The 72,089-nt window shown below is 31.3% G+C and overlaps 2 protein-coding genes and 1 long non-coding RNA gene across 4 annotated transcripts; 1 reads left to right on the top strand and 2 right to left on the bottom strand.

The window, feature by feature from the left end:
* The first annotated feature begins 17,775 nt into the window (after window positions 1-17,775).
* On the top strand, window positions 17,776-48,552 carry LOC139514356 (uncharacterized). Its single transcript, XR_011662603.1, has 2 exons — window positions 17,776-17,890; window positions 46,330-48,552. It is a non-coding gene; the product is annotated as an uncharacterized lncRNA (long non-coding RNA).
* Window positions 20,307-34,634, bottom strand: LOC139514354 (uncharacterized). 2 transcript variants are annotated; one of them, XM_071303465.1, is made up of 8 exons: window positions 34,473-34,634; window positions 26,750-26,893; window positions 25,836-25,988; window positions 25,154-25,525; window positions 24,210-24,371; window positions 23,413-23,815; window positions 22,321-22,472; window positions 20,307-21,937 (listed from the first exon to the last, which is right to left on the bottom strand). In XM_071303465.1, the coding sequence occupies exons 1-8, from the start codon at window positions 34,519-34,521 to the stop codon at window positions 21,570-21,572; spliced, it is 1,803 nt and encodes a 600-aa protein (XP_071159566.1). In that variant the 5' UTR covers window positions 34,522-34,634; the 3' UTR covers window positions 20,307-21,569. The 2 variants fall into 2 exon arrangements, with proteins under 2 accessions (XP_071159566.1, XP_071159567.1); XM_071303466.1 differs by lacking the exon at window positions 34,473-34,634 and adding an exon at window positions 28,213-28,298.
* On the bottom strand, window positions 42,783-53,676 carry LOC139514355 (uncharacterized). Its single transcript, XM_071303468.1, has 9 exons — window positions 53,593-53,676; window positions 53,302-53,454; window positions 52,318-52,470; window positions 51,717-52,079; window positions 50,344-50,460; window positions 48,596-48,968; window positions 47,849-48,019; window positions 46,292-46,389; window positions 42,783-45,574 (listed from the first exon to the last, which is right to left on the bottom strand). Exons 1-9 carry the CDS (start codon window positions 53,645-53,647, stop codon window positions 45,255-45,257), a joined length of 1,803 nt encoding a protein of 600 aa, XP_071159569.1. The 5' UTR covers window positions 53,648-53,676; the 3' UTR covers window positions 42,783-45,254.
* Window positions 53,677-72,089: the final 18,413 nt, after the last annotated feature.

The raw sequence follows: 72,089 nt of genomic DNA on the forward strand, positions 1-72,089 counted from the left end.
ACTAGATTCAAACTCATACATTGAAAATAAACTGACAACGCCACGGCTAAAACATAAAACGACAAACCGACAAATAATAGTAAAGAAGGCACAACATAGAAAACTAAAGACTAATTAAGCAATATGAACCCCATCAACAACTGGGGGTGATCTCTGGGGCTCCGGAAGGGTTGATGATCATGTTCCACATGTGACACTCGTCGTGTTGCTCATGTGAGTACAAACCCAGAAATATGTCTAATTCGGTAGGTAACATTCGTGAAAAGGGTAGGGTATTGTAGTTACGACATAAGGAACATATCCGATATCATCTGTGAAACGGTGATTCTATAACGGTCAACCAACTCGTGATGGCGTCCTTAAAATTTACGAAGGGATGATTTCAACTTTACCATTTGGAACTCTTGGTTTAATAGCTTCCTTGTGAGCAGCAATTCTCTATCAAGGAAATCATGACAAGAAATACAAGCCCGGTAATATCGTATCAATTGGGAGATATATACTTCGTATGCAGGCGCTGCTGGAATGTTGCTACACACAAATGGAAAGTTCACAATTTGGAAGCTGAAGTCATCTCTTTTGTCGTAAAGTTTTGTTTTCAACTGACTTGCATTGTCAATTTCTAGATGTAAGTCAAGATAAGAGGCAGACTTAACTGTATCTGTAGTATCCTTTATCTCTAGTTCGATGGTATAGATTAGTTCAACATAGTCACCAAATTTTGTATTATTGAAAGTTGCGTTAAGCACCAATCAATCAGTAAATATCCAGTGAATGGTCCATAGTTATAAACAATGTGTCATTGCACCTACTTTTTTTATCATTATTATCATATTACCATTTCTTTTTTATTTACTTTAAAATCATCCAAATAACTTATCAAATTATATTTGGATGAACAACATATTTTTTTTGTTTTTAAAAAATAACACTTATAATTATTGTGAATTTTGTGCTCATCCTAAAAATTTTGACTGTAAAATAAAATATTTGTGTTTTTGTACACAAGACAATTTACTTTTAATTTCAACACGAATACTTCAAAATATCACTAAAACACTAAAAGTAAATGATGATTAAAAATCAACATTTTCCGTATAAATATAAAATACCTATCAAATACTAATACTAATAAGCGAATTCCTTTAGTTCACATTGAATGATACAAGATTAAGATGTAGATTTTGATTACGTTGATTAAGATGATGATGATTATGAGGAGGAAGATGACGACAATAAAGACGATGAGGGAGGAGGGGGGGGCGAGGAGGAAGAGGATACAACTTTCCACCAAAGTTCAAATGAAGTTGATAGGGTGTAAACAGTTATAGGCAACCGTACGACATTCAACAATGAGAAAATCCTGTACCGCTTAGTCAGCTATTAAAGACATCGACAAGAAAAATGCCTTTTTTGGTTAGAGATGTCCTTCGCTGCAAAAAGTTGTGACAGAATTTGTGTAATATTTGCAATTTTACTTTAAAATTCTTTCTTTAACAGCATCATTTAGCACTAACATTTCAATTTTGTTTAAATATGTAAAATTGTGTAAAATAAACGAAATATATATATATATATAATGCGCTTTAAAATTCAAATACCAGCGAGATTTAACTTTTTGAAAGATTTGTAACAACCTTTGTAATCAAATACCTCAGAAACTGGCCGTACCTCGTTTGTTAAAACATTTTTCATCACAGCAAAAGGGTATATGGTACGGTTCAAAGATCGGTCAGATGAAACAAAATTAACTTAAGATTTCCAGAATTTGAAAATAAGGATATAAGATGATAGACAATTTTAATTGACAACCAAGGTTGCAAAACACTAATGTTTAACACTTAGAATAAACAAAACATATCATTTTACATTTTCACAAAAACTGTGCAAACAAGAGAAATTTGCACTTTGAAGAATGAAAGTTCAGACAAGTAATTATTCTTTCTGTCCGCAGTACACCATTTCCTGTTGTCTAAACTTCTCTAAGTATGATATCAAAGATTTTTCTTCTTTGTAGCGCCACTTTTTATCTTCTATACCTGATGCCTTGTTAACATTTGTTTTTGTATTTCATGTTTTGTATTTATAAATCTGCGGACAGAAAAAAGTTAAAACTAATAAATCTCAAAGATTACAAATCCTCATTTTATTAAGAACAACAATGTTTTGAGTTTCTGTCATGCATATATCTTTTTTAAAAATTCAGACAAATATGAGAGTAACATGCAAACGTGTTATGTATCTATGCATTGTCGTATTCATAGCCAAAAACTAAAGAAAAAACAAGACTTGCAAACAGAATAATATACATTGATTTAAAGAAAATACTATGACCAGTAAATGGGTAAATGTTTTAGTTCTACAAAAATACGATTGATGATTTATGCTTTTTTGTTTACAAGCAGTGTTAAAAGACTCGTACCGTTATTTAATTGGCATTAACAATCCCGGTTTTATGTTCTGCTATGTTCTGGGCATTGCATATTAAGCAACAAGATCCTGTAATTGTACATGTTCTCGATATAGTTAACGAACAACAACATTATATATCACCGATTCAAATCATTATGAAAAAGTTAATGATTTAAAAAAAATGTGATCCAGGATAGTGGTCACTAAATCATTTGAAGAGTGGGCGATACGGTATTAATTTTCTACCCTCATCTTGATTGCTGGGCTTGTTTCTCGTATTGCGTGGACGCAGTACAATGTGTCTCCGTGCTTGTTGTGTATGCCCTTCTATATTTTGAAAGTTGTAGGTTGTTTGCTTATTAGAAGCATTGCGAGCTTTTTACATCCCGCTGTGAACGTCATAGTTTGTCTTTATTCATAAGCTTTCTCCTCAGAGGCTTTCTCTCCTCTGAAACTACTGAATTAATTCCAAGAAACATAGGTTGAATTTGCATGATGATATATCTAGTATCAAGTTTTTATTTAAATCCTGCCAGTCGGTAAACATATCTTTTATATATCACGTAAGCAATAATCGAAAGAAAAAATCTGGCATGGTAAATATGACCAGAATGTCATCATCTAACTACTTTTTCTTTCCCCAAAAATTAGCAGACGATTCCTTAACGGATGAGTGCCTAAGTGACTATCGTATTGCCTTTGATTGACGGATATTGGCTTACTTCAAGGTTTTTGCTTATTATGAATATACTTGAATGATACAAGATTAAGATGTAGATTTTGATTACGTTGATTAAGATGATGATGATTATGAGGAGGAAGACGACGACAATGATGAAGATGAGGGAGGAGGAGGATCAGGTGGAAGAGGATACAACTTTCCACCAAAGTTCAAATGAAGTGGATAGGGTGTAAGCAGTTATAGGCAACCGTACGGCAATCTTTGATAAATTTACATCGTAACAATGTATGCTTTGTCAGGAAAATGATATATAAACACTTTAACAGACAATACTGCAGATACTGACCTAATTTTTTATGCGACATCTTGGAATGACCGTGAATGTAGTTACGATCATCAGCTTTGAACCAGTGAGGTAGAATGACGTTTGCTAAGGATCAACAATAAACTTGATGGCATTAAGTGGTCCTAAAATTACAAGTTAAAATGATTTTAAACACATTCTTTTAATATCAAATATTATTTATAATGTTTTTGAATGTATCAGAAAATGACTATTTATAAAAGCTGATTTATTTGTTGATTAACGATAGAGTGATAAAGAAAACAATTAACATTAAATATACAAATAATTTATTATCATTTTAGCAGCAGTTGTTACCTAGGTCTGAAAGTGTTTAGTTATTACAAGATTGGTATCTTAATCTAAATATTAAAACAGATTTGTGTGAAAAAGATACTACAGTGACTAACAAACTCGTAAGTCGAAAACAAATTGACCATGTCATTGCTAAAAACTAAAAACGCCAAAAAGACAACTATATACAAACCTCATTAAATAAAACGAAAAACTGAGCGTAACGAACACCATCATAACCCGAGGCTAATCTCGGGTGCTTTGGCAGATTAAGCAGATCCTAATCCAACATTTGAAACCCGTCGTCATGTTATTCCTTTACAATTGGTTCATACGTTGTATGCATTTATTAATCATGACGCAGTAGCGAATTTGTAAATGGTTCTTACAACCCAGTGATAAGTATAATTTTGTAGGCAATATTCGAGGAAAAGAAGACGGGATTGTAGTTGCATCAATTGGAGTGTTTCAGTCGTCGTCTGTGAAACAGATATTTTAACCAACTCGTGATGGCGTCTTTAAAATTTTCAAAAGATTATTTCAGCCTAACCAATTCAAACCCTTGGTTTGACAGCTTTTTTGTTAGCAGACACCATCTAAAAAGAAATCTTGCTAGAAATGCAAGCTATGGAATATTTTATAACCTGGCAAATATAGTCTTTATGTTCAGGCGCTGCATGAATGTTGCAACACAGAAATAGAAAGTTCCCAATTCGAAGGCTGAAATCTTTGATTTTTTTTTCAAACGACCATTGTTGTAAAATTCTATATGTAAAGTCAAAATAGTAGGAAGAATAAACTGTATCAGTTGTTTTCGTCATTTGAAATTCGATGGGAAAGATGCATTCAACCAAACTTTATTTATTTGGTGAGAGAACATCATCTATATGGCGGAAACGAAGTTTAATGATACATTCAGCCTTACCAATTCAAACTCTTGGTTTGACAACTTCTTTTTTTAAGCAGAAACCCTCTAAAAAGATAATGTCTGTTTAAGAAATGTTTTGTTTGAATAACAACTATATTCAACAAAATACGGTTCATGCCTTTCTGATACAATTTGAAGTTTCTTGTACACTAATGATCTAGGTTGGCCATTCTTTATTTCATCAGGACCACTTTTTGTTTGTTTGATTGGAATTGGTAATACTTGTGAAAAGGGTGGAAAGTCAATGTTTTAATTAAATTGCAAGATGGAAGATATTTAAAGTGTATGTAATCCCCATAAAACTTGGATTTATGTTCACGCAGCATCTAGGATGGGTAGTTTTCAGTAGAACTATGAAACCAACACGAATATGTAGATTACAATTATTTGAAATTTTACTTCTAAGTGATAATAAATCGGTTTACTTTCTTTTGATGATTGTTAGTTTTATGCTTACAACAACACATGATATATATATTTAGAACATTGTCAGTGGAAACATATGCTTGAAATCTAGAAATCCATGGGTAAAAGATGATTGTAATAGTTATATGAATTCATCGCTCAGCAAGTAATTAAAAGACGCCCTTGTCTTGCTGATTTTATCAGACTGAATATGACAGATTGCATATTAATTTGTTCTTTATTCACACGTCCACAGTATATATTTGTTTAATTTCTAAGTGCATGTAGGCGTTAGAACGGAAGTCTTACATTAGAATGTGCGATTTGATATATTGTTTTATTCACCAGTACTTACTATAATCAATTGAAATATACACAAAAAACAGAACTAATTGTTTTTTTATTATATAAGTATTTGATAATGATGGTGTTATGTAATTATCAGTAGACAAAAGGTATATCAGACGAATAACTTTCAGTCAATTTCATATGTTTATGAATTAATGTATATTTTTTGTGTCACCTTAAATCTTTTACCGATATCATCCCGATGATGTCATATCGACAGATTGCAAATGATTTGATTGATTTAATTGGTGATTAATTGTGATTGATTTAATACCTCATCACCTCCAAAAGGTTACATACATCGCGATAACAGTTTTATTGTTATGATATTCCTTTTCATGAATTCTTTAAAAATAAATAAATAATAAAACCAAAAAAGGGCTACAAAATTGTTTATACTCATTGGAACGTTATTGTCAAAAATGGCAATTATCATTGGATTTAGAAAAAACTCAAATAATAGTATTTAACAAATCAGGTAAATTATTGAAAGACTGTAATTTTTATTTTCAGCAAAATCTTATCAAAAGTGTTCAAAAGTATAAATACCTAGGTATTGTTATGAGAGCATCTGGTTCTTTCAGTACTGTAGTTGAAGATCTTAGTAAGAAAACACTTAAAGTAATTTTCATGATTAAACGTAAATTTCATTGTACACATAATAATGCACCTTTGCTCTTAAAACTTTTTGACTCCTGTGTTAAACCAGTCCTTCTCTATGGAAGTGAATTGTGGGGTCCGTACATTCTTAACCTTGACAAAAGATTAACACAAGGTTCAAATGATGATTTAGAAAAAACCTTTTAAAATTTTGCACCTGAAAAGGTTCACATTCGATATTGTAAATATGTACTTGGTGCCACTAAATATGCTTCTAATATTGCCAGTATTGCAGAACTTGGTCGTTATCCAATCTCTATATTTGTTAGTTTGCAGTCTCTTAAATACTGGCTATATTTGTATAAAGACCCTTTTTGATTTTTTCAAAATTAGCATATAAGTCAATCGAAGATGTTGATTGTACCTTTCCATGTACCTTCAATATACACATTTTTCAGTTTCTAAGATTCATTCGTTTTGACCATGTTTGGAATAATAAAGGAACTATGTCAGCAGGAAAACTTATATCTGCAGAGAAAAAGATATTACAAGAAAGATATGGAAGTTATTTTTTCTCATGCTTGTCAGGTGAAAAGCAAAACAAACTACGCACATATTATAAGTTAAAAAAGGAATATAAACCTGAGACTTATATATCAGACAATTATGTAAATTAAGAATTTCTAACCACAATTTACACATTGATTAATAATACTCCTTTGGATAAAAGAATATGTAAACATTGTATTGATAACAAAATTGAAGATGAGTTTCATTTTATATGTGAATGCAACCTCTATCAAGACTAGAGGGAAAAGTTTTATGATGACATTGTAAATATTGTACCATGTTTTTGTAATTTAGATAATTTAGATAAATTTAAATATTCAATGAACTGTTCGGAGACTGATGTTCTCACCAGATTTCTTAAATATATAGACAAATGTATTTTGATTAGACATTCATCAGTGGGAATAATTGCATAATATTGAAGTGTGAAGTTTGAGGTTTGTCTATTACTTGTTATAAGTGTCTAAATTGTTGGCTGTTATGTTTTATTGCTGTTTTGTTTTGTATATGTTTTTATATGTGTTTTTGTGTTTCAGCGATGATCCTTTTGTACTGGATTTTATATTGAATAAAAATAGTTAGTTAGTTAGTTAGTTAGTGTATTCCACAAAAGCACAAAATTTAATGGAAATTCAAATCATATAACCAATTTTAAGTTCTTTGACTACAGTCATTTTGTGTCAGAATCTTATTATGTGTCAAGTTTTGTAAGGGGCACTAGCTGCCAAATTCATGTTCACCGATTTGATTCAAATTCTTATATTTTATTTATAACGATGTAAAACATTTATCCAAACTATTAAAAGTTTAGAATAAATAATTAACAGGACACGAACGTGAAAATACGTAGGTTTGTTTCGTGTTTATTTTAGTCAAGACACCACCTTATTTATTATCAAGTTGACCTCTAACGTCATGCGATAACCAAATATGCGATGTAAACATAAGCATAGATATAAATAGATTAGGCAAACTCATGCTGTTGGAATATTCCATGTCTATGTAATATCATTTTATAGATGAAAAATAAATCATCGTTCTTACCTGTAAAAGAATGGTTTCTTGTGGATCGAATCAGTCAATCAAATGATTTACCTTTGTTTCACTTTCAATGTTCACATTATTTTCCTATAAATAACTTTACACATACAATTCACGTGTTATCCATCCCATGCTTAAGAGTAAAACATGATTACGGATTCAATGAAGTCGAATTATTCACTTGCAAGTGAATGATTAAAAATCAATGGGTTTTTTTTGTAGCTTATTTTGACAAAATAGAACCATACTTGCGGCTAAAAGCTAATTATTATTTCACTATTGCATTTCATTATTGATTGAGCCAAAAAAAAAATATTAGATTTTTTTTATACATCTCGTAACTAGTGCCCCTTTAAAATACCTGTATCAAGCGCGAATGATGTGTCCATTTTGGCTGCAACTTTTCAGGGTTGGACATCTGCGGTCGTATCCAGCTGCACTTAGCGAAGGAATTCATTTGATTTGCAGTAAACCTTTTTTTATATCCCACTTGGGAGCGTGGTTTTTGGTTTGCGTATCAGATTGTTCGTTCGTCCTTCTGTTCATCTGCTATCTCACCTCTCTGTCCCACTTAAGGTAAATGTTTTTGGTCAAGGTAGGTTTTATGAAGTTGAAGTCCAATCAACTTGAAATTTAGTTCACATTTAACCTATGATATTATCTATGTAATTTTAATGCCAACTTGAGTTTTGACCCCCAATTTAATGGTCCACTGAATATAGAAAATGATAGTGCAAGTGGGGCATCTGTTCTATTGACACATTTGTGTAATTTATTTAATTTAATTTACCAGATACATTTAAACAGACCATTTAGGGATATAAACATTTAATGTGAAGTTCATAAAAAAGTATAATTTTTTAATTGATCTTTTAAAAAATAATTTTCTTCACTGCTAATTTTTTAACATAACCAAACATTACTTTGAAATATTTATTTTCACACAAATATATTTATAAGTTCCTGTGAATTTGATTAGCTAGAAGACTCAGTTGTGCAAAAAGGTAGATTTTGAAAAAAAAAATACCATGAAGAGACCTATGGAACACTGGTAATTGCTGCAAGGAAAAAGCTTTAGTTCTGTTGTGTTCATCATGTTCATGCCTTTTAAACTGTCAATTATCATGCAGCAAAGATTACATTTGTTAGAATGTTAAAATAGGAAGGTTACATTGCAATTATCCAAACAATCAATGAAAACAATAATCAGTCATTTGTTTATTTCATATTTTATTTGAGTTTAATTTTTGCAGGGAATGAAGACTTGGCCTAGATATGAAGTCATTATACATTCCATGTTATCTGATTCTGACACTAAGGATGAAAAATCTCCTCATGAGCATGATTTTACAGCAGAACAATCAGAGGAGCATGGTCTCATGGAACATCATGAGGAGCATGCCCTGTATGTCTGATTAGATTATTATGTTCTCCATGGTATTCCATACGGCCATGGCATGGCCGTATGGAATACCATGGAGAACATAATAATCTAATCGAACATACAGAGCAACATAGTGAGATAATAGAACATGAGGAAAATTAACGCGATTTGAATAAGCATGGTAAAGAGAACAATGCTTTAATATGATGTGATAAAGAGAATGATGACCTTTCAGACTTATCGAGGAATATAATCCATTGAAAGAAAACAATTCAAACCATAATAGATCTACAGAAAACTACAGTAAGCATATAAATGATGATGAATGTAATTAGTCCTAATGGCAATATTTGTAATACTAGACAGAACAACTAGTATAAATGTATAAGTAAGTTATTTCAAATTCCTAATGAATGTTTCTATATTTTAAACCTGTGTTTAAATTAAATGATTTCCATCCTGAAAACAAATGATGGAAAATGTTAAATGATATTGCAATACATATTGAAAATAGATTTCCAACTCATGTGCATCCAAGTTTGACCTAAACTTTTTTTTCTAACTAGGTCATAGGTCAAGGTCATCTGATAGCTCTCTTAAACGTTATACATTGTGTTGACTAAAATGTAATGCTCCTTTTTGGATCACCTAAGCTCGATTTTCACAAACGCAGTCATTCTCAAAGTCATTTTGAATGATTCACATAATAAGCAGGTTAAGTTACTAAATTTAAAAAAAAAAAGAACAATAGTATTGCATGGTTTCTTGAGAAATAAAGGCAACAGTAGTATACCGCTGTTCAAACTCATAAATCCATGGACAAAAAACAAAATCGGGGTAACAAACTAAAACTGACGGAAACGCATAAATATAATAGAAGAACAACGACACAACACTACAATGTAACTAACATACACAGAAACGGACCTAGCATCAGACAAAATCCCACGAAAATAACAAATATAACATCAAAATAAAATACATGAATTTGGGATAGACAAGTACCGTGACACGTCTTATCGTAATGTTAATTTACACGCAAAAATAAGAGAAAACAAACGACGCAACGTTTAACTGTAACACATACAGAAACGAACTATAATATAACAATGGCCATATTCCTGACTTGGTACATGACATTTTTAAAGGAAAAAATGGTGGGTTGAACCCGGTTTTGTGGCATGCAAAACCTCGCACTTTAATGGCAATGTTAAATATAACATAGAAATGACAACATAATATTACAGGACTACAATACAAATAAATAGGAAAACGTATTAGACAAAGAAACACATGATTAATGAATAACAAAAAGCATCAGGTTTAAAATTTAATACGCCAAAAACGCGCCTCGTCCACACAAGACTCACCAGTGACGCCCAGATATAAAAGATCGAAAGCGAAAAAAGTACAAAGTTGTACAGCACTGAAGATCAAAAGTTGAAAAAGGTTGTGTCAAATACGGCTAAGTTTGTATGCTTGGAATAAGAACATCCTAATTATTTAGAAAAAATTAATGCTATTGCAAACAGTAAATTTTATCAAATGAATATAACAGATATACATAATGGAACTGAAGTATTAACTCATTAAATAAAACAAACACAAATACATAATGAATGACCAACACAGAATAGACACACCCGACTCAGTCCAGGCCTCAACGCAGTAAATTCTGAAAATGACGTCACATACGACGGTGAAAAGGCATTAAAAATTACGTCACATACGATGGTTGAGAAACATTGAATACAACAATATTTTCGTATATTTTTTTTTTTGGTGAACAAAATGAAAATAATGTAAAACAAAAATTGAGAAAAATACAAGAGTGATCGTTCTTTGATTGGTTACCATTTCATTGCATTGTAAAGGTCATTGAACTATATCTTCTTGAATTTTTGTAACAATAAATAGATTTATACTGTGAGTGTCAATTTTACTTAAAATGTTCAAACAAAAGGTTTAAACTTTCCAGACGAATTATAGTGATGATAGTGAATGATAGATGTAACCAAATAATTAAATCTCTAAGATTGCACCATATCAAAATGCAGTTGAAAGCAAAATAGTTCAATCTTTTGAAATAAAACAGGTCATTTTTACATTGAATTTATGAATTGCATCTTATCAAATGTATAAGATAAACTCATCATAGATACCAGATGAAATTTAGTATATACGCCAGACGCGCGTTTCGTCTACAAAAGACTCATCAGTGACGCTCGAATCCAAAAAAGTTAAAAAGGCCAAATAAAGTACGAAGTTGAAGAGCATTGAGGACCAAAATTCCTAAAGTTTTGTCAAATACAGCTAAGGTAATCTATACCTGAAGTAGAAAAGCCTTAGTATTTCAAAAAATTCAAAAATTGTAAAGAGTAAATTTATAAATATAACCATATCAATGACTATTCATGTCAGTACAAAAAGTGCTCACTACCAAAGAGACCAAAGTCCAGTGAGAATGGTCAAAAATTGGTAAATGTGTTTTAAGTGAATCAAAATTTATAGTATTAATCATGGTTTGTTTTAATGATTATTTCTAAATTTCCCAACATATCCTAATCCCCCCTCACCCACTCAATGACTGAACATGAGCCTTCCCCCATTCCCCCAAAAAATAGAATTAAAAGTGTGTAATGGTTGTAAATGAATAATGAGATAATTTGTATTAAAATATTTGTCAATATTTGAATCCCCCAAATTGAACATGTTTTATGCAGTATCAATACTTTTTGGAAGTAGGGAGATGTGTCATTTGGTCAAGGATTGGTATTGATTTGTGGCTAGAATTGTTTCCATTCTTCCTCAGTTATGTGAAATTTTAAGTCTTAAATGAACAAAAATGCTCATATTTATGCTGATGAAAGAAGTTTTAAGATTTTTGAAAGCTATGATTCAAACAGTTTTTTTTATCAGATTTACAAAGGAAGTCAGTTATTAGTTTGGTTATGAATACAGCGGTGGGTGGGAGGCTGTAAAATAGTGTCTGTTCAATAGCTTGAAAACTTTTTTTCAATCTTGACATGTTGGATATGTTTTTTCCTGTGACTATATGAAGGTCTAGATTGATTTATCACGATTTTTGCTAAAACTATCTTTGTTGAGTTGTAGATGTTTAAGTAGCAAAAAGTGGTACTAAGAGTGTGTCCGTGCAATAACACTTTGACAAAGTCTTTTAAAGATATGTTATTTTCTTCAACATAAAGAAGGTACTCGTTGATATGAAATTTAATAACAGTGATCCTTCCACTAAATAAAAGAATGTGGACTACATTGTATCTTGTTTCAGAGCAAAAGGCCAACAGGATGCTTCCCCAGTATGTCACTTTTTTTTTAAGCATAACGTACTTAAACTAGATGTGGCTGCATTTCATCATTTATTACTTCCCCTGAGAAGAAAGTAAAAGGATTGAAATAATTATTCAATTTCTGAAGACAATTTACTATTTAAGTACTCCTGAAGAATGTATTAATTTGTTTTTGAAATAACTATATATGATAAATGTCTTTTAAATGGTAAAAAGATGTTTGCACCTAATGATACATCTACTGATAAAAGTGCATGCTTTGATTTTTTTTGAATTTTGCATAAGCAAGTTTGTTTGCAATACAATTTATTTTGCAAAAATGCAATATAATGAGTGTCCCTTTGGTCAGTCTGGTCAACTGTCTATCAGTTTTGTTGGAAATGAATAAGTCAGTTGATCTTGTGTTGAGAAGTTCGCATAAACAAGTCTGTTTTCTATACATTTTGTATCTTAAAAAAGATATGTAAAGAATATAATGAGTGTCATAATGGGGTATTGTTACCGTTAGAAAAATATTAAAGTTTTTGTGTTGTCGTCACTATATTAAGATTTTATATGTGAAAAAATCAGGGAGTGATTTTTCTATTCAAATTTAATTGTAAAATCTTAAATGTCTGCAGATAAAATAAAGGTTTCCATAAATTTGTTTTGAAAGTGATCAAGTGGAACATTGTTTAGCTTGCATTTTATTATATATTTTCTGATAATAGATATTTATAGGTTAAATCTCACTTTGAACTAGTTCTAGAGGTCATTGGTGCTCAAAAGTACTTTTATAGAGAGAAATTTAGAATATTCTTTAGCGGTTGGTTGAAAAACTATCTTAAATACTGAATAATGTATGACACAAATTGTTTTTTTTTGCAATAGATATCTTAAAAGCAAATTAATTCAGCTTCTGGGCCAAGTGAGCTTTTCTCATCACTTGGCGTCTTGCGTCTAGCAAAGTAAGATCATCAAATAAGTTACATGACCAAAATGGTCAGCTGATCCCTTAAGGAGTTATTGCCCTTTATAGTCAATTTTTAACAATTTTCATAAATTTGGTAAATTTTTGTAAATTTTTACAAATTATTTTCCTCTGTAACGAAAGGGCCAAGTTTATTATAAATAGAGAAAATTGTAAATAGCAAGAATGTTCAGTAAAGTAAGATCTACAAACACATCACCATCACAAAAACACAATTTTGTCATGAATCCATCTGTGTACTTGTTTAATATGCACATAGACCAAGGTGAGCTACACAGGCTCTTGAGAGTCTCTAGTTTGAAGTCAATTAAGTAAAAAATTTATCTGCAAAACCAACAGATGAGCAATGGAACAGCAATTTTATCGCTGCTCTTCATCTTGACAGTTGCTGGAAGCATTTAAAATAATGAAGTTTGGGGCTTACATATCACATTACCTTAGATTGAAATTGGTCCTACTTCTAATTCCTTATTTCATGTTCGTATATATATAAGAATGAATGAATATATATACTTTATGTGAAGTCTTGATAAATAGTATGCTAAGCCTTATCAGTGCAGATGTCAATGTGATATCAGGAACAAACATGACCATTTTACCCAAAACTACAATTTGTATGCACTGTGGATACATGTATAATAAAATATGCTAGCATCATTTAAATAAATCTTAAAAAAAACTATACATGTTCAAAAGTTCTTATTAAATATTAAGCTTTTAAAGAATAATTATGTCCCTGAGATAGCGAAATGGACATTAAGGTTGACCCTTGTTTGTCTTTACGTCCCTACATCCAGAAATTGGTTTCCATACTCTAACTTTAGTCTGCCTCAACAAAATTTTATGAAACTAACACAAAAAGCTGATTACTACAAACCCAGATCAAGCTTGAATTTGTGTGGCATATCTTTTACCCTTCTGGAGTTAAAAGTTAAAAAAAGCTGAATTTTTCGTTTCCATTCTCTAGTTTTAGTCTGCCTCGAAAATATGTTATGACCGTAAACATAAGATCATGTACCAATAAGGGTAGCATTACTTTTACCTTTATTAAGTTATGTCCTTTAATTATGTATTTGCAATTGGGACATTCCCTATTTATTTTTACTGCGATTTGTCTTTAATTAGTTCATAAACTATAAAAATTTCGAAATGTTTGCTTTCTAAACTTTTTTCCTCCTCAGTTCATTCCTGATAACATTGACATCCGATAGTAATGTGTACATTGACTTTCCTAAGACATATTTACAATTGACCCCAACAGGAAGCTGTATAATAAGAATTTGGTTTTTTTCAGGTTGAACTAAATAGCAAAAAGTTCTCTGTTTTCTCATGTTTTTAGAGTCTCGTTCCATAACACGCTGAATCTCATTTTAGTTAATGCTTTTAAGAATAGCGATGAGTAAAATATTTTAAAATTAGCTCTAGACATTTTGCCAAAATTTTCAAAGGTACATAAACAGGAAATTCAAGGACAATTGATCCAATCCTTTATTTATTGTTTTCATCAAGGTTATATACAAGTGAAAAACATATTAGTTCATATATTCTTAAATTCAAATCTAGTGACATAATAGTTATCAATATCATCTGTCCTTCTTTTAGGATATAAATGGTTTATTTTAATTTTTTTTATCAGTCCGTTGAAACTGAACATCCGGGTGATGATTGCTGTCTATGATGTAAGAGATATACATTCAAAGCCCATCTGATTGTTCAGTTTCAGTTTCTACTCTTAAGATCACTTGAGATCACTTGATCTTTTTGTCATATAATGTGATATTTTTTAATTAGCACTTTACTTCTCACTTACCGGTACCACTGAACGAATAAGACATAATTACTTAAGGACCTCTGTAGGGTTCATGACTATTGCGAAGTGCTCTAACGATAAGTATATGGTTAAATAGTTTGTTCTGATATTTTACAGTATATTGAAAATGTGTTATTCTGCATTTTATACATACATTTTTTTATGATACATTTTTCATTAAAATATTCAATATAAAAATGATTTTATTTTTTTCTGAATTTTATAAATATAAGTCCTGTGGATGCTGAATTGAAACCCATTTGCTTGATCTGTTATATAGACTGTTATTCCATTATGAATACCAGTTCCTATTGATGCAGGATGCAATTTTTATACGACTGCAAAAATAAAAAAAATTGGTCGTATATTGGTATCACGATGTTTGCTTCATCATCAGCGACGTCCGAAAACGGAAGATTTTCAGATAATAACTTTAGTATAAGTATATAGAAATCAATAAAAATTAAATACAAGGTTTATCACCACTAAAGGAAGGTTGAGCTTGATTTTGGGGGTTTTGGTCCCAACAGTTTAGGAAAAAGGGATCGAAAAGGGGCACACCTAAGTATTTTTCTTGGTATTCGCACAATTACTTTAGTATAAGTTAAAAGAAATCTATGAAATTCAAACCCAAGTTTTATGACCACAAAAGGAAGGTCGGGATCGAATTTGGGTGTATTGGTCCCAGCAGTTTAGGAATTAGAGGCCAAAAGGGTCCAAAATTAAACTTTGTTTGATTTAATCAAAAATTGATTTATTGGGGTTCTTTGATATGCCGAATCTTACTATGTATTTAGATTTTTAATGTTTGGTCCCGTTTTCAAATTGGTCTACATTATGGTTCAAAGGGTCCAAAATTAAACTTAGTTTGATATTAACAAAAATTGAATTCTTGGGGTTCTTTGATAATGTGAATCTAATAATGTACTTAGATTTTTTATTATGGACCCAGTTTGCTAGTTGGTCCAAATCGGAGTCTTAAAGAAATTTTGTTTGATTTCAACAAAAATTGAATATATGGGGTTCTTTGATATGCTGAATCTAACCATGTATTTAGATTTTGGATATTGGACCATAATAGGTAAATGTCCATTTTTTTTTAAAGTTCTTAGACAACATTCATTCTGTGTCAGAAACCTATTCTGTGTCAACTATTTAATCACAATCCAAATTCAGAGCTGTATCAAGCTTGAATGTTGTGTCCATACTTGCCCCAAATGTTCAGGGTTTGACCTCTGCAGTCGTATCAAGCTGCACCCTGGAGAGCATCTGGTTTTTTATGTTTTTCAAACTTGAGTTTTTGAAGTTTGCTGATACCAACTGAATATTCACCTTTCTCTTTTTACACTCCTTTTCAATTATTTTCCAGCAGCTGATTTTAGAATAAAATAAAGGTTTCTCAAAGTATTGTATTGATCTCTCCAACATATTTTGACAGGAGCTAAGAGGCTATTATTTTTGACAGGAGCTGAGAGGTCATTATCTGACAGGAAGTAGAAGTCGTATTAGTGGGAGGTTTAAAATATTGGAACAACACAGAATTTCCTATGGAAAATACCTTTAACAAATCTGGAGTATGATATAATTGTTAAGGGTATTACGTCTGTAATCTTATTATTACATTGTATATACTTTCCTCCTCATATGCCTTTAAAGGTCTGTAATTGCATGGTTACAGGTTATTTCAATTAAAGTCAAATGATAAGATTGACCTCACTCTAAACTTTGAAATATACAAATGAACTTATCAAAAAAAAAAAAAACATACAAGACCAACATAGGCTGGAGGCTTCTGACTTGGGACAGACATAAAAATGCATTTTTGCCTTCTTTATTCATGTTATTTAAGCCCTCGCTATCACTAGGGCAAAAATAGTCACGAATATAATGCTTACCTATGTTAAAACTACGATAAAGTATAGCTTGCATCAATTATTTCTTAAGTCTTTGGTTTGAGCCTCACAGGAATTGAACCAAAAACTCAAGGCGAGTTATTATATGACTGGGATCTCCAGTTAGGTGTTAACACATCTGTGACGATTTATGTTTATGAAAATAAGTTGATAAACAAATTTTTTGGAGGGTGTTGAAGTGTGGATATCATTTATTAAACTTTAATTGAAGCAATAAAAATAAAAATAAAAATAAGTTATGATATGACTGGGATCTCCAGTTAGGTGTTAACAAATCTGTGACGATTTATGCTTATGAAAAATAAGTTGATAAACAAATTTTTTGGAGGGTGTTGAAGTGTGGATATCATTTATTAAACTTTAATTGAAGCAATAAAAATAAAATAATTGTGGGAGTAAAAAATTATGTTTTTAATGTAAATAAGAAGTTACAACTATCAAAATACATTTATTATTAAGATATTAAGAATGGTTTAAGTCATGGCCTGACTGATAATACAATACTTAATTTTCCTTTAAATTTTTCTGAAATTCCACAGTATAAAACTTTTTTGTACAAATCTTAGCTGGGTTGCACAGATCACCAAACTGTCATTTAGATTTTTTAAACAAATAAGATTTGTTGTATTTTGATAGACTTTATGACTAAGCATTATATAGACATTTCTAATATTATTAAGGTATACCTGGTGTAGTATGTAATATTAAATGGTTCATTTACAGTTTATTTAATAAAATGTTTTTGATATGCAAATTAGTTCGCCGACAGTAAAAAAACTTCGATAAAACGAAGCTAGGAATGTGAAAACATGTTTGTGGATTCAGAATATGATTCATAATTCTGGAGAGAGGAAATACACCAGGATTTTACTGTGTGAGGTAATGCATTAATAAAAGAAAATTGTTGTTCGTGAATTGCTTTAAATTGTAGACTTTTGATTTGTTGAAAAATAAACATCACTGTTTTCTTATTTGGTTATTACAGTGAAACCTGTTTAAATTGAGCTCTGTTTACATTAAGAAACCTGCCAAAATTGACCATTTGTACCAAAGCATACACATATATTTTTCAGCGTTTTTGCAGTATAGCAGAAAAATACTTCCCTAAAGCTTCAGTCATATTATTTTGTTTGAAACAATGATGCATGAATTGTGAGGTCAGATGTCGGCATGGTATATTTGAGTTGAGTCTAATTTAGTTGGCTTAAATCATAGTGTAGTTAAGAATGAAAATCCTTTTTAAAGTTAACTTGTGTATTTATTACATGTCTTTTTCCTCTTTCCGTTGACCTAACTTTAAAAAAAATATTTTGTTGATTTATCTCAAAGGGCAGGATAAAGGATACAATATTGATACATTATTGTCATCAGTAATGAAATCGAGTATTTGTTTAACCTTCGACCTCACAGGTGCAAACAAAGTCAGCGGGTTCAAACATTGGAATTGGCACCAACCTTCATCCTTATCTAAAGTGTAACATCAAAATATAGAAAGACATTATTGCTATTTGAAAGCAGTTCTTTCATGTCTATGAACTTTTGGAAGAAAATAACATTTAATATTTATGTTACCGTTTCAGTTTGTATCAAGCTTATATTTCGTTTGTACATTTGGTAACTTTTAATCAGTCCTGAAGTCGGTTTCACAAAAAAAACTTACGATTAAGATTGATCGTTAGCTATAAACAATTCAGTATTTACGATAAATCTTAGTCGTAAGTTTTTATGTGAAACTGACTCCTGATACTTAGATTATTAATAATTTGCAAGAGTTTGATTAGAAATTGTTTTTATTAATAGGTTCATGGTATATAAACTCTATTTGTGTGTGGCAGATCTTTATCACATCAATTTAAAAATTCTTTGTAGTTTGATATGCCCTGATAAATGCGTGTGCCCTGTGGTTAACCAAATATAACAGTGTTAAAAAATTAAATATTGATACCAATTTACACAAAGATAACAACAAACTATAATAAAAACCACAAAACCACAAGCCATCATCTTTTGTAGTTATATACTATTTATGCAGTATATAGTATAGTTAATAAATGAATGAAAGAAGAATGGATTTAGGAGGTGAACACAAAATGATAACAGATTAGTCAAAGAGTATATTTATACGTATTTGGTATAAGCAAGCAAAAGATTTTATTTCCTTTAGGTGAGAAAAATGTCTTTCAATCCAATAGCTTTATGGGAGATTTATAATATTTTCACTCAATGCACAAAAGCTTATACTGTAGATTCATAATTATTTATTGACTTCAAATTTTTTTGGGTCAAGGGTATATTTGACATTTAAATAGGAATTGAAAACAAGTACCTTTAATACGACCTTGAACCTAGTACTTAAACAAACAGTGGGAAATTATTGTATTTTTTTCTTTTTGCATGTGCACTACTGTTATTGATGACTTGACTAAGTATGGCTCTCATAGACTGGTAAAATTTCTGGCCAAATGAACAGTTTGGTTTGATGAATAAAATTTTGAAAGCAATTATTTGATAAGAGAATCATTTACAATCAAGTAACAGTTAAGCTTTGAAATAACAGGAATAAATAAAGAACCTAGTGTAAGATGGACCAAGGTATTGTGGTATTTTGCCAAGTGTGAAAAAAATTGAAATAAAAGTCATATCATTACACCAAGTTTGAAGACAACCTGGTTGATTTAGAGTTGACCATTTGTCTATCATTATCTCTTGAGTTGTAGACCATAATTAGTTTCATTGTTTTATCTGTTAGATTAACAATTTACAAAGACATGATAAAAAAAACCTAAGAAATTTAAAATCAAGTAATAATTTAACTAGTTCGTGCAATCCCATGTTATTCTATTAGTATACACAGACTTTAAATGTACTATTATGTACCTGTTGACTTTGGAATAGAACATAAAGTAGGACAGGAACAGCTCGAAAAATACAAATGGGAAGGGAATATGTGATTCATCAATTTGGAATTCGGGAAAATACCATATTTTTTCTGTATGAGGTAATGCATTTATAAATAAAAATTTCTATTTTTGAGCTGAACCTTTGACTCATGGAAATAACTAGAAACTGTTTTCAAATAGCGAAGATCATGGTGTTACTATACATGTTATATCGTATCCCAAATTGACAAGCTTTCACTGACTCACACAGTTTTTGTGTCAGTTCGCAAAAAATGTAAATCTGAATTTTGCTAAGTCATAATGTATGCCTTTGGGTAATTGAGTATATGTTCAGTTCTTTTAACTCCTTCTATACTTAATATTGCACCAAGAAACTTTTCATTATGAATAAAACATAAGGCATATATTTTAATTATAGTATCTGTTCTTAACAGTTAGAACATAACATTCTTTTCATCATTTTATTCATCATTATTAATACCAGATTCTACAGATCTGTCATAGTTGATAAAAAAGAATTACAAAATTTTACATAGTATAAAAACCAATTTTGTAGATAAAAAACTCCATTATTTCTCATTGAGTTGAGCATAACTATTATAAAAGTTCAAAAGAAGTAATGGCTTAATTCAACCTAATTCAAATATATGTTGAATATAAAAAAAAAGATGTGGTATGATTGCCAATGAGACAACTCTCCACACGACCACAGGAGACCAAAATAACAGAAATTAACATATAAAGGTCCCAGTACCACCTTCAACAATGAGCAAAACCCATACCGCATAGTCAGCTATGAATAGCATAGGAGTCATAATCGTTTGAATTGTGGCTATGACAAATGAAACATTTTCTTGTTCTCTATATCACATTAGCACCCAAATTCTGATTGCCGCTGTAAAACTTTCAAAGGGATGACTTCAGCTTTACAATTTGAAACCCTTGGTTATTTAGCATCTTTGTTAGCAATATGAACCTCTGATAAGCAAATCAGAATGGGGGAAATGAAATCTATGGAATTTCAAATTTCAACTGAAGCATCTTGTTTTTCTGTTTATTCATGTAAATTTACAGAAATGCTTGGCAAAATGAGCAGTTAATAAATAGGCCATTTTACAGTCAAATAAGATGAACACACATAGGCGATGGTCATGTCGTGAACTGTATGACAAATGATAATGAATAGGCCATTTTACAGTCAAATGAGATGAACACACATATGAGATGGTGATGTCATAAACTTAATGATATTGGTGATGGCAGTACATTAACATAATACAAAACAATACATATCAACATTTGTCATAACAATCAAAAAGATGTAAGACTAGGAACTAATTGTTGTTCGTCTTTGAGATTTCACAGAGACGCTTTTTGATGCAGTCTATCAACTATCTTCAAAATCCTGCAACCTGAGAATAACTTAGGGATTGGTAAAGCATTCATTGAAGTATTAACATTTTGCTTGAGTGCTACATTTGTATGAAAAGTATATTGGCATTGTTATCATCAGGAAGTCGCAATTATTTTCATGATAAGCGCAAGAAAACTTGTTTGCTAACTTATACTTGGAGATATTTGAAACCAAGTGTAAACAAACATATACTTTCATAGGAAACAAGAAGAATTTTAGTTCCTTGACCTAATTTGAGATGTTGTTATAGCCTGTCTATTCCTTTCGGTTCAGGTTTTGTATATTCAATAGATATTTTGAACCCAGCCACTGTTTCCAAGGCAAATTTATTTGTGTCCTTTGCACACTTAGCCCTTTTGCGAAGGTAATTGCTTGCTGTTTTGCTCCATGGAATAATTAGGTTACTGTCACCTAATCTCAAAAGCTTGCTATAATCATTCAGGTCTGTTAGAAGGATAATTGATCTTGTGTTCAGTTGACATGTGCAAGGTACTTGGAATTGAATCTCTCGTTTTTTAAAGGTTTTCTGAGAGAGCAAATCTTTACGTATGAAACCATTCATTGTCGTTGTGTTACCAGCCATTGCTGTGGTTAATTTAGCAATCTTGAGGACTGAAAATATAAAAATTTAATTAAAATATTTTCTACAATCATAATAATTTTAGTTGATATGTTTTGATTCTAAAGCAACTATGTCTTTCTTATATTTTTTTTTAATATATACTATGTTTGTTAGCCAAGCTTTGAAAATGATGAGAATACTGTGATTTCTTTAATAAGTCATTTTTGTAAAACATTTAGAAAAAGACAATCTTCTTCAGACATCTTGTTTTGTGGTCCCTTTACACTATGTCAAATGTTTTCAAGTGGTTTGTGTACTTTTACAGAAACTTGATTATGATAATTTTTTGCATTCAAAGGCAGTATTCAAAATCACAATGATATTTTCAAAAATAATCCTAGCATATTTTTTTCATCAAATCTAGACGCCTTACCAAATTGTTTACATAGATTAGTAGCCGACTCCAGAAACTCTTTGACATTCTGGATGGTATGTAATTTACAGTAGGAACATATTCCGTAGTCTCTATGCCTAGGCAGTGTTCGATGGATCACATCTATAAACTCTGTGCTATTTTGATGACAGCTGTTAATATAATGAACAACATTTAAAAGTCAGTGTCTAATTTTACATTTTGTTTGACGATAAAAACCATGCCAAAATCCACATTAGAAGTCAAAATGATTAAATTTATCAAAATATTTGCTGTGCATCTACTCAATGATAGTTGTCTCATTGACACTCATACCAAATCATCTTATTTCTAACAAATCTAGGTTTAAAGAAATTTTATTTGTAAGCATCTAATCCTACTTTTTAAAATTGTTTTGACTTGAAAGTAAGCTTACCCAATATGTAAATCATTTCTGGGATATAAATAAATGTTAGTTGACTTACAGTGAAAACTTTAAATTTCATATTACATCAGATGCAGTTATTTCCAAGTATATGAATGTTCAACTTAGTTATGTGCTGTTGTGAAACAATAGCTTTAGGATTTATTCTTTATATACTTTGGATTCATTTATTTTAGTGGGTACCAATTTTCGTGGTTTGAAGAAAACTTGCATATTTGTGGAACTTTATTTCTTGATTTTGGCACATTTTGCATACATTCCTTATAAAATTTATAAATCATTGAGCATTTAAGTTTACGTTCTTTTGTACCCACAAAATTCACGAAAATTAGAATTCAATGAATTATTAATGTATTCACAGTAAATTATTTTCTATTTCTCTGTATATATTGGTGATTTGCCGATCCACATTAATTCAACACTACACAACAAAACATAGATTGTTGCATTCTGTGATGGAACATTGTGAGTGAAACTGCAGGGGCAGATCCAGCCATTATCAAAAGGGGGTGGGGGTTCCAATGCAGGATAAAGGGGGGATTCCAACCATATGTCCCCATTCAAATGCCTTTATCATAAAAAAAAAATGGGCTTCCATAACCCCTGGAACCCTACCTCTGGTTCTGCCACTGAACTAGAAGTCCAATTAAGAAGCATTATTTACTTACCTCTCTTTGTTTGTTTTAAGGTAAATTGTGTTGTCACAACAGATTTTTGTAGTCATGTTATAACTTTTGATTCCACAGCAATCTCTTCCTTCATCTAATCCCATCTTATCCAAAACTCCTCCACAGCATAGGTCTGAGGTCTTATTATAAGGATGGTTACCACACATATCAGTTTTATTAATAATACCACCTAGCTGGCATCTATGTGTAATACTTGAATAGGACTGACTTTTCTCAATGTCAGAAGGGACACAGCAAGTGTCATGATATTCAACAGATTTTGTAATTATTTTAAATGTTTCTCCACTGAATTTGTTTTTTGTGCAACAAACATCTTGATGGCTGTCGTAACTGATTTTTCCACAGCATTTGTATTCAGTCGATTTAACAATAATGTCACCTCCTATTAAAAAAAATCATTATAAAAAAGCTTTTCTGCATGCCTAATATTAAGATTATGCATTCCTTATGGCAAACTGTACAGAAAACTGAGAGACATTGTTTACTATCCACACTGCATAAGGATAAGGGAAGATCTCTACACAGTTATCTGCCCGTATGCAATACATAATCTGTTTAAAATAAATTATTTTTTGTGAGCTTCAATTTCTTAATACATTAATCACGAAAAGTTTGTCATGTATAAGTTTTGATTTGAGTGAAACTAATTTGTAATAGAAGGTGTAGGGACACAAACTTCTGGTCTTAATCAGTAGGGATGATATACTCTTTTCATTACCATATAAGTAATACATTCTGTATCAGCATGATGTTTCCCATGCTTAATTAGAACTTACCAGGTTGACAACACTCGTGAGATGATGTGTTGTATATAACATTCCCACAACATGATTGGTGTTGTCTGTCATACAATCCATTCCCACAACACTCCTCTGTTGATGATGTAATGTCAACAGGGAGTCCATTACAACACTTCTGACTACTTGGATAGAAATGGCCTACAATTAAATAGATTTGTATATAGAATATAAATTGAATGTAGTTGTGGACATTAACAAATCACACCCATAATTTTCAAAAGTTAAGTATAAAATTCCAGAGGTCACCCTACACGTGGTCTGTTAGATCATTAAAACTATATTTGCTTTCCAACCTACATATTCATGCTTCAAAAAATGTTACATTTGAGAAAAGAAAGTATTCTATTTCCATATGTTTTAATCAAGTCTACAGTATCAGTAGCCTTTCAACCCTCAGAGGTTGTAAGTTTGAACCCTGTACATGGCAGGTGAGTTCAACTCTAATCTTTAAATTAACTATTGGATTGCTAGTTTCCTGCCAAAGTAAGATGGGTATCTCTGGTCATTTTTACTTCCTCCAATTAAAGTTGATCTCACTGATATACTGAGGATTCATTTATTTTCGTGAGTATTACTTGGATTGAGGAAATCTTGCATATTCGTTGATATCAAAATTCTTGGTTATGGCATAATCTGCATATATTCTTTAAGAAAATTGTAATTCGTTGAAAATTTTAACTTGTGGTTCCCCTATACCCACAAAATCCACTAAAATTAGTAACCAAAGCATATTAACGAATCTAAAGTAGCAATGAGCGCTGAAAGTGGAATTAAACACCAATAATCTATCATAGGTGTTGGCACATTTTTCCCTTGGTTATCAACGTACATGAATTAGTATATTTTAAAAGCTAATTCGTAAAACAGATCTTAAATGCAATATATATATATATATATATATAGAAAATTATAAAAGCTACCTTTTTCACAGCACTCAGCCTCATGTGGTATGGTCAAACTTCCATCACAACATTTTTCATCAACTGTATTATACAACTTTGTGCCACAACATTTATACTGCTTATCACTATCACTGACATTATGTAACGTACCACTGCAACATTTCTGTTTCAATTTGTCATACTCAGTGTTCTTACAAAAGGATGTTGAATAGGGCAAGGCAATGCTTTTCTTTTTGTTTCCACAATAATGTGTTGTTTTGTTGTAATATTCAACCCCACAACATTTCATATGAGTTCCTATGCTGTGTGGCTTCTTATTACTATTTCTATCCCTGCAGCAAGTTGTTGTTTTTGGGTCAATAGGTGTTGAACCACAGCAACTATTGATTCCTGGATATAGAAATAAAATAAAAAAACTTTTAACACTAATTTGAATTAGTTGTGCAATGAAAAAATAATCCTCTAATAGGGTGAAAAAAATAAATAGCTTTAATTTTGATAGAAATGAATAGATTGATCTTTTAACAAGGACATCAATATCTGTGAGAGAGAAAATGAAGACCTCCTGAAAAAACATCTCGTGTGAATTTTTTGTAATACTACTTAATTTTTTTAATTTGATTATCTAAAATGATTAACCAATAGTATAATTTTTTTTTTTATAAAGTCATATTAAATTAACACTAAGTTATCCTATTACCGTTTATTTTGTCATACAAGGTGTTGTTACAGCAGACTTTTTCTGACTTTAGGTAATGCATAGCTCCACAACAGATTTGTTCTTTGCCATCTTCTGTGAACTTTTTGGACACATTTTCACAACATATCTCAGTTTCAACAATAAATGTTTTTTCTAAAGGTAAAAAATAGAGTATAGATTCTATATTACTTATTTTTTTAATCTTGTCTCAGCCTGTAGGTTCAATAGTTGTGTTTTATTGTTGTTAATCATCAATTAGTGCTGTTATACTGATTGTCATATATTAAGTGCCTTTACCAAGTCTGGCAATCTTTAACATGTGTTATTGTGAAGTATAGTAGTCTTTTTTCTTGGAGATATCTTGAGTTGGTGGGGTCTGTTGAACGTTCCCAATTTGTTTGGTATTTCATGTTATCTTTTTAAATGTATATATGTGACAATAAGAAAAGAAAAACCGAAACAAAACTGAACAATATTCTCCACAGAAGTTTTTTTTAAGTTGTTTAAATTAGATATTATCTCTTAAAAAGCTGACATAGCTTCTGAAAATGAGATTCAAGAGTATGAATTTTCAGAACATTTAAGTGTCTAGTCCAAAAAGACAAGCATATTATTGGTACCAGTACCAAAACATATTATTCTGACGGAGTAGGCATTTTTCCTATGTTCCCTTTATTGTATGAAAGTTTTGGTCAATTGGATTTTTACATAATACACAATGTGTATAATTTTTTCTAGACATTCTGAATCATAACGATTTTGTTTACATTCAAATTGTCACAATAATAATATAGGAGACCTTGAACTTTTCCAAAAATTGTGCTGTCATCTTCCTGTTTACGTAATAGGAAACTTATACATGTATAAAGACAATATCCAATCAGTTTCATTAGTAAAATCCTCACAAAACTTACCACTGCAGCAGTCTAACTTCTGTCCATTTTCATTGACTATGGGTACTACTCCAAAATCACAGCATAGTTTTGATTCTGGATCATATTCTTTCATTGAAGACATGCATATTTCCGCTGCAACTTCCCCAATCACTAACGTTAACACTGAAAATCATGATATAATAAAATAACAACGTTTGAGCACAGGAAGTTTTTATTTATTTTTATCTATTTGATAAAGCTAACATGCTTTATAAAGTAAGCCTTTCAGTCTGTCTAATATTCTATTATTCTTTCCTAGTTAACATGCATGTCTGCTTTCTTCAGATTAAAATCGATTTTAAGAAGTGGTGAAGGTTTTATCGTAATTTGACTTGTTCTTTTTTACAACAACAAGACAACCAGATATATTCCACTTTATTAGAAGTGTTTGATTCTTATTTTTGCTCTTGGCATCTCCCTTGTTTAAAGTTTAGTTTGTTCAGCTATAGTTTACTTGTTTATATAATTTTTGAAAGTCGTTTTACTGTATACTGTGACTTTCAGACTAACAGAGATGTTTTGGACATATTAGTTTGAGAGCAACCTATCTGTCCCCACTCCCAAATTATAGAAAAAGAAAAAAAAAATTGAAGTGATAAGAAAACCACAGAAATAAAAAAATGAAAAATAATTCCAAGGAAAATCCAAGTTCTTATTTTTTAAGAGATAACACACAAAGGAATCCAATAATTATGAACATTAGTTGATCAATCTTAATGAGACAGCAAAACAACAACAACAACATTCTAAATCACCCCAATTATAACAAGTTATGATTGTATAACTTTTGTTTGGCAACCTCAAAATAAACTTGAATCAGCATCAGTTGTGTGGATCTTTAAAAGTTTACCTGACAATTTGACGCCCTGTAGTCCATTGTTTTAACAATTTAGAAGAAATTTGTCCTTTATTTTTCATTTTTTGTGTTGTTAACTTGCTGTCATATATATATATATATATATAAGTATATCAACATTTCAATTTTTTCATATTTATCAAATTTTAAATACTGAAGACATTAAATGGGGAATTTAACACTCAGTCACCAATAAAAAAAAAATTGACAAGTTAATATTTGGGAGAGGCCCTTTATTTGTTTATGTATAAAGGAAATGTTAATTTCAATTGAACTTAAAGTTAATCTTATACACTCGTAGATGTAGTAGATAATATATTGCCGGAAACATATTGTCCTTCACTCAAATAACAAGTTTCTGATCATTTGAAAGATAGGAATTAACAATTTACTTCAAAAGGGTAACTTTTGAATACGTTTAACACATACCCTTTGAAAAGTTCAAATTGTAAACAAATTGTTAATGATACGAAAAATGAAAAAATAAGGTATTCAACAAATATTGAGGACATCTTTTATACTTGGAGTACATGTTATTAAATTGACCAGAACTAAAAGTTTATGTCAGATTTATATAGCTCCTTACCCAGCAAAAGATGATAGATATTCATTTTGGTGTTGATCGTGTTGATCTAATAGATTATAAACTGTTCTTCTGAGATCGAAGGTGATAATGTTCATTTCATTCCGGGTATCTATTTAAATGTTGAATTAAAAATCCATAATTCTAGAAAACAAGAAATTTTCACAGATTACAGATTTATCAAAAATTTATGGTTATATATTGAATTTAAAAATTGGACAACCAGAAGTTGAGAACTAATTATAGGATCATTTTTTTACATCTTGAAAAAGATGTCCCTTTGTTTTGATTTGACTACAATAATTATACAATAAATCTGAATATTAATTATAGCTATAAAAAATACTGATATAAAAATATATTGGTGATACCCAGTATATTTTAACATACTGTATATTTCAAATAGCCTGTTTATGTTTATGATGAAAATTTTAAAAAACTGGTGTATTTTGAATAAAATTAACAAACGTAATTTCAATATAAAACATTAAAATCTGATATTGATCATTATATTGAATTGTATCATATAAGGCAATTACTAATGTATATTAAGTCAAACTTTTTTGGGGTAATTTTCAAAAAGAGTTATCTTAGGTGACAAGATAAGATTAAAGAGTATGAATGTCCCATTATATCATGTAAAACTTATACTATGTATAACAATGGTATTAATTATAAATTTTATAATGGCAACTTTTGAATAAAGAATAACCCATTCCCACTAATCAATTGTGTCTGATGTGAACTTGAGTTGGCAAGGTATAGTATAAAAATGTCATTTTCCTATTTTCAAACTTTTGTTAAGTACCTCATTACGTAAGCAGAAATAAATATTGGTACTTATTTGATCAATTTCCAGTTTTCAACCCAGTCTTTGAAATGTTCTGGACACATGGTACAAATATGAAGTTGTGAACGTGCTTCAAAAGCATTTATTAAGCAACTTTTCCCATTTGTTTCAGTAATATGTTCTTAAGGAGTGCCAATTTTGAGTTTTCCTGCTACGGTTTTCAACCTAAATGGTTTTTTTTATTGGTCTTTGCTGTGTCATACTAAATTGATATCTCTACAGATAAAGGAAAAGTGTCCTTCAAATTAATACATATTTAAAGTTTCGAATGTGTAATTTGGGCATTATATTTCATTAAAAATAAAATAAAAACAAAATAATTTATTAGGAACATGTTTGATTCGTTGTAAATATAACGGAATTTGATGCGACTGTCATACAAGTGAGAGGTACAGCGCTATAAAACCAGTTTCAATCCACCATTTTCTAAATTTGAAAATGTCTATACCAAGTCAGGAATATTACAGTTTTTTTTTACTTTTTTGTAGTAACTAAAATTAAATCAATTTAAACTAATGTTTTTTTTATAGGATTTACTATTTCCTTACCCAGCAGTGATGGAGTGATCTTCATTTGTGTTAATTTGGGTTTAATACTATTTTTCACAAACTGCAGACAATAATATTCATTTAATTTTAGGATATTCCTATATTTTAAGACAGAAATTTTGTTGGATAATGTCCAGAAAAAATCACCCGTCTTACTACTGTGTTAATTATTAAAGTTGATTGTTGAACCATTAATTGGAGCAGAGAACTAATTGTATATTTTTAAATAACAATGTTCTTCATAATTATCACTGATAATAAATCAGCAATAATTAGATTATAATTTAACAAGATGGGTTATTTATATGGTAATTTTTTTTGGCCAAAAAAAAAAAATTGTTTCCCTATCTTGTTTAAATGGGAATGTTAGTTTTAAAAGTGGATCCACCATAAACCACCAGTTAAGCTTAGTATATAGACTAAGGAGCAGACAATATTTGAGTGTAAGAACCAATTAAAGACCTGAAATTTACACCCAAATCTTTAAAAAAAAAGTAAACAACTTTTGACACAGTACCTTACTTGGGAGAGGAACATACAAATTTGGCTGGGTTAAGAATAAAGTTTCTTGTGATCGCAACCCTCCCCTGTTGCAACAACATCTGACATAGTTCCTAACAGACACACACATTTGGCTAGGTTAAAACTAACAAAACTATATGTTTGTGTGCTTTATAAAGATTTTATTCTAGTTCATACAATATTTTAATAATAATCAATAAAGGCAACAGTAGTATACCGCTGTTCAAAACTCATAAATCCATGGACAAAAATCAAAATCGGGGTAACAAACTAAAACCGAGGGAAATGGTCCTGATAATAGATTTAAGTTTCAAGTTTCTAGTTTGTCACATAGCAATTGATGATCCTTTTCAACAAAAGATAAAGAGATTGACTTAGATATTTTTCATATTCATGTTAAATACATAAAATCAGAAATAAAATATAAACACAAAAACAACATATGGGACATGTCTGCTAAGATTGTATATAGTATGATTTGATTAGCTGTTAATTTTAATAATTTTGGTGAATTTCTGTATTTGTTTCGTACCCAGCAATGCTAGACTGATCATCATATTGGGTTGATATATTGCAAATACTACTTACCACTAACTAAAGACGGTTGTATTTAAGGCTGGGATTCCATTTCTTTAGTCCCACATGACTAAAAATTTTCAGTTGTTTAACTCGGTGAAGATTTGAACTAATAATAAAACGAGGAATGGAAAAATCAAGATTGTATAAAGAAAAGGATTTTTCTTCCTTATTCGGATGATCAGGTATTGAAAATAAGCAATTATTGAAATTCCAAACCAAACAAGAGTATCTTTAGATATTATCACAATTTTCATCTTGTATAAATTCGGATAAAAATTCAGCCCCAACTGACAGTCCAATGTCTGAAACATCAACATTGAATGTCTTGATTATATCTTTATGTTCTTTGTACATGTAGGAATTATAAAAATTAATTGTTCTTTCATCTATTGAAGTGGGTCTACTTCTAAATGTCTTTTGTGTTAATTTTCAATTATTCAGTTGAAATATTTCCCACATCTCCATTCATTTATAATAAAGGAATAAACAAAGATGGTAGGTATGCATTAATTAGGCAATTTTATGAAAAATTTTATTTATTTTTTCAACGCTATCAATAAAATTATTCTGTTCAAAACTTTAAGCTATAAGGTATTGGGAAATCTGGATTCAGAATATCTCATTTTTGTTTTCTGCTTGAATGGAATATTCTTTTCCCCCATCAATTTGGGAATCAGAATACCAAGGATCAAAGTATAGAGGTATATATTTGAGATATTATCACCAATTCATTAATTTTACTCATTTAATGTACTACATCTCAAAATTTAATGATTCATCGAATAGTAATAATATTTTAGATATGAATATTTCACTTGTCGATAGTGTATACTCTTCCTGTTTCGTATGATGACTTCCTAATTTCCCATTGCACAATGATTTCTAATTTTGCAATTAAACTGTATTTTGAATACTAATGATATATACTCTCAAGTTTTAATGAAACATTTACCGAAAGTGTAAATCAGGTTTTTTTTTTCAAATTTGCTGATTGCTGTTAGCTAAAGCACATGCACTCACTGATTTGTGTTCCCTTTTTTTTAGCTCACCTGGCCTAAAAGGCCAAGTGAGCTTTTCTCATCACATGGCGTCCGGCGTCCATCGTCGTCCGTCGTTGTTAACTTTTACAAAAATCTTCTCCTCTGAAACTACTGGGCCAAATTAAACCAAACTTGGCCACTATCATCATTGGGGTATCTAGTTTTAAAAATGTGTGGCGTGATTCAGCCAACCAACCAAGATGGCCGCCATGGCTAAAAATAGAACATAATAATAAAATGTAGATTTTGGATTATAACTCTGAAACCGAAGCATTTAGAGCAAATCTGACAGGCGTGAAATTGTTAATCAAGTTGAGATCTATCTGACCTGAAATTTTCAGACGGATCGGACAACTGGTTGTTGGGTTGATGCCCCTGAATTGGTAATTTGAAAGGAAATTTTGCCGTTTTTGGTATTTATCTTGAATATTTTTGTAGATAGAGATAAACTTGCAACAGCAATAATGTTCAGCAAAGTAAGATCAACAAATAAGTCAACCTGACAAAAATTGTCTGTTGACCCCTGAAAGAGTTACAACCCTTTACAGTCAATTTTTAACAATTTTTATAAATTTCATAAATTTTTGTAAATTTTTAACAAAATGTTTTCCTCTGTAACTAATTGGCCAAGTTCATTAAAGATGAAGATAATTGCAAGTAGCAAGAATGTTCAGTAAAGTAAGATCTACAAACACATCACCATCACCAAAACACAATTTAGTCATTAATCCATCTGTGTCTTTTGTTGAATATGCACATAGACCAAGATGAGCGACACAGGCTCTTAAGAGCCTTTAGTTTTGTTCTAACTTTACTTATATGACAAATTGATAAATGCTCCTACAGTGAATGTCAGTCACACAAAATTACCGTACAAATCTACCATTTTTTTTTTTTCATTTTATATCTAGTAATTAGAGGTTTTATTTTTATATATATATATAAGGGTGCATTGCTGCTTCCATTGACCAAGTAAATGTAATCATTCTCCTTTAGCTGTGCTTGTAGAATAATCCTTTAGTTGACAGTTGGTAGAAAGGGGGCTTTCTGCTTCATGGGTTCCTGATTGAGGCAGTTTTGAATTTAGAAAAACAAAATCAAGTTTTACTGTTACATTTGGTGCCTTACTAAGAACCAATGGAGAATCAATTAGATTAAATGAGTTTAGCATAGGTAATGAGCTGCATCTTCTGAAAGAAAAGGTAATGTGAAATCATTATATAGTATAATTAAAGTTTATTTTTTTGTTAAATTGTTATTCTGACTTACACTTAAACTTTTAACAAGATTGTTAGCTATGTGGTCAGTCTTTATATATGTGGTCATAGAATAATATTAAATTGGGATGTTCCACTTATATTTAGATCATTTTTTGCATTAATATATCCAGAATACTTTGTACATATGTTTACTAAATACGTCAATCAGCACCTATCCTTTATTTGAAACTTTTCATTGTTGTTTGTTATGATCATGATCAAGTATGAGGTATATAAATCGAGTTCATAGTTGTTATTGAACTTCTAATCTTAATTCTCGATTTTGTATAGATTTTGTAACGCTAGCATAACAAAAATAGTCATTCACTTTCTATTTTAAGTAAGGAGATAATCTGGAAATATTTTATCTATTTAAAATATACTAAACTAATAACAAAATTTTCAAATATGGGTAAGTGTTCCAATGCATACATGGAAAAATACTATTACAATAATAAGATAAATATAAAGGAGGATAAAATGAAGGTATCCAGCATGTCTTGTTTTAACAATTTGCAATGAACATCTTTTATAAAATTTAGTTCTGCTTTTTTTTAAATCACTATGCTTTTAATAGTACAAATATTTAATAAAATCTTTTTTACCTTTATCCATCCATATAAAAAGGTTTCAGACAGGCATATATTCTGTCCCAAATCCAAAGCCTGTAATTCAGTGGTTAATCAGTGGTGGATCTAGAATTTTTAATAAGTGGGGGCCCACTGACTGCCTAAAAGGGGCCACTCCTGTCACGCTCCAGTGATTTCATATATTATCAACCAATTTTTTTCTCAAAAGGGGGAGGCAGGCTACTTGCCCCCTAAATCCGCCTCTGTTAATGTTGTTGCTGTAAATTATATATGGATTTTTTTCTTCATGATTTGGTACATAATTCAGGCCTTTGTATTTTTAATCGTTTTACATTTGTTATTTCTGGGCCTTTTATAGCTGATTATGTCATATGGGTTTTGCTCATTGTTGAAGGCTGTACTGTGACCTATATTTGTTGATTTCTATGTCATTTGGTCAGTTGTGGATAATTATTCATTGACAATAATACCACATCTTCCGTTTTTTATTATTTATCTATTAGTGTTAAATAACTAATAATAAGGGTATAAAAAAATAATTTTCAGTTTTAGGACATATGCATGAAAGTAATTGCAAATGGTTGAACCTTCCACCAGAGTTCCAACTGAAGTGGATGTAACCAATTATAGGCAATCCGGCTGCCTTCAGCAATGAGAAAAATCGGAACCCTATATAAATATGTTGGTGCTTAAAACAATCTTTGGTATACTCTCAAGTTTGCAAAGAGTATATCTTGAACAGAAGAATCTTTTCATTTTTCCCAGGGTCAATTAAGATTAAAAAAATTGATAAGATATGTTTTGTAAAGATAATGTGGAATCATTATATAACATGATTAAAGTTTTTGTCTTGTTAGATTTGTGTATATTCTTACCCAGCAGTTTAAATACAGTCTTCATTAACAGTTTGACTATGGTCGTCATTTGTCTTATGTGTGGTCAGTCTGTAGAAATGTGGTTTTTATCATATTAAATTTGGATGTCCCATGTATATATTAGATACTATTTATATATCCTGTATTCATATACAAACTTATATAAATAACATTTTACATATACATGTATAAACTAGATTTATTTCCCCAATCCTTTATTTGAGAATTTTCGCATTTGTTTACTATCATAATCAAGTAAGTACGCTTTAAAAAATCAAAGGTCATTGAACTGTGTGATACCTTATATGGTTTGTAAATTTGGCACCAAAAAAATCTTTGATAGGATAACTGAAGATATTTAAAAAAAATATGTTTATGCTTTGATTCATTGTGAAATAAAGGTAATCATATAATAAACAAATAACAAAGTCTTTTTTTTATATCGGTTCTTGTGTACCTGAAAAGCTATGAATGAAAAAAAACTAGTATTTTAAATTTTTAGCATATAAAATTGAAAAAATGATATAAATGAAGGTATCCTGAGTTCATCTTGTTTTATCAACAAATAGCAATATACACTTTCTATAAGATTTATCCCATGATATACATTATATCATAACATAATGCTTTTATGGGTAAAGTGAACTGACAACCTGCATGATGTAGTCAAGTTGGGGTGGCTACCTAAGTGTATTTGATTTTTGTCTTTCCATATTTAAATACAATTATACAAATCAAAGACAGCAAAACCCATGTTAATACTGCATAATGCTTTTCATACAGGGACAAGTATATATTTAAAAGGCTTTATTTATCCTATACTTGAAGTTTGATAACCATGCAGTTATAAATTTTCTTGATTAGTTATTTAAATTTTGTCAATTATATATTGATGGAGCTTTTTATAGCTACTGATACCCTATTGGTTTTGCTCATAGTTGAAGGACATACAGTGACCTAAAGATCTTTCACTGGCAATCATACTACATCTTCTTAATTTTGTAGGAAATGCTACATGTTATAGTTTTATCAATGAGAATTTAAAAGGGTCTTTTCTTTGTCTTTGGACATATGTCAACATTAATATCTTCATAGAGGGGATTTAATTGATTAATTCCCCTGTCACACATCTAAGCTTTGCCAAGAAAAAAGTATTCAAACATCATAATTAAAAGGTGCCATATGTATAACATTTATATGATCTTAATTTGTAAGTGCATTTGTTCATGAAAAAAATAACAATGAATAAATTCCCCAAAAAGTTGTGAGCCAAAAATGCTATTGAAATGCATTAGTGCTTAAAACAGAACTTTGGTATACATTTATTTAAAATAACTGTTTACAAAACAGAATTTTTCAAAATACTAAAAAAATGTGTATCCCAGGAAAAGAATATTTCATTTTGCAAAACCTTTCAGAATTTTTTTATCCGAAATGCTTTTTATTTTGGCTCTTAGTATGTTCTTTTTCTTTTTATGCCCCCCCGCTGTAGTGGAGTGGGCATTATGTTTATCCCTGTCTGTACGTACATATGTACATACCTAACAATATTGGTTTCTGTTCTCTAGCTTGAGTTTGTCTCAACCAAATGTTATGAAACCTATACACAATGCTTATTACAACAAAATACAGATCAAGTGTGAATTTTGGTAGCTTCACTCTAAATGTTCTACAGTTATGCTCCTTTATGAATGGAAAGATTAGAAAAATTTTAGTTGCCTCAACTAAATGTTATGAAACTTGTACACAATGTTTATTACCACTAAATACAGATACCGTTGTATTTTAAAGCGTCACTTTAACTAAAAATTGAGTAATGTCCCTTTATAAATCGAAAAATTGGTAAATTTTTTGTTTCCATTCTGTAACTTAGGTTTTCCCAAACCAAACCAAACATTGTGAAAACTATACATAATACTTATTACCACAACACTCAGAATAAGTACAAATTGGGTAGCGTCATTTTTATCATTCTTGAGTTATGTCCCTTTATAGTGTTGTATGAAAGCAGGGACATCATCTTTGTCCATGGGGACACATTTTCCATTTTTTTTTGTTATCTAAATATCACTAATATGTCCATAATGTAGTCAAAATGCTTGTCTGGGGTACACAATTTGAATCCAGGTTTTTATGATGGTTTTAATAATCTAAAATGTTAAAAGAACCTCTCAAGGAAATTCATTTCTCAAAATTTAGTTTGAAGCTGAAAGAACAAAGTTAGGAAACTGTAGTTCAGTGAAAAATTATCTTAAAGAACTGAAAGAAATCTTTCGAATCAAGTATTCAACCAACTTGGTGGAAACTGATTCTTTTAGAGCCCTGATCTCATTATTTTTCTCGTTCTTCTGATCTTTAATAGGAATGCTTTCCTGAGGAAAACAGCATACAAGTAAAAATTAAAAATAAAGTTTTTTTTTCACAACCAATAAGCGTAAACAAAAGCTCAGTCGCTTTCCTCATTCAAATTTGATTTATTTTGAATAAATATTGTTGAAACTATCAGTGAAGCTGTGTTAAATTCATTCTAAGATTTTATAGTGATTTTTAAATACATGTGAATTTATGTCAATAACAAACAAAAATATACGGTGTAATACTACCAGTTCTCTTACCGAACAGTGAAAACATGGTTTTCATTCTTGTCATGTGGTTGATATATGGTCAATACCCTCACTGCCCACAGTAATATAGTCAGATTGGGATATGAATTTTATCGACATTGGACTGGAAATTTCTGTGTTCCTACTCAAATCACTACCGTGCATGGTATTTCCCTACAAAACAAGGTAACAAAAGCTTATATGTTAAAAACAAAAATTTTTGATGAGGTAATCATCAGAATTTTATGGAATCAATAGTTATCATATGAATTTTACATTTCACATATCCCCTAAATATAAGACATGTAATTGATATGTTATCTCCTTACTTTTAGATCAGAGAAACAATAGATTATAATCTTAATATGGAATACATTTAGTGGGTGACATAACTAATACCTGTAATGGGAATTTAAGTACAGGTGTAGGGAAAAGAAACGATAGATAGGTTGTATTATCATTTTGATTTGAATCAATGAAATTGGAGATAAAAGTGCTAAATATATAAAGGCATGTCTTTTACTTTATAGTTGTCTTGTAATTTTTCATTTATCCATCCTTGAAACAATGGAATTCATTTAAAATTTTGTAAGATTAAGGATTTTAAATGTCTTGTATTAGAAAATAATTGCTCATGTTCTCAGATATGTATAGCTTATGTCACTTTAAAGTCCTGATTTGATTTGATAATAATCATATTGCATTCAATATAAAGGGTTCTAATACATTCTTTTGTGTAAAACATCTTGAAGATGTTCACATGTATGCAGTTTATCAAATTACTGTTGTTTTTTAACAGACTTTATAACAGTATTTTCATACCTAGGACCTTCTACCTAATGCTGTTACATAATGACACATACTATCTACCAATCTTAATATTTAAAGTATTTGATATCAGATATATCAGATCTCTTAATAAGTCAACCACTTTAAGGGTCAAATACTGGCAAGCGACATGCTGGCAACATATCAAACATGTACTAAATGTACTATATATTGATAGCAGATCTCTGGTGGTCTCTGTAAAATTGATTCTAAGCTCTTTACAACCCCATCAACTCCTAACTTTACATTTTGTTTAAACACTTGGAAGTCCATGTTTTGATAACATGTCTTTTTTTATGTTGCTATGTTGCTGTCTTATCTCCTCTTATTTAGTCATACATATACTTGTATCATCAGCCTATTGGAAATAGAGGGGAATGAAGGTCTTATTTCATTTTTTGCTCCTCATCTCTCTATCAAAATTAAGCACTTTTAAAATTATTATAAGAAGCTTCAAAATAGTACTTCATTGATAATAGTTTTGTATTGCTGTCACCATCCAAATTCCCTGGAAGATTGCAACCAGCACAAGATTCCCACAAAGTTTACCATCAGCACCTATTTCCCTCAAGAATAACCATCAACCCCAAATTCCCACAAAGATTGCCATCAACACCATATTCCCCCAAGGATTACCATCAACCCCCATCGCCACAAAGACTGCCATCAACACCAGATTCTCTCAAGGATTACCATCAACCCCCAATTCCCTCAAAGATTGCCATCAACACCAGATTCCCTCAAGGATTACCATCAACCCCCAATTGCCACACAAATTGCCATCAACACCAGATTCCCTCAAGGATTACCATCAACCTTCAATTCCCTCAAAGACTGCCACCAACACCAGATTCCCTCAAGAATTACCATCAACCCCCAATTGCCACAAAGACTGCCATCTACACCAGATTCCCTCAAGGATTACCATCAACCCCCAATTCCCACAACGATTGCCATCAACACCAGATTCCCTCAAGGATTACCATCAACCTCCAATTCCCCCAAAGACTGCCATCAACACCAGATTCCCTCAAGGATTACCATCAACCTCAAATTCCCTCAAAGATTGCCATCAACACCAGATTCCCTCAAGGATTACCATCAACTCCCAATTGCCACACAAATTGCCATCAACATTAGATTCCCTCAAGGATTACCATCAACCTCCTATTCCCTCAAAGACTGCCATCAACACCAGATTCCTTCAAGGATTACCATCAACCCCCAATTGCCACAAAGACTGCCATCAGCATCAGATTCCCTAAAGGATTTCCATCAAACCCCAATTGCCACAAAGACTGCAATCAACACCAGATTCCCTTAAGGATTACCATCAATCCCCAATTGCCACAAAGACTGCCATCAACACCAGATTCCCTCAAGGATTACCATCAAACCAAAATTCCCTCAAAGATTGCCAACAACACCAGATTCCCTCAAGGATTACCATCAACTCCCAATTGCCACACAAATTGCCATCAACATTAGATTCCCTCAAGGATTACCATCAACCTCCTATTCCCTCAAAGACTGCCATCAACACCAGATTCCCTCAAGGATTACCATCAACCTTCTATTCCCCCAAAGACTGCCATCAGCACCTATTTCCCTCAAGAATAACCATCAACCCCAAATTCCCACAAAGATTGCCATCAACACCATATTCCCCCAAGGATTACCATCAACCCCCATCGCCACAAAGACTGCCATCAACACCAGATTCCCTCAAGGATTACCATCAACCCCCAATTCCCTCAAAGATTGCCATCAACACCAGATTCCCTCAAGGATTACCATCAACCCGCAATTGCCACACAAATTGCCATCAACACCAGATTCCCTCAAGGATTACCATCAACCTTCAATTCCCTCAAAGACTGTCATCAACACCAGATTCCCTCAAGAATTACCATCAACCCCAAATTGCCACAAAGACTGCCATCTACACCAGATTCCCTCAAGGATTACCATCAACCCCCAATTCCCACAACGATTGCCATCAACACCAGATTCCCTCAAGGATTACCATCAACCTCCAATTCCCCCAAAGACTGCCATCAACACCAGATTCCCTCAAGGATTACCATCAACCCCAAATTCCCTCAAAGATTGCCATCAACACCAGATTCCCTCAAGGATTACCATCAACTCCCAATTGCCACACAAATTGCCATCAACATTAGATTCCCTCAAGGATTACCATCAACCTCCTATTCCCTCAAAGACTGCCATCAACACCAGATTCCTTCAAGGATTACCATCAACCCCCAATTGCCACAAAGACTGCCATCAGCATCAGATTCCCTAAAGGATTTCCATCAAACCCCAATTGCCACAAAGACTACAATCAACACCAGATTCCCTTAAGGATTACCATCAATCCCCAATTGCCACAAAGACTGCCATCAACACCAGATTCCCTCAAGGATTACCATCAACCCAAAATTCCCTCAAAGATTGCCAACAACACCAGATTCCCTCAAGGATTACCATCAACTCCCAATTGCCACACAAATTGCCATCAACATTAGATTCCCTCAAGGATTACCATCAACCTCCTATTCCCTCAAAGACTGCCATCAACACCAGATTCCCTCAAGGATTACCATCAACCTTCTATTCCCCCAAAGACTGCCATCAACACCAGATTCCCTCAAGGATTACCATCAACCCCCAATTCCCACAAAGATTGCCATCAACACCAGATTCCCTCAAGGATTACCATCAACCCTCAATTGCCACAAAGACTGTCATCAACACCAGATTCCGTTAAGGATAACCATCAGCCCCCAAAAGCCACGAAGACTGCCATCAACACCAGATTCCCTCAAGGATTACCATCAACCTCCAATTCCCTCAAAGATTGTCATAAGCACCATATTCCCTCAAGGATTACAATGAACCCTCAATTGCCACAAAGACTGCCATCAACACCAGATTCTTCAGGGATTACCATCAAACCCTTATTCCTTAAAAGACTGCTATCAACACTAGATTCCCTCAAGGATTACCATTAACCACCAATTCCCTCAAGGATTATCATCAACACCATATTCCTCTTAATTATAAATCAAATAACCATAAAAGCTGTGATCATTTACTTTCTTTTTATCCCCAGTGTAATGTGTTGCTGAGGGGTATGGAAATATGGGGCGTCTGTTAGTGGATCTGTTTGTCTGTCCATCCATCCAGTCTTGTTAGAGTGAGAAGTTCACAGGGGTACAATTCTTGGCAGATTTTTATAAAACTTCTAATAATGAAGGATAATATCAGCAATATCTGAGACAAGTTTTATATCGGTGGACGATCGACTTTTTCTTTAAAGAGTTATGCACCTTAGAAATATAAAATATGTGCAACGCATTGAACATTGGAACTTTATTTGAACTGTTTTACATTTTGTCATGTCTGGACTTTATATAGATGATCTTATGGTATGAGTTTTGCTCATTGTTAAAGGTTATATGATGACCTAAAGATGCATTGATAGGCATCATTTAGACTAGAGCTGGTAGATATTTGTCTCATTGGCAATCATACCACATCTCTGTATTTTCATATTAGTGTGCAATCTCACTTTTAATTATTGTCTTGCATTTTGAATTAAATTATTCAAGACAAAAGTATATACTTGAATTTGTGAGCTAAGCAAAAAAAAAAAAAAAAACAACACTTGGAACAATAACAAAAATGTGATAAATCTCTTTCTAGCAATGTAATATTTTGTGTAGGTTGTTTGGGGAATGTGGATACCCTCTCAGTTTCGGAAAATTGCCCTCCGTATTTATTCACTAGTAAAATAAAATATGTCAATGTGAAATAATGTCATCATTCATCCAGTGTTTAAGTGTCATACAAACATATTAAGAATTAAGAGCTCCTTTCACCATTTAACATAAGAATATATTAAAGTCATTCAGGATTTATCTTATGTAGATATAAGTTTCATACATTAATTTAAAGTTCTTTCCTTTTACAGTTAAATTGTATTTTTGAGTTTACAGGGTCACAATATAGAGCGGGGAATGCAATTATCTGTTGTTTTTTTTCAATTAAATCATTTCTCAAATTATAAAATGAAACTGATAAATGTGTGCTCTCTGTATTCTCATTATATTCTAAATGTGCATAATTAAGATATTTTATAAAAATTAGATGTTGTATGATTACACATTAGACAATTAACAACCAAGAACTACCACCCTGTTCTGAGACATGAGACAGGACAGTTTAAAATATTTAAAACAGAGAATCAGATTTGTTTAGAAGTATGTAATTTGCTTATCCCTTTCATCCATAATGACGCCTTTTGACGCCACCCCCTTTACTCCATTGAAATGATGTCTTTTGACACCTGTGTAGTGCCTCAATTGAAACGTATTACCTTCAAAAAATATGTAACAGACTTTAAAATAAAATTTGTATCCAATATAAAAAGGATATTCATGAGAGTATCGGACTGGAATTTCATTGATGAAATATTTGTTTTTGGCAATGCATTTATACTTAAACCTGATAATTTTTTTTATTGGAAAAAATCCTATGTGAATCAAGTATGTGAAAAAAAAATCCATGGAGGAAAGGGTTAATAGTAATCTGGTGACCTCAGATATTTTTTTAAACATGACATTATGACATAAGAGGGTAACTTATTGGGCCTCCTATTAAGGTAAAAAAAAAATCTTCAATTGAATATTTTTCAAGTATACTACTGAAGATCACTGAAGATTTGGAGTCAAACGGTAGTTGCAAAGACCAACTAGTAGTTTAAACCCAAATATTATATTTCATATACTGCACTACAATCTTTAAATGTGTAAATAGCAAAAACAAGTAAAAAATAATTCAGTTTAATATAAATAAATTAAACACAAAATAATTCAGTCATAATACATTTAATTTTTAATATCACCTGTGAGACATTTACAAAGTTTATTTTCATTCGAACTCATTCTTCCAGTTCTCATTTTCCAAAAACCCACTTTTGTCATTTCCTTTTATCATCGTCATACATATATACATTTGTACCTATATACATTTTGTACAATTACATAACTATAAATATCATGGAATACTTTACAATAAATGTATTTACATTCATAGTGTTAAAAGTTCATTGTTCTCGATATGTCACTATGTTATAATTACAGAAATTTTCCTATTTTTCAAATTTAAAAATCAAATTTAGAGAATTCTAACATTATGTTGCATAACACTGATCAGTGAGTCTACTCTTAACAAAAAACAAGTTTATAACAATGTTCTATTTTAAAAAAGAATTAAGAAATTTAGGAGGTTAAAGAGATAGTAATAGTATTCAAAAGTTTTGTTTCTTGTAATGGTCATTTTGTTTTCACGCAACATTTGGTCATTTAAAAATCCAAATCAGCATATAAAGTTTTTTGAAACATACTTTCACAAATAAAAATAAAGAACCCTTTAACTCTGTGGCCAATAGACTTGCCCTATATTGATACTGCCATTATTTATTAACATATTGTGGCCATGAGTACTGTATCATAATTCTATTTACAAAACAGCTTAGGTTGTATGATGGAAAATTTGGTTAAAATATGTAAAAAATAGAATGTCATGCTCTATTTATTTCTTGGACAACCTCCAACTTTTTGAGCATTATACTAAAATACGGATTATTTAAGTATAGCGGAAGAATATGGAAGTCTTATCCACTTTTTTATTTATTTATTTTTCTGAATGGATTGTTCCATATCTGATTTAATTGACTTTAATTTTTTGGAAATTTTTTATATTATAGAAGTGTTATTAAAAGAAGCCTAAAACATTATAAATTTATTAATACCTTTACATTGATTTGCATATAGAAAGGGAATAACACGCACAAAATAGATATATTCAGTAGAAAAAAAAAATCCAATAGATATTTCCATCTTCAAAAATTCCTATTAGTAATTATAGAAATACATTAGAAAATCTTTTACAATAACAAACAGGTAGATTTGTTTTGAACACATTTTGTAATAATTTTATAAATATACAATGTAAATTTACATGAGTTGGCAGTGAATTTATAGCATGATGAATGCAGTATTTTTATGCACATGAAAAATTAAACATGTTTTGATATGCACTTGATAAATACATCTAATGTTTTAAATGAAAAACATTGAGAATATTTTAAAATATCTACTTCCTTTATGGTGTAAATTTCCTTATGCAGATATATAAACTTGGAACAACAGTACTTGATTATAGATCCAGTGGCAGATCCAAAGGGGGGGGGGTCCATAGGTTGGAACACCCCTTTTTTGGACGATCAATGTATTTGAATGGGGAGATATAGTTGGAACACCCCCTTTTTAAAATGGCTGGATCTGCCTCTTAGATCACATGTATTTATAACTATTAATTACTTCGCCAACTGCAAAGTGTTTTTTTCAATCCCATGAATTTATCAAAAAGTTGAAAAATAAATTTAAAGATATTTTAAAAACACTAGATAATCAATTTTACAAGTGAATGAAAATCACTTCTTCATTTCATCAACTCCATGTAAAACAATACCATGGAGGCTGCTCCAGTCATGCTTCAATGATTCCCTATATAAGCAACCAAATTTTTCCCACGAAAGGGGGGGGGGCAGGGCCCCCCCTGGATCCGCCTATGACGATCTTCAATCAATCCTAAATGTTTATGTTGATATTGATACGGAAAAAGATAACTTTTTGTTTTGCCTCAAACCTTACAATTTGATGCCTGTGAAGAGGTATAATGATGATAAATGTATGATATTGGACCATAATGATGATATATATGTATGATATTGGACCATAATGATGATATATATGTAAGGTATTGGACCATAATGATGATAATATGATATTGGACAATAATAAATAATGATGATTGGCTTAAGACTAGAGTCACTTGCTACCCAATTTGAGTCAGATGACACTATTTTTCTTTTAATTTGATACAAAAAAAAAGTAAAAGCAACCTTTTATGCTCTAAAAACTTTTATATAGAAAATCAAGTGGCAAATATTCCCATTAGTAATAAAAAAAAACCTCGGAAGAAATCTTCATTATTTTGACATATATTTAATTGACAAACTTTCCATTTTAAAATGAGGGAGAATCGAAGGGGTCCTGATCCCAAAATTCTGGGCTTAAAAATATGATACCCCGAGGTCTCGAATTAAAAAAAAAAAAAAAAATCCTGAATGCCCAAAATTTGAAAAAAGAAATCCCGGATCCCGAAAGGGTCAATCCTGAAATCTTGAGTTGAAAACACCTGAAAAGGTCCCAAAAAGGTTACCCCCTTCTAAAATGCATATGAAATGGGGGATTGAAAAAATGGTTATTCATATTCCTTATTCACGTTTTGTTTGCTCTTTCCTATTTTTTTTCTTAGACTTACCGGTACAACTTTTGTTTTTTTTGTTTTTTATTCTTATATCCTTTTTCAATTTTTTAATCAATATTTTCGTTTTTTGTTTGTTGTTTTTTGAAATTGGTAGAAGGTAGAATTGACCTCTTATCTTGCCAGCTTTAGTTATTCTCTTTGAAACTAATATTGCCTCTTTCTTTCCTTTAAATAGACACCTGCAGTCTTTTTTAAAGACAACGTTTTTGGATTTTTTCCTGTTGTTTATTTCCCATGTTTTTCCTGTCAAGTAACTAATACTGTAAACTGAAAAAAAATAGAACCATGTCAAATAGAAATCAGTTTTATTTCTAAATGCTTGCAAGAATACTTGACAGTATCATAAAATTCCTATAAATTTGTAATTTTGATGCATAATTTATTGATTGATAGATGACTTTGTCATTCTAAGTTGTAAGATGCTTTATACTGCAAACATGTACTGTGGATTCATTATTATTCATTTGGAACCAATTTTTGTGGATTTTTTGGGTACAGATAAACAACAAATTCAAATGGTCAACGAATTACACATTTTCTACAAGGTTGTATGCAAACATTGGCAAATCCTAAAATTCTCAATCCACAAAAAATTGGTACCCATAAAAATAAATGAATCAACTATTTTGTTCTATTTTTTTTTTTAGAACTTGTACAATTATTTGGATTCCTATTATAGATTTTCCGCTCTTCTTGGCATAATTTTACTACAGGATTTTGTGAGGTTTATGTCGTTCAATCTTAGTTTTCTTTGTTTTGTTGACTATTGAATGTCTTTTCTTAAATATGGTCATTTATGGTGTCTTTCTTCAACTGAAGTTTCTTTAATCCCATCCCTAAATAGCTTCTAACATTTCTTTTTTTATGGAATATATTTATATACATCATATGCTTAATATCATCATTTTGTTTACATGTTACATAATTATTTAGCTTAGTAAGTGGTAGAAAAAATTTTGAGCCTTGATAGTGAAGGATACATACTTTTATATTTACACATATTTGTTTTATTTTTCTTCCAGGTCAGCAATGTTTGGTTGTTTTGAATCCAACTTCTTTGACAGTAATTTGGACAGACACGCCTTTGAGGAAGAAATAAAAAAGACTTGTTGATAGTTATTTTTTTTATTTGTTTGTGAACCAATATGTTCATTTTGTTCCAAATTTGCTTAAAAATACCCATTCCTATTTTGGTGTGGGGAACCACCACTTTTCATTTATATTTTTATAGGATAGGGATATCTTAGATTCAATTATGATCAATGCATGAAGACATTCATCTCTCACCTAGCTTACCACATTCATAAACTGGTTGATTCTTACTTCTTTAAGGGCATACGATACAGTTACAGGGAAGGTAATGACGTTGCTAACGTAAAATGTTATTTTCGCGACGTCAAACTATGACATATCGGGAAAAGATGCATTTTTCGACTGATTTTTATCATTCAAACTGATTTAATTTGAAAACGAGTGCATGGACCCCTATTTTTTAAAACAGCAATTTGTTTCATTTTGCAAGGAGATTATGTGACCCAAATTTTATAAAACTGTAAATAGCGCAATTTTTTTAATCTTGATAAACATGCAGCAAAAAATGACGTTTTTTCCTCTATTCATGAACATTTGATAAATATAGTTATTTCGGATTAAAAATTGCATAATTTTTAATGATACTTATAAAATACAGAAATTACCGATTATTTAACAAAAAACAATTTGTGTTTATCTTTTAAAACAAAAAAGTTATGTCTTTCTTTCGAAAAAGAAAATACAGACACAAATCTGAATTTTGAGCAAATATACAAAATTTCGACCTCATTTTACTCAAAAAGTAGCACATGAAGGTATATTTTTTATTACATATTTGATTTAATCAGGTAAAAAATAGCATATATGCAAATTTTCAGCAACTTGTAAATACATGTTCAAAACTGTATCGTATGCCCTTAAGTACGCGGTATACTTATAGATTATCGTTGGTCATCTCAACGACATTGATTTTCTAGCTTGAGCTGGTAGAGCAAAATCGAGAAAAGCAATCGAGTTGAAATGACCAATGATAATCTGTTCATCAGTATTTACCTATGGTGACGTTGTTAATTTCCTTGATAATAGCATGTGTGCTCTTAGTTTCTAGCAATTATTTTTCATTTTACTCTACTGTGCTGAAAATGGTTATTATCAGTCAGTAAGATCAATAATTTTTTTTTGTAAAATAGCAATAACTATCATTTTATACTACTTCCAAATATTCAACTGATAAAACAATCTCCAAATAGATATTTGATTAAATAAGAAAGACATCAAAAGTTCAATGTAGGATAAACTTACCTGGTATTTCAGATAAATAAATTTCTTTATATTTGATAATTTTATTATGTTTTTAAAATCTTTGAGTAGGTTTCACATAAAAACTTACGACTTAGATTGATTGTAAGTATACAGATTTGTTCATAATCAATCTAAGACGCAAGTTTTTTTTAGTGTAACTGACTCCTGATAATTAGGACAAATATGTTTCCTTGAAAAGATACATACCCTACCCTGATTTCTCCATGAAGACATTTTTCATTCTTTTTCAAGTAAGATTTTATTCTACAACAGCCTTTTCTCTGGGTTGTTCCATTGACATAAAGTTTATTACGACAACATAGATCTTTATCCTTGTTATATTCTTTTTTTCCACAGTAATGTTTGACATGTTTGTTACTACAAAATAATATTTATTGTAACTTTAAAGCTTCAGTATTGCATTCTTATGTTGTCACTGTTTTTTTTTCATGATGAGACTGGTTTTTTTATGTTGACACTGTTTTTTTTATGTTGACACTGTTTTTTTTATGTTGACACTGTTTTTTTATGTTGACACTGGTTTTTTTTATGTTGACACTGGTATTTTTAGGCACAGGACGTTAGCTGTAACAGGATAGGACATTTGCACACTACAAACTATGGACATGTCCTTTTTTAAAAATCGCAAAAGTCCTTTAAATTGAAGTGCAAATGTCCATTAAAAAAGTGTAATCATCCTGTGTTTGTTTTGTTTTTTATGTTGATCTGGTTTTTTATTATGATGACTCTTTTATGATTTGTTATTGTTAGATATATTTATAATATTCAGCAATTTTTTTATTTATTTTCATTTAACTTGTTCTTAATTAAATTACCATTAGATTGAACTCTTGTACGGAATATATAAAGAATTCATAAATGATATAAAAATTAAAGAATACAGAAATGAAGGACCCTCTTGTATAGGTTTTTAAATGGTATAAGTATATTTACCATGTTTCCAAATCTATGATGCCATCGTGTTGGCATTCCTGGCATTGAGTATCATAGGATTTAACACCACAGCATTTCCTTTTCTGGAGAGTACCATTTTTAAATAGTATTCCCTGACAACAAAGATCTGTGCTTTTGTTATACAACAAAGGTCCACATCTATATCCCTTTGGAGCAACTCCTAAGGTAAGAGAACATTCAGAATATTTCCTGTTGTATGTTTGAAAGGAACCATTTTTCAGTAAACAGCATTCATCACTGTTAGGCTGTAACTTGACCTGTTGTTCTATTGTATCTCCCTTGCAACACACATATTTTGCTGTGTCCAATTCTCTCCCATCACAGCATTTCTTTGATTTATGCAAAATTGTTCCTGTAAGCCATAACTATTGTATCAGTGGTATATTATCTTTGTTAATTTTTTTAATAATTTAAAAAATAAAATCTTTTATGTTTGTGTATTTCAGTTAAAAGCTTGTAATCTTTGAATATGTGCTTGTAATGGTTAATTAAAGACTTCAAGCAACCCTTTCCCCCATAAAAAAATGATTAAAAAACTACCTACCAAACACAAACAAACAAAATACATAGAAAGCATCTTCTTGATATCATTTAATGTTTAAACTTTTTTTTCTCAACAATGAAAAAAAAAAGATTTTGATTAGCCACAAAAATTATCTTTTCCTGCTTTTGTTGATCTGTACTTGATAAAAGGTAATAATGACATAAAAAAAAAATATCGAGGTTTATGAACACAAAAGGAAGGTTGGGATTGATTTTGGGAGTTTTGGTCCTAAAAGTTTAGGATTTAGGGGGCAAAAGGGTCCAAAATAAAACTTTGATTGATTTCATCAAAAATTAAATAGTTGGGGTTCTTTGAAATGCCGAATCTTACTGTGTATGTAGATTCTTAATTTTTAATCCCGTTTTGAAATTGGTCTACATTAAGGTCCAAAGGGGCCAACATTAAACTTAGCTTGATTTTAACAAAAATTGAATTCTTGGGGTTCTTTGATATGCTGAATTTAAACATGTACTTAAATTTTTGATAATGGTCCCAGTTTTCAAGTTGGTTCAAATCGGGGTCCAAAATTAAACTTTTTTCTTTGTTTGATTTCAGCAAAAATTGAATCCTTTGGATTATTTGATATTCTGAATCTAAACATGTATTTAGATTTTTGATAATAGGCCCAGTTTTCAAGTTGGTCCAAGTCGGGGTCCAAAATTAAACTTTGTTTGATTTCAACAAAAAATGAATATATGGGGTTCTTTGATATATTCTGAATCTAACCATGTATTTAGATTTTTGGTATTTGGGCCCGGTTATCAAATTGGTCCACATTGAGGTCTAAAGAGTCCAAAATTGAACTTGATTTGATTTCATAAAAAATTGAATTCTTGGGGTTCTTTTATATGCTTGATCTAACCATGTATTTAGATTTTGGATATTGGACCATAATAGGTAAATTTCAAATTTAAAAGTTTTAAGTTTTTAAGTTTAAGTTCTTAGACCACATTCATTCTGTGTCAGAAACCTATGTTGTGTCAACTATTTAATCACAATTCAAATTCAGAGCTGTATCAAGCTTAAATGTTGTGTCCATACTTGCCCCAACTGTTCAGGGTTCGAACTCTGTGGTCGTATAAAGCTGCGCCCTGCGGAGTATCTGGTTTTTAAGTATTTGGATCAAAACTGTACAATGAAAGTTTTAATTACTGAGACGTTTTTGTAAGCATATTTTACCAACCTCCACAACAAATTTGATTGAGCAAATCAAATGGTGTTCCATCACAACAACCTTGGATATTTTCATTTATAGATCTGTCTCCACACATTTTTAAAAATGTCTCTGCTGGCATATTTCCTGAAAAATTTAAATCCTTAAAATAAACAGCAAACACAGTATTGTCCTTTTTTTCATCATTCACTTGCACTCGACACCTCAGTGCACTTTATTCCAGAAGTGTATGTATTAGATACTATACAAAGGTAACAAAGAAACAGGCCGGTAACAACCGTTGTCAAATAGTTTTTCTGCACAAGTAGTCTGGTCAAGGTTTGAGACGATAGCCGAGGACCTTGACCTGACTTCAAGTGTAGAAAAAACATTGGTGAGTTGATAGCGATTTTATCTTTTGATTATTATTCACTTATTTCCTGTCTTTTTTTTTATTGAAATATAAGCGTCAGTAGCATCATTTCTTTACTTTCAGCATTGTCCAAATACTATTCATGTCCATATATTGAACAAAACATTTATTAACCGATAATTTTGCTTAATGAAGGTGGCGGTATGTTCTTTTCTGATTATATCAACTATTTACTTTTCAACGCCAACACCCAAATATTTTTGGTTTGAATAAGCACTATTAAATATACGGTATTCAGAAAATCAGGAATCATGTAGAACATTAATTTGTCATCAGCTTGATCATAGGAAATTTTTTTCTTATAAAATTTGGGATCAAAATTATTTTTTTAGGAGAAAACCATACCCCCCCCCCCTTTTTAAAGTTAAATATCTGATCCCATAGTGTACTGATATGAATAGTATTTGACTGGTAATGTATGAAAAAATATATTGATGCTAACGTAAATATTTTGTTTACTAAAAAGACAGAAAATATGTCGGTGAACCAAAAAGATCAAATCTAATTAAAAGTTAACGTGCCCATGAACTCACTGATCATGCACAGAGTGATTCTATTCATAAAAAGTGTCCGTGTAACAGTTCAAAAGAGTCTGTGTATCATCTAAAATGAGTCCGTGTAACACCCGTAAATGTACTGTTTGTATATAGCTCTGCGGGGGGGGGGGGGGGCAAAGTCTTACAAGTTATTTTCGCAGGAATATCCATGCATTTATCGTCGTGAATGTACATGAAATATTTGCCACTGGACGTTAAGTGACCAACAATCAATCAATCAATCCATACATTTAAACAGTAGTACAACATTTTCATAGTTTTTATACAAATAGTTCTTTGTTTCAGTTTATATTGTAGCTTCATTACATACACAGGGACACATAATGCAATTGTAAATATGTTTAATGGTTAGAACTTTGCAGTAATTGGTATTTCCAATAGAGTAAGACTCTGGATATTTTACATAGCATTACCTATAGGAACGAGCTGATTATTATCGCATGTCATGGTATTTTCTTTAGAGTTGTAAGTAGTTGTACCACAACAAGCGTCATCATTTACAGTTGTCTTATTTATTAGTTTCCTAAGTTTTCCATGGCAGCAAATTTTGGTTTCATTTGTCAAGTATTTCTCCCCGTAACACGTCTCTTGTCCGAGTAGAAGAATGATATCCGGATCCCGCTCGTCACACCAATGGGTTGAATTGTTATACGTTTCAATACCACAACATGTTCTTGCAGGATTTAAAGAAATGTCGTGCAGCTTGCCGTTACAACACTTTTTATTGTTGTTATCGTTGAGCAATTTTCCACAGCAGCTGTGACGATTTTTATCACCTGAAATTTATATACCTTTTACTTTTCTAAACCAACTACAGAGAGCACCAAATTACAGGTTTAACATTTTTAGGGTGACAATTTGTATTTTGTAATAGATAAAGATGTTGAAACGATTGAGAGGAGTTTCAAAATTTTTACCAACAGCCTGCTTCACTTAGTTTTTTTCTACTCAAATCGCATGAAATATCATTTATACACGTAGATTAAGAGAACAAACATTAAAATATGTACATACCATGCTTATGAAATGTATTGTCACAGCACACGCCTTCTGTTTTCGGATGGAATTTGTTGTCACAACATATATCGGCTTCCAGGTCAATATCAATGTTGTTCCGTACCACACTTCCACAACACGTCTGCTCATATCGCTTATAGACGTGGATATCTATTGAAAACGGGCAATTTAAAATCATTACAATTAACGTTTAACATGCCTTACAAGCATTATTTCAATATTAATTAGTTCAAAACCAAGCATATATTCATAAATTTTTATTATACCTTTGCTGCCTATGCCTTTGCTGTTAAGTCTTTGTGAATGTTAGTCGACTGAAAAGGGGGGGGGGGTGGGGGTTGCAAAATTATACAAAGACAAATAAGCATCAAGACATAAAAAAACCCCGGAAACTCTGTAGTATTAATGCCCTAGAAACACTGTAGTATTAATGCCCCTGAGCTTCGTCAGTTACGCTACTCACTACATGTATTTCATCAGCGTGAAAATAATTGGAAATTTTTATATTACGACTTGTAAATATATCTACTTTTCAATTATTATCATATGATTGATTGATTGTGTAGGTTGCTTTACGTCCAGTGGTAAATATTTCATGCATTTTCAGGGCGAGATAATTATCCAATTAAAAATTTAAAGATGAATTATTCCTATTTAGAAAAAAAGGATATATATAAATTAATTTCACGCTCGGATAGCTTATCGTAATTAATGAAGAGGTAACATGATGCTCATTATTAATTATTTGTCTTTGCATAGTATATTTAAAACATACCAACAATTGTTTACTTTATTTCAAAATGCATTTCGCTATCTTTCTACTTCTGAATTATGAAAAACGTATAATGTCCAAGTTTCGTTATAAGTTATTGTAATCACGACAGTTAAATTTGGACTACTGTGAATGTTTAACATCGTTAAGACAACCCAACTATAATTTAACTAATAAAATACTTGGTTTAAATTAAAATAAAATCTTACCGGCACAGCATTCATAATCTATATGATCTCTCGATCTGTCATATATCTTTGTTCCGCAGCACGCACTCGTTGTTGTATTGTATACCACTTCAGCGCAGCACCCAGACGTTGGTTTTTCGTATTTAACTAGATTACACCAATATTTTCTTGCGTCTAAATTGTGATTGAAAGAAATTTTAATGCAGTTGTATAAAAAAGACAGAAATTGACCAGTGAAGTACATGTATTTGAAAAAGATTAGAAAAGTTCTAGAATATTTTACTACTTATAATAATGCAAAATGTTCCTTACCACATATTCCCAACAAAAGAAAGATAATTAGCATCTTGGACGATAAAGATTTCATATTGATATAAGTTTTTAGTTAGTATTATCAGATTTATATTGGCATAAAAAATTGGGAATTTCTAAATTACGAGTAACTTTCTATATATATCGATGAAGTGTAGGCTTCTGTGATCTGACATTAACACCTTTATATAACATGGGGATTATCCACAATATTTTTAAAGTGAACCTCGGCATGTTGGGTAAATTTGATACGAATTTGGAATTAATAAAACCAAATAAATATAGTACCAATGAGTTGAATTAAAAAAAAATCCGACGCAGGTTTTAAAATACACACGAAAGGGGAGATAACAAAATGATAAAATCAAGTTTTTTTCAAGCTGTGAAGATTGTTTTTTTTATTAAAGGTTACAAGCAATGATAGTTTTAAGTACAATATGGTAATACTGAACCATTTCCCCGCAAATTCCCTACCTGTATCAAATGCTTTAAAGCAAAATACTAATATTAAAATTAGACTGTAATGTTGCATCCTGCACATTTTTAGTAGAAGTGAATGCTGCATATTGCAACCATTTGCTTTTTATAGCGGAATTGACGGAATATGAAAAAATCCGCTGCGTGATATTTTTTATTTCTGTTCATAAAGGGGCTGCTTGATAAATATAGAATCGGGTTTCCTTGAGCCTACACAGTGAATTTATAGCAATCTCGTACATCAATACGTCATGCAAGATAAATCTAAAATATTTAAACTAAATAAATTTCAATTAAAACAATGTCTACACACCTATATGTCTTGATGATATAGGTAGACTTATAAGACATCTTGAAAACAAAATGGTACGTAACTCTTCAAACACACTTTCACAGCAGTATTTATGAATAATTCACCAGTATGTAACTTTATTTCGCAACGAATCTTGAAATACGACAGTGTATATGTTAATAACCGATGCAGTGGATATTCTTAAGCGCTTATGAAAGTTTGACATTGACGATTTTATATTTCATAAAATTGGTCTATATAATAATTTCCACGCTTACGTTTTGAATTAAACCCAACCATTATTTAAAATATCAGAACTCATAATTTTGCACTAGCAAATAAATTATTCTCTTTGATTTATCCCATTCGATTTCGAGCCTTTCAAGCTGTTGATATGTTGTTACATAAATGGTAACATGTTGTATCTATTGCCTTAGACCACTCGACCAACCATGCTATATAATATACAGCATCGGATGCTTTCCCTTTTCTGTTCAACGAAGACCCTTATTAGTCATATTTAGAATAACGTCACTTTTAACTCATTTTGCATGTTTTTTTACACAAATATCTCCGATGGGAGTTTGTTCAACAAAGAATTAATGATTTTGAATAAGTTTGAATACAAATACAGAAATGTGGTGTCAAGTATATGTACCCAGAGAACGTTTGACTCGGAATGTAGGTGAAAATCTAAAGGCAAACGGATATATGATCAGTATAGCAATAAAAACTACCTACGCCAAGTAAGACGACAGAAGACTGGATAAGCTTGTAGATGTTTGTGTTTTATGAAGAGAAAAAAAAAGAGGCTAGCGAGGGGATTGATTTCGTATTTCTCTTGAAAACCGAACATTCCGATGGGATCGTGTTTGTATCCCTCGAATCTGCGACGACTATATTTGATTTGGAAAAAAATTATTTCTGAATTTACTAAAAGCAACTTACTTAAAAGTTGGGAAAATATATGAGAAATTTAGACATGAATGCTGATTAATAAAACCAAAACCAAACACAATTGATGATTTAATTGCAGGAAATGCGATATTGAAAAGCCTTGTTTTAATCTAATAATAACAGCACACAATGAGATTTCAAGTGCTGACTTTAACAAAAAGTTAAACATTCTGATCGGCAGTTTCCTTGTTCTCAAGTTAAATTGGCAATCATGCTACATCTTTTTATATAATATTTATACAACAACAATGTAAATAAAACAAGACAACCACGCTCGCATTTTACAGCATTAAAAAACCCCATACATTGGTAAAACGTCAAATTCGCTGATTCACATAAAATCCCGTTATATTCGAAGATAGCAGTTATCTCCGAGCACTCCGTTTTCCTTCGCTAATTAAGGGCATACGATACAGTTACAGTGGAGGTATACTGACGTAGCTAACGCATTTTCGCGACGTCAAACGGTGACTTATCGAGAAAAGATGCAGTTTTTGGCTGATTTTTATCATTCAAATTGATTTAATTTGAAAACGAATTCATGGAACCCTCTTTTTTAAAATGACATTTGGCTTGATTACGTTAGACGATTATGTGTATTAATTTTCATGAAAACGTAAATAGTACATTTTTTTTTAAATTTGATTTATATTCAGCAAAAAATGACATTTTTTTTCCTACATTCATGATCATTTGATAAATTCGAGTTATTTGTAAAAATAAAATGTACAAATTTATGCAATATTTATATAACACATATATTACAAACAATTTAACAAAAAACAGATCGTACTTATCTTTTAAACAAAAAAGATATGTATTTCTATCGAAAGGAAAAATACGTCCACAAAACCGTAGAAAAAATATCTGAAATTTGAACCTCAATTTACTCAAAAAGTAGCACATGAAGGTACATTTTTTATTACATATTTCATTAAATCAGCTTAAAAATAGCATACATGCAAATTTTTATCAAATTTTAAATACGGGATCAAAACTGTATCGAATGCCCTTAACAAACGGACTGCCACGATACAGCTAATAGTGATGAAAGTTACGTTAAACACCAACAATCAACCAATCTTAAGGTCTAATGAAAATAATCTTGAATATTCAGGAGAAAAAAAATAATAGTAAAATTAAATTAACATTGTATTTCAAATGATAAGGATATGTAAAATGTGTTCACCGCGATTGGAAGATGGAAAAGACTGTTTTCGATAAAAGTGATCATAAAAGAGGTACGAAAGATAACAAAGGGACATTCAAACTCATAAATCTAAAATAAACTGACAACGCCATGGCTAAAAATGAAAAAAGACAAACAGACAAACAATAGTACACATGACACAACATAAAAAACCAAAGAATAAATAACACGAACCCCACCAAAAACTAGGGGTGATCTCAGGTGCTCCGGAAGAGTAGGCAGATCCTTCTCCACATGGGGCACCCGTCGTTTTGTCCAATGCTTAGTCCGTTTCTCTGTGTGTGTGTGTGTGTGTGTGTGTGTGTTGTGTATGTGTGTTACATTTTAATGTTGTGTCGTTGTTCTCCTCTTATATTTAATGCGTTTCCCTCGGTTTTGTTTTTTTACCCCGATTTTGTTTTTTGTCCATGGATTTATGGGTTTTGAACAGCGGTATACTGCTGTTGCCTTTATTTATGTGATGACAAATCCGGTAAATAATGGAGGGCACAAAGTTGAATGGATCACCCACGGGTCCCTCAAGTCCATGATTGAAAAAACATCAAAAAACTATGTTATGATTCACAACGGATAACTTGTTTTCTTTCACTGCGGCCGATGCATTATTTTTTTAAAAAAAATGTAAAATATTTTTAATTTATATATTTCAGGATGAGATAATGTGGTATATGTATTTTTTTGTACACATGCGATATTTCCAGCTACTCAAAACCTCTTATAAAAAGTACATGGGGTGTTAAGGAATTTGAAAAAAAATTAGTTCGCTCTGATAAATAATTTGATGCCTTTTATAATGAATGTCATGAATGTCATCCTAAAAGGTTCCTTTAAAAATGACAATAACACTCGGCGAAATGTGTTATCCAAAGGCCCGAAATACCGTGAACCATAAATCCAGGAATGTGAAACACAACATCAAATACTGAAGAATTGCAAGGCAATGTATAGTCTAACTGCAAGAAAGAAGATGTAGACACTCTTTCCTAATAGATTAAGACTGTTAGGTCGTTAATACTAATCAAACTTAAGAAATTGAATGGGTCTATAAATACCCATGCTATCTCAATCTTTAAAGACCAAAATGTTGTCATGTGTTTAAATCGCATTACATAAACTACTGTATAAATGAATTAGGTATTGCTAATTCACGTGGAAACCCAACATATACCCCTACGACACTTACTAAAGAGGAAATCCTGGATAATCATAGGTCTGCACTACGTTCCTTTGGAATTTCAACCAAAAATGAAGAACTGGATCTTTCAACACTGTATCGGATACATAAACTAAATAAATGTATTTACAAACAACGGTATATTGCTGGATTTTTCAAGTACTCCACGATAACTCTTTCTAAATTATCAACATCAATTTATAAGCAACCAAAGCCGGGCTTCAAAGTTATTGTGAAACTACCTATTCTAGAAATGGTGTGAATTAAGATGTGGATACTAAAAATTTCAAAAAACTTTTAGAATACAGACAATCTAAGACTCTTTCATCTTGCAATAGTATTAAAACATTTGATTTTTTTACACTTTACACAAGTTTTCCCCTATTCCAATCTAAAAGAGTTGGTCCTGCTTTGTTTCATAAAAATACAATGACCGATTGTAGATATCTAATTCTAATTTGTAAAATAAAAAAACCTGATTCTCTGAAACGGACATCATCAAGATGCTTGATTGACAGTTTATTTGTTACGTTTTCAGGACGTGTTTTTCAACATACAATCGGCATCACCATGGAAACCAACTGAGTCCCCCTTCTTGCAGACTTGTTCTTATTTTCATATGAGGTTGAATTCAATCAGAAATGTCTTTACTTTCCGCTATATAGTCTAGATGATGTTCTCTCGCTAAATGATTCAAACTTTGGTGACTATATTGAACGTATCTATCCAATCAAACTTGAGATAAAGAATACAACAGATACAGTTAAGCCTTCCTCTTATCTTGACTTAGATCTAGAAATTGACTTAATGAGTCGGTTGAAAACAAAACTGTATGACAGAATAGATGTTTCAGCTTCCTAAATGGGAGTTTTCCATTCATTCCAACAGAGTATATATCTCCCAGTTGATACGATACTCCAGGGCTTACATTTCTTATCTTGATTTCCTTGATAGAGGACATCTAAATACAAGAAGCTATTATACCAAGCGTTCCAAGTCGGTAAGATGAAATCATTCTTTCTTTAATTTCAAGGATGCCATAACGAGTTTCAGAGATGATAGCGGATATGCTCCTAATGTCGTAACCACAATCCTGTCCCTTTTCCTGAATGTGAGCCATCGAATTAGACTTATTTCTGGGTTTATACACGCATGAGCAACATAACGAGTGAGACATGTGGAGCAGGATCTGCTGTCCCTTCCAGAGCACCTGCGATCAGCATGAACTTTTGATGAGATTCTAGTTGCTCAGTCGTTATCCTTCTTTGTTGTGTTTTGTGTACTATACTTGCTGTTTGTAGCTCTTTTTCTTCTTAAGTCATGGCGTTGTCAGTTAGGTTTCCGACGAATGAGTTTGAATGCACCTCTAGTTTCTTTCGCCTCTTTTATTGAATGTCTAAAAAAGAAAAAATAATCAACTACGATTATAAAGATTATCACTTACTGCTTGACCACATTTTTCAAACTTGTATATATTTTTTGTTTAATTCATGGACGTTACGGACATTAATTAAGGGTTCATTATGTCATTAACACTCAACCTCTGCACGGAATACGTTCGGTGGTGTTACTTCTTTTGTTATACTCTTATTAAAAAAAAATCCTAACTCTTTTTTTTTTATTTTTTTTTATATTTTTTTTATATTCGTGAGATTCCGTTTTGTAATTTCAGTGCTGGACATCATTTTAACTCCTGTGTTGTTGGGAAAGGTTTCAATGTACAGGTATATAAGAGTAAACCTCTGTTAGCCAGTAATAGAAATTTTACAACTAACAAAGATGCGTCATTGACTGTGGAACAAAGTATGTTACTACTGAAAATGATTGGAAGCCAAAGTTTATATTAGGAACATATATAGCGTTTGCCCTATATACTCTAGCTTTGTAAAATGATTGTTTAGTTTAAACATATGTATTTGTAAAAGTAGCAAAAGGGATTGGACACAAGTTATAAAAACATTAGTGACGTCCTCTCCCTATAATTGATTACATACATTTCTTTAAGTACCAGTCTCTTCAACAATTATGCAACATGGGTGAAAGCTTTCACACAAAATTTTATAAACACTTTTTAGAATGTAAAATAATGCTGAAATTCATACATTATTTAGTTGGAATAGCATTTTCAAAAATTGTTTGAAATAAATTGAATATTTGACAGATGCGCTAAAATTGTTATTCTTTAGTAAGATATTACATTTTTTTAAACAAGTGCATGAAACAAACACCTTGGAAACTGGCCCTACCTATTTCCTTCAAAATCGTTATCACAAATATTTCTTAAACCTAGAGGGTATTTAGGTACGGTTCATAGATCGTCATGCAAACATCTTTTAAGCGAATAGATTCAACTGAGGACTTCCAGAACAATCAGAAATAGTGATACAAGATGTTAGACAAACTAGGTTCCGGCAATGATGAGTAATGGGTACGTTGCAAAAACAGTTTGCACTTGCTAAAACAAAAAAAGATATCATTTTACATTCACAAATAATGTCCGCAGTACAAAATGAATTTGCACTTCACATTAAACTTCATCCATTCACCATTTCCTGTTGTCAGTATGATATTAGATTTCTTACTGTGTGACATCATTGTCTACCTACTTTACCTGATGTCTTGTTACAATCATTTAGTTTTTGTATTCTTTAGTTATAAATCTGCTGACAGAAAAAAATCCATTAAAGAATTCCAAATCTTTATCTTAAAAATTACAAATCCTGAAAAAAGTGAAAAAAAACTTCAATTTTATTAGTTTCTGTCGTATGCATAAAATTGGGAAAGGAAATGGGGAATGTGTCAAAGCGACAGCAACCCGACCATAGAGCAGACAATAGCCGAAGTCCACCAATGGCATATATCTTTTGTTTAGATTCAGAGATAAAATCAGACCAGAATGGATGCAATGTGTTCCTAAGACTTTGGTCTTCCAAATATGATCGTGTAACAAGCAGACACCTTATGTTTCAATGCATTGTCGTACACGGCTTTAGCCTGCCAAATATGAAAGTAACATGCAGACACGTTGTGTTTCATTGCATTGTCGTACACGGCTTTAGCCTGCCAAATATGAAAGTAACATGCAGACACCTTATGTTTCAATGCATTATCGTACACGGCTTTAGCCTGCCAAATATGAAAGTAACATGCAGACACCTTATGTTTTATTGCATTATCGTACACGGCTTTAGCCTGCCAAATATGAAAGTAACATGCAGACACCTTATGTTTCAATGCATTATCGTACACGGCTTTAGCCTGCCAAATAGGAAAGTAACATGCAGACACCTTATGTTTCATTGCATTGTCGTACACGGCTTTAGCCTGCCAAATATGAAAGTAACATGCAGACACCTTATGTTTCATTGCATTGTCGTACACGGCTTTAGCCTGCCAAATAGGAAAGTAACATGCAGACACGTTGTGTTTCATTGCATTGTCGTACACGGCTTTAGCCTGCCAAATATGAAAGTAACATGCAGACACCTTATGTTTCATTGCATTATCGTACACGGCTTTAGCCTGCCAAATAGGAAAGTAACATGCAGACACGTTGTGTTTCATTGCATTGTCGTACACGGCTTTAGCCTGCCAAATATGAAAGTAACATGCAGACACGTAGTGTTTCATTGCATTGTCGTACACGGCTTTAGCCTGCCAAATATGAAAGTAACATGCAGACACGTTGTGTTTCATTGCATTGTTGTACACGGCTTTAGCCTGCCAAATATGAAAGTAACATGCAGACACGTAGTGTTTCATTGCATTGTCGTACACGGCTTTAGCCTGCCAAATATGAAAGTAACATGCAGACACGTTGTGTTTCATTGCATTTTCGTACACGGCTTTAGCCTGCCAAATAGGAAAGTAACATGCAGACAAGTTGTGTTTCATTGCATTGTCGTACACGGCTTTAGTCTGCCTAACATGAAAGTAACATACAGACTTGTTATGTTTCAATGCATTGTCGTATACACAGCTGGAAAACAAGGAATATTGACTTGTAAAAAGAATCATATACGATTACAGCCAAAAGAATTTGACCAGCAAATAAATGAATGTTTCCTTTCTACCATAAAAAATACGTTTGATGATAGATGTTATTGGGTTCGACTAGTATTATTATTTGGCATTATTAATCCAAGTTTATAAGTTCGTTCTATTATGTTTGGGCATTGCATATCTTGCAAAAAGATTCCCAAACGTCTCTCAAAATTTTGACCGAGCAGCAATATTTTAATTCAATATCAACGATGCAAAAATCAAGATGAAAAAATGTTCAAAATATATATTTTAAAAAATGTGATCCAGGATAGTGGTCACTTAATCATTTGAATTGGGGTGATGCGGTATAATCTTTCGACTCTTATCTTGATTGCAGGGCTCGTATTGTGTTTATGCAGTAAAATTTGTCTCTGTGATTGTTATGTATGCCCTTATATATTTAAAAGTTGTGAGTTGTTTGCTTGTCTCCCCTGAAACTAATGAACTAATTCCAACCAATATAGGGTATATTATCATTGGGGTATCTTGTATAAATTAAATAGCGAATAGAAATGGGTAGTCCGCGAATAATCTTACATCTGAAGATGTGCAATTTGGAATTTCGTTGATATATATAAGATACAGTAAAGGGCATTAAGACTGTCCCTTGAGGACATCTACACAAATGCTAAATCAATGAAACCACTCTTTATAGATGTAATTGCTCTTAATTTCAGATCTTTTACTAATGTTCAATCACAATCATCTTGACACGATCTCGATTTTTTCTTGTGATCCGAAATCGTCAACCGACCTCTTAATTTTTGTCACCTTGAAGGCACGATTCTTGTGAAATTATAATCTAGATATGACTGTTATCTGAACCCGACTAAGCCTTCCGGTCTGAGAGTCATATGCTTTATTTATTCACAGATTATACAAGATTTCGATTCGATACATAAAGAGTATTTACTTTCATATCGAATTAAAAAAACATGATTTTGATATTGAGCAATAAAGACAATGAAAATTTCAGCTATTAAAAGCATTTGAATGAAATATAAGTCATTGACAGTATCTAAAACAATACTATGTATATACCAATATTATAAAGAGAGGTGTCCTGTCTAGAAATTATTCATATTCGATGAAGGGTCTCGGTTAACGAGATATCTAGGTAATTTAACTACGATATCATACGCCTGTCACAACACTGATGTCGGGAGTTCGAGCCGCGCTTGAGGCAGGTGCGTTCCACTCCAAAATCAAAGCTGACAAGGATCGTAAGTTTTTCTGCTGAAGGTGGTTCTTCAAGCAATAAAAACGTACCGCCACAAAATAGCCAACAATGCTGAAGTTGCGTTGAGCACCAATCAATCAGTATATATCCAGTGAGGGTCAATAGATTAGTTTTAAAAAAATGTGTTATTACACATACTTTGTTTATCATTATTATAATATAACCATTTCTTGTTCATCTAAATAACTTATCAAATTATATTTGGTTGAACTAGATACTTTTTTTATATCTAAAAATGACTCGAATAATTGTGACTTTTGTGCTCATCCTAGAATTTGTGACTGTAAAACAAAATATTTGTTTGTTTGTACAAAAGGCAATTTACTTTTAATTTCAACACAAGGCAATTTACTTTTAATTTCAACACGAATACTTCAAAATATCACTAAAAGTATATTATGGTTAAAAATTAACATTATCAGTTGGATAAGTATAAATACATATCAAATACTAGTATGCATGTACTAGTATACGAAATCCTTTGGTTCACATTGAATGATACAAGATTAAGATGTAGATTTTGATTAAACTGATGAAGATGATGATGATTATGAGGAGGAAGACGACGACGATGATGAAGATAAAGGAGCAGGGGGTGAGGAGGAAAAGGATATAACTTTCCAACAAAGTTCAAATGAATGGATAGGGTGAAATCAATTATAGGCAACCGTACGGCATTCAATAATGAGAAAACCCCATAACGCTAAGTCAGCTATTAAAGACATCGACAAGAAAAATGCCTTTTGAACAGACATTAATGCTTTTTTGGTTAGAGATGTCCTTCGCAGCAAAAAATTGTGACAGAATTTGAGTAATTTTTACAATTTTACTTTAAAATTCTTTCTTGAACAGCATCATTTAGCACTAACATTTCAATTTTATTTAAATATGTAAAATTGTGTAAAATAAATGAAAGATATATATAAGGCGCTTTAAACTTCAAATACCAGCAAGATTTGTAACAACCTTTGTAATCAAATACCTCGGAAACTGGCCGTACCTCTTTTGTTCAAACATTTTTCATCACACCTAAAGGTTATCTGGTACGGTTCAAAGATCGGTCAGATAAAACAAAAATAACTTAAGATTTCCAGATTTTGAAAATAAGGATATAAGACGATAGACAATTTAAATTGACAACCAAGGTTCCGGTCATGTTGAGTTATTTTTACATTGCAAAACACTAATTTTTAACACATAAAATAAACTAAAACAGAGCATTTTACATTTTCACAAAAACTGTGCAGAACAAGAGAAATATGCACTTCGAATGTAAATTCAGACAAGTAATTATTCTTTCTGTCCGCAGTACACCATTTCCTGTTGTCTAAACTTATCCCAGTATGAAGAATGAAGATTTTTCTTCTATGTAGCGCCACTTTTTATCTTCTATACTTGATGCCTTGCTAACATTTTTTATTGTATTTTATGTTTTTGATTTATAAAACTGCGGACAGAAAAAAGTTAAAATATATAAATCTCAAAGATTACAAATTTTCAATTTATTAAGAAGAACAATGTTTTTAGTATCTGTCATGCATATATCTTTTTAAATTCAGACAAATATGAGAGCAACATGCAAACGCGTTATGTATCTATGCATTGTCGTATACACAGCTGAATATTAACAAACTTAGACTTGCAAACAGAATCATATACATGTATAACCAAAGCAATCTCTGTGACCAGTAAATGGGTAAATGTTTTATTTCGGTTCCAAAAATTACGATTTATGATGAATGCTATTTTGTTTACAAGCAGTGTCAAAATACTCGTACCATTTAGTTGGCTTTAGCGATCTCAATTTTTAATTTCGTTCTTATATATTCGGGCCATTGCATATCATTAGTAATAAGGAACTGTTCTCGATATAGTTAACGAACAGCAACATTATGTTCAATATATCAACGATTCAAATCATTATGAAAAAGTTTACGATTCAAAAAAAAAATGTGATCCAGGATAGTAGTCCCTATATGAAGAGGGGGTGATGCGGTATACATTTTCTGCCCTTTATTCGATTGCTGGGCTTGTTGCTCGTATTGTGTGGATGCAGCAAAATGTGTCTCCGTGCTTGTTGTGTATGCTTTTCTGTATTTTAAAAGTTGTGGGTTGTTTGCTTATTATAAGCAATACGAGATTTTTGCACCCCGCTGTAACGTCGTAGTTTGTCTTTAGTCATAAGGTTTCTCTCTTGAAACTACTGAACTTATTCCAACAAACATAGCTTGAATAAGCTTGAGGGTATCTAGTATTAAGTTTGTGTTTAAATTTTGCCAGTCGGGAAACAATAATCGAAAGAGGAAATCTGGCATAAATGATTGCAAAAATGACCAGAATGTCATTATTAACTTCTTTTTCTTTCCCCAAAAATTAGCAAACGATACCTTAACGGATGAGTGCCTTAGTGACTGTCGTATTGCCTTCGATTGACGAATATTGGCTTACTTCAATGTTTTTGCTTATTATGAGTATACTTATCACAGATACCAGGATTGAAATTTTATATTTGCACCAGACGCGCGTTTTTTCTACCAAAGACTCATTAGATACTAGTAGTTTGAAATTGTAAACGCTACAAATGACCAGCAATACATGATTCAAACAAAAAAAAATCATCAATATCATTGGAAAATTCATATGAGTCATTGATCTTTATGTTGATACAGTTGATACATAATCAGTTGAATAAGTATAAAATACCGTATAAAAATCACCTTGAATGAGACTCTAGTTAAAAGAGAAATAACTCCAGTTTGTTAATTTGACTCCTACGCATACTGTTGCATTTTATAAAAAATGTTATATAGTTATCAAAATTACCAGGATTATAATTTTATACGCCAGACGCGCGTTTCGTCTACATAAGACTCATCAGTGACGTTCAGATCAAAATAGTTAAAAAAGCCAAATAAATACAAAGTTGAAGAGCATTGAGGACCCAAAATTCCAAAAAGTTGTGCCAAATACGGCTAAGGTAATCTACTCCTGGGGTAAGAAAATCCTCAGTTTTTCGAAAAATTCAAAGTTTTGTAAACAGAAAATTTATAAAAATGACCATATAATTGATATTCATGTCAACACCGAAGTGCTGACTACTGGGCTGGTGATACCCTCGGGGACGAAACGTCCAACAGCAGTGGCATCGACCCAGTGGTGTAAATAGTTATCAAAAGTACCAGGATTATAATTTTATACGCCAGACGCGCGTTTCGTCTACATAAGACTCATCAGTGACGCTCAGATCAAAATAGTTAAAAAAGCCAAATAAATACATAGTTGAAGAGCATTGAGGACCCAAAATTCCAAAAAGTTGTGCCAAATACGACTAAGGTAATCTACTCCTGGGGTAAGAAAATCCTTAGTTTTTCGAAAAATCCAAAGTTTTGTAAACAGAAAATTTATAAAAATGACCATATAATTGATATTCATGTCAACACCGAAGTGCTGACTACTGGGCTGGTGATACCCTCGGGGACGTTATATATTATTTCTTATATTCATTGATTCACTTTTGATTTAAAATTAAGATTTAAGAATCAAGAATTAAAAATTATCGTTTTTGAGATTAACAATTTAGATTTAGATGTTGGTCATTGTCAGGAAATTGCATAAATATTATAGTTCAGATTATTTCAAATAATAAACATTATGAAACCCGAGTATAAAGTAGTTTTAAAATAAAAAAAATAATTTTTATGTTTTAATAAATAAACTTAGAACCAATCTACAATTTAATTTTCAGCAGCATTATTACCAGCCACTCAAAAATTATTCTTTGAATTTCATTTTACAGGTACACTGGAGTAAAGCTGATGACCGTTGGTACGATGTAAATTTATAAAAGATTCACACGGAAATCACATCTTTTCAAATCCATTTTCCTGTATCATACACATTTCTCGGTAGTAATTTGTGATTTCCGTGTGAATCTTTTATATATTTACATCGAACAAATGTATGCTTTGTCAAGAAAATACTATAGAAACACTTTAATAGACAATAATGCAGATACTGGCCTAATTTTTCATCCGACATCTTTTAATGACCGTGAATGCAGTAACAGTCATCAGCTTCACCGCAGTAAGGTAGAAGGACGTTTGCTTAAAGACCAATAATAAACTTGATAGCATTGAGTGGTCCGAAAATTACAATTCAAAAATGATAATAGACATACATTTTTTGTATTCTAATGAAGTTTTCTTTTGCTTTAATATCAAATATTATTTATTATGTTTTTGAATGTATCAGAAAATTACTATGTAAAACTTAATTATTTGTTAATTAGCGATAGAGTGATAAAGAAAACAATTAACATTAAATGTTTTGGACACATAATTTATTATTATTTCAGCAGCAGTTGTTACCTAGATCTGAGAGTGTTTAGTTATTACAATATTGGCATCTTTAATCTAAATATTAAAACAGATTTGTGTGCAAAGGATACTACAGTGACATACAAACTCGTAAGTCGAAAATAAATTGACAAAGTCACCAAAAATTAAAAACGACCAAAAGACAAACACCTATATACAAACCACATCACAGAAAACGAAAAACTAAGCGAAACGAACACCATCATAACCCGAGGCTTATATCGGTTGTTCCGGAAATTAAGCAGATCCTAGTCCAACATTTGAAACCCGTCGTCGTACAGAATTAACTTTGAAAATATTATATTTAATATACTTCCTACATGTTGTAGTGAAAATCAACTAAATATTAATAGTTGCATTAATAGTAATTCTTTAAAAGTCCTGAAAGTGACTAGTTCTTCATATATATATAAATGTTTGGTGTATAGAAACGAGATTTTAGCTTCTTAATTATAACATATTTAACTACTAGTATGCTGTATTCATTGTTGTAATACACTGAAATATTGGCCTTTGCCTTTGCCAATTATTGTAATTGTGTTTGTGCTAAAAAAATATTTGTATTTGTATTTGTATGAAGTCATTAATCATACGGGACGGGATGTTAAAAAATTATCTATGTTTTATAAGATTATAAATAACCAAGCGCCAGATTATTTACACGATTTGGTTCCGGATTTTGTATCAGATATTTGTAATTATAATTTGCGTAACAGTCAAAATATTACTATTCCCGTAAATCGTTTATCAGCTTATCAACAGTCTTATTTTCCGTCATCTATTGCACTGTGGAACTCTTTAGACTTAAGTATAAGACATATTCCTACATTTTCCTTTTTTAAATTAAACTTGCACAAACTATACTATAGAAATCATAAATCTCCGAGATTTGGTTCTTTAGGATATCGTTTGTATTCTGTTTTACACACAAGGCTGCGTAACAGATGTAGCGCACTGCGTGCTGACTTGTTCAAAGCAAATTTGATACAAAATGCATATTGTGCATGTGGTTTTATTAATGAAAATGTTGAACACTATCTATTATATTGTATTAATTTTTCAGCTCAGAGAAATCTGATGTTAAACGAAATTAATGTCTTAAATGTAAATATTACTATAGATTTATTATTATTTGGTGATCATGCTTTAAGTACTGAAGAAAATGATAATATTTGTTTATCTGTTCAAAGGTATATAAAAAATACCAAACGTTTTTCTCTGCATTGACAACCTTAATTCTGTTTACAACACATGTGATTAAAGATATTTCTATATACATGTAACGACAATAATCGAATGATCTTGGTGAATATTTACTGTTATGTTTTGTTATCAATAACGATTCAATGGATTTTAACGAAAGAATGTAAGAATAAGTTTCAAATCTATACTTACCATTGTGCAGCATACATCCTTTTCGTAAACTTGGATTATATGTTAAGATCCCACGCTTTATTATGAGAAAAACACACACACTTATTTAAGTTGTGTCCACAAGAACAAAATTTGCGCATAGGTAATTCCACTAACTATTCGGTGTGTTTGTGTCGTATTTATACAGTAAAAAGATGCACTCGATTAAAATCCATTGATTCGCTTCAAAGTTTCCTTTTGTTTTCATGTCTTTATTCTTAAACTATTTGTTAGTATGAAATATTTGATGTGTTCATTAATTATTGTGTATATTTTGTTTTTGTTTTGGAAAAGACGTTACTAAGTTGTAAACCTTGTGTCTGATCCTTTTGTCATTTTGAACAATAAAATATGTTTAAACTAATTAATCATATCGCAATAGCGAATTCGTGAATATTTCTTACAAATTCAGTGATACGTATAATTCTGTAGGTCATATTCGTGGAAAAGAAGACGATATTGTAGTTGCATCAATTGGAGTGTTTCAGTCGTCATCTGTGAAACATATATTTCATATAATTGACAACCAATTCGTGATGGCGTCCTTAAAATTTTCGAAAGATGATTTAAGCCTTACCAATTCAAACTATTTGTTTGACATCTTCTTTGTAAGAAGAAACCCTCTAAAAAGAAATCTTGTTAGAAATGCAAGCTTTGGAATATTTTATGAACTGGCATATATACTCTTTATGTTCATGCGCTGCATGAATGTTGCAACACAGATATAGAAAGTTCACAATTCGGAAGCTGAAATCTTCGCAAAATTTTATTTTCAAACGACCATAATGATTGTTGTAAAATTCTATTACATATATGCAAGTCAGAACAGTAGGAATAATTAACTGTATCAGATGTATTCGTCATTTGAAATTCGATGGGAAAGATGCGTTCAACCAAACTTTAATTATTTAGTGAGAGAACATCATATATATGACGGAAACGAGGTAAAATCGTAAATTCAGCTTTTTTTCATTCGTCCTTTGATGAAATCAGACTCATACGAATAAAGGATCAAGTTCGAAGGAAGAGGAACATAATTATTTTCCACCGGAATGTCAATTGTTTATTAAAAAACTCATTCTTCAAACGTTATAAATATGTTGTCAATTAAGAAAACTAGCATCTTGATAATTTCTGTAATCTGTTTTAGAAATTTTTTGTTTGAATAATAGCAATATACAACATAGTACGGTTCATGCCTACCTGAGACAATTTGAAGATTCTTGTACAAAAATGATCTAGGTTGGCCATTCTTTTTTCTCAGAAGGACCACTTTTTGTCTGTTTGATTGGAAATGGGAATACTTGTGAAATGGGTGAAAAGTCAATGTTTAATTAAATTGCAAGATGGAAGATATTTAGATTGTATGTAATCCAAAAAAATCTTTGGATTTATGTTCACGCAGCGCCTGTTATGGGTAGTTTTCAGTAGAACTATGAAACAAACACGAATATATAGATAACAATTATTTGAAATTCGACTTCTAAGTGATAATAAATCGGTTTACTTTCTTTTGATGATTGTTAGTTTTATGCTTCCAAGAACACATGATATATATATTTAGAACATTGTCAGTGGAAACATATGCTTGAAATCTAGAAATCCATGGGTAAAGGATGATTGTAATAGTTATATGAATTCATCGCTCAGCAAGTAATTAAATGACGCCCTTGTATTGCTGATTTTATCAGACTGAATATGACAGATTGTATATTAATTGGTTCTTCATTCACACGCCAACAGTATATATTTTTTAATTTCTAAGTGCATTTAGGCGTTAGAACGGAAGTCTTACCATTAGAATGTGCGTTTGATATATTGTTTTATTCACCAGTACTTACTATAATCAGTTGAAATATACACAAAAACAGAACCAATTGTTGTTTTTATTATATAAATATTTTATAATGACGGTCTTATGTTATCATCAGTAGACAATGTACATCAGAAGAATAACATTCAGTCAATTTTATGTTTTTATGAATTAATGTATATTTTATTTTATATCACCTAAAATCTTTTAACGATATCATCCCGATGATGTCATATCTACAGATTGCAATTGATTTGATTGATTTAATTGGTGATTGATTGCTGTTTGATTTATTCCGCATCACCTCCAAAAAGGTTACACATATCGCGATTACAGTTGTATTGTTATGCTATTCCTCTTCATGAATTCTTTAAAAATAAATTGATAGATAAGTAATATTACGGTAGCTAGGGTGTACGTCCATCTCGGATTTTGAAAACCAAAGAACAATCGGTCTAGGTCTTTAATAAAATGTATAAACTTTGAGGGTAGTAGGTAACTCATGTTTAAGAATTTTCATTTTAACATAGAAGATGACATGTTTTATCATATTTGTGGCTGTATTTGACCAAAAACAAACCAGAATACTGTGTTAAAATATTTTCTAACTTTGCCACAAAAGGGGAGACAACTCAAATGTAAGGGCAGATAATTCAGATTTCAGTTTCTTTTACAATAGAATATGGTAGGAATTTACCGATTTTATTATGTAGCAAGAAAACAAGTCCTGTGAACCCATTTTTTCTTTTTCTTATTTGAAAGCATATTTTTAGGGATATCTTCTCGTATTTTATCTCTAAATTCTAGGGTGTAGTTTTTGTTTTATGGCAGGAAATTGGGTTTCCATTGTATAATCTATACAAAATCTGTCAATTTTGCACAACATCAGGCATGAACATAAGCCCAGTGACCCATTCGTTTATTAGTTTTTGGATAAAAAGCATGGTATCAGGAGCCTGTAATTCAGTGGTTGTCGTTTGTTTGTGTATTACATATTTGTTTTTCGTTCATTTTTTTTTACATTAATAAGGCCGTTGGTTTTCTCGTTTGAATTGTTTTACATTGTCTTATCGGGGCCTTTTATAGCTGACTATGCGGTATGGGCTTTGCTCATTGTTGAAGGCCGTACAGTGACCTATAGTTGTTAATATAAAATTGAGATTCAATCAGTTGTTAATGTCTTTGTCATTTTGGTCTTTTGTGGATAGTTGTCTCATTGGCAATCATACCACATCTTCTTTTTTATATATAAACTACATTTTGACAAATTATTAAAAGATTTCATGGATTTTAATTTAGACACACCATCTACCTTAATTGATTAAACTTTTCAGTCTTTGAATGTCACAAGTCTATGTATTACAAAATCAGCTCTCTCTTCCTCAATTTTTAAAATATTCGACATCTTAACTTGTTACTTATGGATTTACTTCCTATGTTAAGTGTGCTTAAAAGTTTTACCACCTTGATGAGCACCATTATTTTAATAGTAGTTAGCTGT

Source organism: Mytilus edulis, chromosome 3 (genome assembly GCF_963676685.1).
Source record: "Mytilus edulis chromosome 3, xbMytEdul2.2, whole genome shotgun sequence".
In the NCBI taxonomy this organism is placed as follows: domain Eukaryota; kingdom Metazoa; phylum Mollusca; class Bivalvia; order Mytilida; family Mytilidae; genus Mytilus; species Mytilus edulis.

Excerpts from the sequence above, each read along its gene's own strand:
- LOC139514354 (XM_071303465.1), bottom strand. The coding sequence starts at position 34,521 with ATGACGACCATAGTCAAACTGTTAATGAAGACTGTATTTAAACTGCTG. Across the intron at positions 25,989-26,749 it reads GAAGTTAGACTGCTGCAGTG|AAAAAACATTTATTGTTGAA; the intron begins GTAAGTTTTGTG and ends TTTTACCTTTAG. Across the intron at positions 23,816-24,209 it reads TCACGAGTGTTGTCAACCTG|GAGGTGACATTATTGTTAAA; the intron begins GTAAGTTCTAAT and ends TTTTTTTAATAG.
- LOC139514355 (XM_071303468.1), bottom strand. The coding sequence starts at position 53,647 with ATGAAATCTTTATCGTCCAAGATGCTAATTATCTTTCTTTTGTTGGGA. Across the intron at positions 48,020-48,595 it reads ATCATAGATTTGGAAACATG|TAACAAACATGTCAAACATT; the intron begins GTAAATATACTT and ends ATTATTTTGTAG. Across the intron at positions 45,575-46,291 it reads AAATATGTGTAAATATAAAA|TTTACAGTATTAGTTACTTG; the intron begins GTATGTATCCTT and ends ATTTTTTTTCAG.